At 24.0% G+C, this 72,089-nt stretch overlaps 1 protein-coding gene across 1 annotated transcript; it reads left to right on the top strand.

Annotated features, from left to right (window-relative positions):
- The first annotated feature begins 12,618 nt into the window (after positions 1-12,618).
- Positions 12,619-59,087, top strand: LOC145831317 (afadin-like). The gene is made up of 38 exons (XM_082938524.1): positions 12,619-12,677; positions 13,433-13,527; positions 14,795-14,987; positions 17,582-17,679; positions 20,720-20,866; positions 21,497-21,611; positions 25,964-26,121; positions 27,849-27,972; positions 28,419-28,471; positions 28,894-29,068; positions 31,958-32,103; positions 38,510-38,650; positions 39,198-39,318; positions 39,667-39,752; positions 40,068-40,299; positions 40,606-40,796; positions 42,462-42,610; positions 42,965-43,101; positions 44,066-44,280; positions 44,748-44,884; positions 45,202-45,289; positions 50,317-50,479; positions 50,672-50,745; positions 51,207-51,389; positions 52,123-52,200; positions 52,431-52,504; positions 52,756-52,908; positions 53,253-53,389; positions 53,605-53,672; positions 53,970-54,079; positions 54,556-55,098; positions 55,673-55,832; positions 56,108-56,361; positions 56,847-56,949; positions 57,361-57,478; positions 57,804-57,871; positions 58,071-58,120; positions 58,619-59,087. Exons 2-38 carry the CDS (start codon positions 13,438-13,440, stop codon positions 58,767-58,769), a joined length of 5,283 nt encoding a protein of 1,760 aa, XP_082794650.1. The 5' UTR covers positions 12,619-12,677; positions 13,433-13,437; the 3' UTR covers positions 58,770-59,087.
- Positions 59,088-72,089: the final 13,002 nt, after the last annotated feature.

Raw genomic sequence — 72,089 nt, 5'->3', positions numbered from 1 at the left:
TAAGAAAACAAATGTAACTTATTTTCTCAAGCCCTGTAAACTACTTTGAACAAAGCTCAAAAGTGCATGCATAAGAAGTACCAGACTAAATTACATTTCGAACACAACTTTTTCGGCTCAAAAGTTTCTACTCAAGAGAAAAACTACTTTGTAAAATCGTGGGGGGCGATTATTTTCCGAATTTCTGAAAAGGGGGCGATTTAGAAAATGAGTTTGGGAAACCCTGGTCTAGTTAAACAGTTGTTGATAAGTGGGTTTTGAAAAGTTTTCTACTTAATAAAAAATTGCAATGTATTAGTCGACATTTTTATTTAAAAAATGATGTAATTTTATAAGTTTTTTGTAGAAATTAAGTATAATTTATATAATAGTTTTATAATTATGGCAGGAGCACATTTAAATATAGAAACTTTTAATGCAAAACTAGCCAAGGTGTTATTAAAAACTTATTTTGAATTATCTTACAAGTCCAAAGGCTTCATTTTTAATTAGGAAACCATTGACCAATTATTTTTTTGTTTTTACAACATTAGAAAATCCGTAGTTTTATAATTTAGTTTTGTTTGTCAAGTTGAGAAATAATTGTTCATGTCAGCTATTAGTTTGTTATCAAAAAAATAATATACACTTTAGAAATTTAGCTGTATTATTTTAACTGCAAACTGTTTTACTAAGAAATTTTATACATACTATTGAATACGTTTTTCAGACTAATTAATTACTAATTTTGAATAGTACTTCGTTTTTAGTTTCTTATGTATAATAGTATATGTTAGACATTTTAGCTTCAAAATGTCAGGCAAAATTTTCGAATTTTCAATAATTTAAGGACATAGATTTATGTTTTAACTATTTTAATAAAAACTAAAGCACTTGATTATTTGTTAAGATTCTGAAATCTGTTTAACTGACGTTTTCAAATTGTTTAAAGTTTATAAAAATTATGTAATTTAGTTTGCTTTAGACAGTTATGTAGTAGATTGTTATGTCATTTTTTTAAAGTGTACCTTTAAATGCTACAAAAAAAAAAATTAATTATTGAACAAAAAAAATTGCTTTCGACACACCCTTAAACTTAAATAAACGCCCTTGAAACTTCAAACACTTATTGCTATAAGGTTGTTATTTTTTTTTTACTTCTATCTAATAACAGATTACGATTAGATTACATACTAATATAGAAGATAATTGGGAAGTATATCTTGAAACAAAGTTAGGAAAACCAAGACTACCAATTTTTAATAATCGGTTTGTTAACAACATTTTCTATCAAATTTTTTGTCAGAGTTTTAAGAATTTGCTTTACATTATTTCTTTTCTATAATGACTGAAATTATGCTGTTAAAAGTTTTGTCATCATGTTTTTTTCTCCAATACACAGGTTGGTATTAAAGGTTGAAGATGTTTTAAATTCAAATAGAATTGATAGAATTACTAACGTCTTGGACTGTTCGAATATTGAAGTTTGTTTTATTGCTACACTGTTAATTTAAATTGACAGTCTTAGAATGAAAAATTTTAATTTAATAAAATAGTTTGTCAACGTTCTAAAACCAAATATGCTTTGAAATAAAAAAATAACTTATACAAACTTAAAACTTTCATTAAAACTAACGATATCAAAAGTTAACTAGTAAATCTAAGTAGTCAACAGATTTGAAAAAGATACTTATATAAACAAGTACTATAGTTGTTTAAACAAAATTATTAAACAAACACTGAAAAATTTCAATCAAAAAACTTGGTGTTTAGGGTGCTTATACTTATAATTGTTTAAATTAAACTAAACAAATAGGTTAAAGAGTTGATTGTTTATTATGTAAAAAACTACGATGAAGAATATTTTACAATTTTGTTCGATGTCATGAACAAAATCAAAATTGAAAAGATTCTTATTGCTTTGCAACCGAAGCTTAGTAAAGAAGATGTAATAAATATCTGTAGAATGTTTGAAGAAAAAATTAGAATATTAAGAACAGAAAGTGTTATTTCTAAAAATGTTAGTTGTTTTCATTTGTCTTTTTTGCTAACCTACTAATATTTGTTCGTGAAACTTAACTTTTTAATCATAAGCTTGCTTTAATTTTTACCTTACACACATCTACAAATAGATTACAATTGAAGTAGAGGCTGATATAGAAGATGACTGGAATTTAGTAGTTGAAGCAAAAATAATAAAAGGCCAACCGACAACATTTACTAATCGGTTTAGTTTGCTATATTTAATTTTAGTTTTATGTTATATTTTTAACAACAAACATAACAAAATTAGTAATATCATAATTTTAAATAACAATGTTGTTATTGAAAAAGGTTGGTAGTGTGTCCTAATAATGATGTCAAATTAAATCCAGATGAATTAGAAAGGATAATACAGTTCGTAACTACTTCAAATATTGAGGTTTATTATGTAAAATAAACTTCACTTTTGGTTGCAAAATTATGACTTTAAAAATTGTTTAATGCCAAACAATGAAATATTTAATATAATTATTTTTTATACTTACAAAATCTGAAGTTATGTAAAACTAATGAATTATTTAAAAATTCAAAATAAGAATCTTTTTAGGTTTGTTTTATATTCAATTTAACTTTAAAGTAGTAAGATTTAACTTAAAACTAACATTAAGAAAAATGATCGTTGTATTTAGACTATAACTGAGGTTATAAGTTTATTTCAAAGTAAAAAAATATGTTTAATATAATTTATTTTAAACAAACAGGTTGAATTCTTATACATGTGGGCAATATACGAATATGATGAAAAGTATATTACAAATTTGTTCAATGCAACAAATAAAATCAAAATAAAAAAGATTCGCATTGAGCTTCATAGAGATTGTAGTAACGCAGAAGTTAAAGTATATTGTACAAAAATTGAAGATAAAATTACACAGAAGTTAATTCATAGTGATGTTAGTTGTTTTACCTAGTTTTTGTAACTAAAATGTTTGTATTTTTCTTAGAAATTTTTTTTTAGCAAAAGATCACTGTACTATATTTTTTCTAATCATTAATAATTATAGATTACAATTGAAGTAAAAGCTTGGATAGAAAAAAGTTGTAAAACAATGCTTGAAGCAAAAATAAAAAAGGACAACCAACAATATTTACTAATCAGTTTGTTTTTTATTACATTTATATATCGTTTATAATAAAATTCATGACTTTACACTATATAAAAGAATGTAAATAATATCAGAAGCAAGTTATAGTTTTTTTACAAAAATTATTTATTTTACTGAATTTTTGCACGATAACTTTTTACGAAAATATTTAAAGTTTGGATTTTTTTAGTTATGTAAAGATGAAAAACTATTAACACTACACAACAAATAAGTTCAAAACAGCAGTTTCACAGTATTTAAGTTTTGTGTAAAAAATTTAAAAAACAATAGTATTGTAACCTGTAATTTTTTGTAATATTGCATGAAATGTATTATTGTAGGATAGTTACATAACGAAAGTTAGGAAACTATAAATATGATTTTATTTAAAATAAAGAAAAGTCTTAATACTTGAATTTTTTATATTAATTTAAAAACTAGTTAAAAATCAACTTAAAACATTATTGACAACAAATTACACCATATATAAACATTCACTTGATAATAATGTGTTATTTCAGAAAATATAAGAATTTAGAAGAATAGTCAACCTTAAAGTTTTAATCAAACTGGTAAGAAAACAGAAAAAAAAAGAAGTTTAGACAATTGATTGAAAAACCTTAATTTTTAGTCATGTTTATAATTAGACATTAAAAACTTTATTACATTTGTTTTAATCGTAAATAGTTTATGATGATTACTACTGTTACAATACAAGATAAAATTTTCTTTTATTAATTGCTTTGTTTCCACTGATGAAAATAGGGTGAAACATATCTTGATTTTGTACTAAGTGTTTTTTATGCATATTGTTTAAAAATAAGTTTGACTTCAAACGTTTGCATTGTGATTAGTTTTATTAAAATGGTCGCTTATATAATTTTAAAAATTCTGAAAAACTATTTACTGTTTTATTTTTTCACATACAAACTTTGGGTAAGCTTAAAGTTTAACAAAGTTTTAAATTTTCGAAATTTTTAGATATTATTGACTACAAAAAAGGCTTTAGATTTAGTTTAAATAACTGTCAAAAATTCAAACAATTAAACTTTAATTGTTATTTAGATTATTTTAGTTTTATGTCAAATTTTTTTTTTAATTTTCAACTGACCGTTTAGTATTTCTATTTTACAATATTTATTTATTTATAACTTACTACCAGATTTTACAAGCATACAAAAGCTTTAACATCTGATAAAGTTTCAACAATAAAATGTTTCAAAAACAATCAGTAATCAAGAACTTTTTTTAAATACTCTTTTATTTATCACGTTTGTTTATTTAACTTTTGCAAATGAAAATTGTTTTTACAAAATTTGATATTGTTTTAAGAATTTGTTTAAATCTATAACTCAAATATAAAACTCTTAAAATATTTTCTTTATCTATTCTGAATATATCAGTTTAGAGTACTTTAGTAAAGACTAACTTCATTTCTTAGTTAAACAGTAACAAAATTGTTCTTAAATTATTTTTTTTCATTTACTTTTATAAGCATAACATGGGTAACTATTTGAATTTTGTTAACTTAAAACTGTGTCATTTTTATTTTTCTGTATACGATAAATTTAAAGTATGTAGTAATATTATACTTTATTTGATTCCGACAAGATTAATTAAAAAGTAGGTTTTTTATATACTTTTTTTAACTCTAGACTTTTATTTAGTCAAAAACGTTTTTACTTTGATCAATAAAACCAACTAAAATATAAAACTATAAAATTGTAAAAATAACAAACTAAGCAATATCAAAGTATGATATTTAACAGTTTTTTGTATAATGTAGGATTTATTTTAAAAACTTGAAAAAATTTTAATTTAAACTTCCATAATTTCTAATTGCAGAAATACAGATTATTGGTTAATTTTTTCGTCACAAAGCTTTATTGTGTCATATAAGCTTTTTTACGTCACATTGCTTTATTACATCACAAAGCTTTATTACTTCACAAAAATTTACTACGTCACAATGCTTTATCACTTCATGATACTTTATTACCTAACAAAGCTTTATAGCTTTAGTTTTATAGCATCTCATAAATTTTTAAAACCTTGAAACTTCACCACTTAGTTGTTAAACTTCAGCTGAAGTGAAGTTAAATATACTTTTAAGCTGTTCGGTTTTTTAAGAGTTGGCATTTAATTCCGAACTTTCGACAGTAGTGCGAACTCAAGCAGAAAGTTACTTGTAGCCTCATAATTTCCTTTTGTAATTTCACAACAAACTTGCAATGATTTTAGTTTCAAATCAGATTCGTTATCAAAAATTTTAAAAATTAAAATAAGATAATTTTTTTAAACTAAGTTTCAATCATTTTAGTATATCGTACTAGACTGAATATTTGCTGTTCTAATATGTAGTTTAGCCCAAAGTTTTTAAATTGATATAAAATTAAAATATTGAAATTGCAAATTAGATAGTATAAAAAAGTATTAATCATGTAATGTAGTTAAAAATGTAAATTTTTTACTTTTTCTAATATAAATTTTATCTCATTAAGTTAGTGTGTCTATCTGTTTTAGTTACTTGATTAAATTTGTCCAAGAATAACTCTTTTTGTCAAATGGTTTAAATTTTAATCAATCATTCAGATGCTGTTTTAATTTTAGTATTGTATTTAGTATTATACTAAATATATTTTTTTAGTCGTATCTTCAAAGTTAGTTAAATTTTACTCAGCTATTCAAAATTATTTTGGTTATGGTTTGTTATTGAAAATGGTTTTACTTTAAATCAGTTATTAAAAATTATTTTATTTTTGATTAGTCATTCTAAATTATTTTAATTTAAAATAGTTTTTCCATATGCTTTTAGTTTTGGTCAGTTGTTCAGAAGTACTTAAGATTTAATCAGTTGTTTAAAATGGCTTTAGATTTTATTATTTATTTGTAATGCTGTTAGCTTGAAAATATTTTTAGTCAGTCAAGTACAATAAATATACATTTATGTTTTAACCAAAAATAGTTGAAATTAAAGTTAATAAAGAGAACAATAATAATCTCTAAACAGGAAGTCTCATTCAATTATCAGTAGTTTCCTAACTATAAGATAAATGATCATATGATAGTCGTCTTACTATGACTTATAAAAGTCCCGCAAGTGTTGCTAAATCTTTAAGTAACAATACCTGCGGAACTTATTGTAAAAATTTATATTAATTATTGGTGGTGTTTGTCGGTTTCAACTGTGACGTCAGTAGAAGTTTAAATAGTAAACTTTAGATTTTACAACAATTCATAAATAAACTATTCGCTTATAAATTTTCTTTTTACTTATGATAATAGTAAATCGTAAGCTTTAATTTTCTGCAATTTTACACACCTTTCATCCTCAGCTATCACTTACATTAACCTGAGTTATGTTTTTAGCTTTTTAATTCAACGGTATAACTTTGATTAATATTAGAAGAGCCCTTAACACATATACTAGACATAGACTAACAAATAAACGAAGTTGATAGATTTGTCAAAATTATAGGTTGTTTTAAAAGGCTTACTTAAGTTTCGATTTTATTTAAAATCTTTGTTTTCACAGTTTATTATAAACAAAAAAAATTTTTATTCTTTTATTAAGATATAAGAAATCATCAGTTGTTAAAATAAATCTTGTTCAAATAGAATAATTTAACAGCGTATGATTAGATTAAATGACTTTCTTTTTGTTTAAACTGATTGTTTAACAAAATTCAAATTAATAATTGAAATCTCGACACTTACAAACAAAATTTGGAGAGTCGCTAACAAAGTTTAAAAAAATATCAAAAACAGTTGTCCTTCAATCTAATCGTTTAAACTTAAAAACCAAGTTAAACTAAAGTTTTATAATTTTTTAATTTTATTTTACTTCAAGTTTCTTAAATAGTTAATTGTTTTTTACTTAGAAAACTAGTTTAAGGTATGAGCCTTGGTTAGCTGTAGTATTTAGGATTTTAAAAATTAAAGACGTAAATTATGTTTTTGTGTTTGTATAAAGCAGTACAGATATAAACAGCGCAAGGATTTAAGAATTCACGGTGTTTTAAATATGACGTATGTGAAACCGTTTACTTTATTGTCAGCTATTTCAGTCGTATTCTATTTTTAAAAACATTATTAATATAATCCGTGTTAATATATATTTGGGTTGTTGAGTTATATAAACTAATTTTTTATGTAAGTGTTGGTTAAAATCTAAAAAAATCCAACTCGTGGTTAAAAAGGTTAAAAAGAAGTTGGTTTGTTGATTTTTTAATTCAAACTCTATTAGTGTAATAATTCGACTGAAAATAAAATTTAAACGTGAGTAATAAAAATGTATAACAATTTTGCTTGAGAATTTATTTAAGTAAGGTTATTAAGTTTTTTATCAAAAAATAAATTGTATTAAAGTATATTCAATTTAACTTTTTTTTAATTTAAAGCAAATCTATTTTAATTCTAATGAATAATGATATGTTTATTAAAATTGTATTAGACTTAATGTTTATAAAATTCAAAACTTTATATTAAAAACCAAGCTATAAGAAACGTTCAAAGCTGTCACGATTTTTAAATGAGTGTAACCCTTTTTTTAAATTCTTAATGTAGATGATGTCAATAAAAGCTTTAAAACACAAGTTAACATTCTAACTAGAAACACAAGTTGCTAGTTGTAATGTTAAATAAACTTAATAGTTTTAGTTTTATTAATTTTCATATACCTAGTTTTACTCAAACTTAAACTTTTTAACATTAATTTGACTTCAATTGTTTACTTTTTTCTATGAAACTGGATAGTACCAACTGGTATAGTTTTGTAAAGTTATTTACTACTTTATGATTAATTTAAAACTTAAGTTTATAAAATAACTTATCAATAAAAATTTGTTCAAAAATATCTTTTAAAGTTAGCTACTGTTTTAAAAAAATAAAACGTTGGTTGAAATATAGTACAAAAAGCAAAAATTGTTTTTAATTAGTAAAAAAAAATAGTTATGTTTCAATACGTTAAAGTCAATGCATAAAGTACAAACTAAACCATTAATGTCTTACTACAACTTTAATATATTTATACATACATTTTTTTTTACTTGTCAAGTAACAATCTAATGTTTTTAAAAATTGAACTACTGAAGTATTTTATAAATTAATGTAAATACTTATTTATGGTTAATGACTCGTAAAAGTTGATAAAAACTTATCGAAAAGCTATTTTGTTGTTTTTAATATTTTGAAAGTTGAATAATAGTATTTTAGTAAAACTGTTCTTATTTCACGTTTAAAAAACTTTATCTTTTGATTATTTTATACAAAATAAGATAAGTCTAATAGTTGATTTTCTTTTTCAAAATTAAAATTTTTCAATCAAATATCGTCACGCAGCTTGATCAATAAATTATTTTTTTTTAAATCATAAAATTATTAACATATGGTCAATTTTTTTTTTATAGTATATAAGTCTAAATCAGATGATATAAGAATTATTTTTACAAGTTAAAATTCGAATATTTAAAATTTTTACTGTTTTAATCAATCTAAGCATTTTTTCTAATAAAAAACTTAAAAAGGAAATTATAACTTATTGATAACAACATATTTGGTGGCTGGCAGACAAACTTAAAGGGTTATTAAAAATTGCGGACTAAATACATTTGATAAAGATCTAGGTTCTAAACAAAATAAAATAATATTAACAGTAAAGATAATAAATATAAAGACTTAAAAATTAATTAGCAAACGTATAGTTTTTTAAACTTATAATATCTGATCGATATCTAAGTATTAAGTCAATTACTACAAACTTTTAAACTCTTTTTAAAGGCATTTGACTTGTTAAAGGGCTTTTTAGTTATTTTATTTGAAAAATTTAATTGTAATAAAAGCTTGATCGAGTTTGATATCACTTTTTCACTATTCTATAATATTGGATTGGCAATATTTTATTAGATTTTTTGTATACTAGTAATGTATATAAGTTTTGTTGTAATAATCTAAAAAAACAATGTATATAAAAATAAATTATAGTTGTTTTACTTAAGTAAAACAGTAAGCTCAGCTCAAGCTACTGTGAAGTATAGATCTTACAAAAATAACAAAAAAACTGCGATTTAATTTTTTTAATTTTTATATTTTATTTTGTCATAATAAACAAAAAACTTAGCTTGCTCTTTATTACTATTAGGTAAAAATAAATAACAATTTTAACTTTACAAGATAAACTTACAACAAAAAAATAATAGTTACTGTACATTTTAGTTAGGCTTAAAAAATATTGTATATAAAATAGAACAATAAAAAACTACATTTTCTATTATCGTTGCTTATTTATTAAAAGCTACAATGATAAGACATAAATTTAGGCAAAAAAAGAGTTAATGCTCTTTATGTTAAATACAAACAATTTATTGCATTATAAATTTTATTACTATTTTTTCAAATAAGACCAGTTATAAATGGAAATCTAATGGATTTATGTTATTTAAAACTTTTAAATTTTTGTTTACACATATTCATTTCTAAAAGCCTATGGAAATTTTTTCTAAAGCTATATATTTTTGAATTGATAGATATTTACCATACTTAAGATTATTGCAAGTTGCAAATTTATATCTTTAAGCTTTTATAACAAAGGATAATGTGCGTTAGTTTTTTCAATTAAAATTTATTCTTGGTTGCAGTTTCTTAATAATTAATATGAACTTATAACAAAATAAACAAAAATTTGATCATTTTTCTTTTTTTTTACCAATTTTGTATTTGTTAAAAACATTAGAACTTATAGCTGTTTTAAGTAAATACTTAAATCAAAACTTTCTACCCTGATATAAATCTTATAAACGATTTTTAGCGCCACCTAACAAAATTTTTGGTGGAAAAGCTAAGAGCTTTCTATTTACAGAACAAATTACTACTGTAATTTAAATTAAGTTAAGTACAAAAATTAAAAATAATATATTTTTATCTTCATTATATTGAACATTAAGTTGTGTAATGTTTTAATTCAAGGTAGATTGAAATATTAATATGACTATTATATAAGATGACTAATATTAAACTTTTTTTAATCTAATACAAACAAATTTACTAAATCCTGATGGTTTTGTTTTGAAATAAACTTTAAACTTGTCTAAGGTTTTTATAAGAGTTTTATAAATTTTAAATTAACAATAAATAAATCTGATATTTTTTTTTCTAATCATTGTACTTTTTATCTTCCATTAAAGTATCTATTTATATTAAAAATATTAAGTTTTTTAATTTTTTTCACACAAAAATTTTAACTGTCTCAATCCTTATTGAGCTGGAAAATTTATTTTTATATTGTACTATTCATGTTTCATTTATTTTTGTTGTAAGTTTTTCTGTATAGTTTAAGTTTTTCATTGTTATTCTTTTATTTAGTTCCAAACAGTGAATGTCTTTGTAGGTGAACAAAAAAAGTGATCTTAATTTTTAGTTGCCTTTTTTGAGTTAGTTAAGATACATTATTTGTGTTAAATTTTTTTTTTTGTCAGAATATTCAACAAACTTGTTTTAATTGAAAAGTAGTGTTTTATTTACAACCTTAAATATAAATAATTTTTTATGCTCATCTGATGGCTTTTAATTCACTTATTGTGAGTTTCACAAAAAAATCAATGTAGTATAAAAACCATGAATAGCTAAATTTCTAAAAAACCGTTTTTCAATATTTTTAAATATTGTAGTATATAATACTTTATTATTATTATTTTTTATATACATTTACTCATTTTTACCCCTTATTAAACAATAAAAACATATATTTAATTAACTAATGTTAGTTTTATTAAAAATATGTGAAAGTAAAAGTTTGGAGTCAAATTTTTAGTTCATACTAATAATACTTGGTTGAATTTGATCTTAAAAAATGGTATAAGCTAAATTGAGTTATTTTTTGATTTAAAGGGATACAACTACATAGTTCTTTATGTAAGGGCCAAGTTAAAAAAGTGAAATTTTTGTTTCTAAATCTATCTTCTCCTACAGTTCTTAGTTTTTTGTTATCTAATTTTAACAAATTAATAAAGAATTGTTTTGTTCAATTTTTTAACATAAAGTATTTTCTATTAAAATAACTAATTAATATCAGTTATTATTTTTTAGGCATATAAAATTATTGTTTGAATTAAAAAAATAATTTACATTCAAAGCAAGGATCACTTCCTAAAAGTTTGAGTTTTTTTTTGTTTGAGTTTGAGAAGGAAAAGATGATTTTTAGTAAAACTTTAAAGATACAGAACAAATAAGCAATGGAATTTTTTCCAAAAATGTTTGTAGCAGAAAACTTTTACCAAGCTTTCTATATCAAAATAGTTGTGATCAAGCCCCTTATGTTCTTTGTAAAGTGTTTTATAGTATACAATTCGAATTGAAAAAACTGCCCATGTTAATTTTTGAGCCTACTCTTTGGTCCTGATAAATTATAGAACACAAATCTCATATTATTCTAAAACGTTTTTACAATATTAACTATTATTTTTATGAAGTGTTATTTAAGATATATATTATAACAACACAGTTTTATTTTTGTTTTAACAGAATATTTATAAACACTATGTCAGATAAAAAAAAAATTACCACAGATTTTAAAAATTTCAAATAAATTATCTATGAATGTTTTATAAGGTTACATGACAATTCAAAAATTTCAAATTCTTAAAGAAAAAATTAAAGGAGCATTAATCAAAAAGTAGTATATTTAAAAAAGAAATACGTATGTAGGTCTTATTAATAAACAAACAATAATTTCTTTTTTTAAGATTCAAATATTTTTTGAGATTTCTAACAATTACTAGAAATAACTAGTATTTAAAACTTGATATTAATAAGACCTACAAATGTATTTTTTTAATTTTTTATAACATATATTACTTATTTAGTTATGCCCCTTGAATTTTTTCTTTTAGAGTTTCAATTGTCCAAATTTTAACTGATGTGCGGTTTTATAAGTGTTGCTAAAAATTCTAGCAGAAAATAAAAACTAGTTTTTCACCTTCCATGAGGAACTTACTAATCTCCAAACCTTTGTTGCTTAAGTTCATTAGTTCTTTTAAAACTTAACAGAGACTGTAAATATTAGCTGGTAGCTTTTATATTTATTAATTTAAGCATAAAAACATACTAAAAGTGATATTCATACATCTTTAAGTATTAAAATAAAATTGATGTTACTTTTTAAATTTAAATATACTTGTAGCATTTTGCTAAAATGATTACTATACAGTAATTTTGCCAATAAAAATTGCAAATTTAAGTCGTGATTTTTCACACTCTGTGGTTTTAATTGTGAAATTTTAGTCTTGTTAGAAGTTGTCTCATCAAAAGTTATTTATTTATTTAATTTTTATTTTATTTAGGTAAATGAAAACTTAGATATTTATGAAGCAGATAAAATTAATCGTAATGATATATTGCTTTTTCCTAGAAAATATTTATCTCTACAAAATGTTAAAAGTTTAACCTTTTGTTAATTAGTTAAGTGTTTTTAACATAAAAAACATAATAAATTGTAATACATTCAATTTCAGCAGTTTGTAAAAAAAGTTTGTAAATATTCTAATCAACATTTTGCTACAACTGGAATAACAACACGTTAGTAATTCTAAATATATTTAAAAGTTGTAATTTGACAAAATATGTTTTGTTTAATCCAATAACTAAGATAGTGTATTATTCTGTGTGGTATTTTTTTTTCAAAAAAAAATATTTATAATGACAGTTTTTACATAATTTTACAAGTAGATGTTTTACAAGTTTTAATTAAGGACATAGGGGGAATAAAACACTTTTTCAAAATTTGATCGTATTTTATGTAGTTTTTACTAAGCTACAAGATGCTTTTTACAGACTTTAAAATTAAAACTAGTTTTTGATATATAGCTGGTTAAAGTCTGAGGCAACAATAGGTTCCTTATGGAAGGCACAAACTAAAACAGCGAAAATAGACTATTTCACTAAAAAGCTATTTTCTCCTACGTTTTTTGAGATAGCTACTTAAAAATTTCAGGAACTGTTCCTTGACATACTTGGAAAATTATGTCGGAATGAATTTAAAAGAAAATAAAAAAAACAGAAGTTTTAGATAAAAAAAAAAAGTTTTTTTTGTTTTTGTGTTATAAAATTTTTATTGTTAAATTTTTTAAAACTTTTAAAACATAGTTTTCTAAATATTGCAAGGAACATTTTCTTAAAATTTGAGGTAGTTATCTCAAAAAACGTAGGAGGAGATATATTTTTAGTGATTTCTAGTTATTTGCCATTTAGTTTGTATGAAGAATATGAAAATTGTATTGTTGTACTGATCTATTGCAATAATGATGCAGTAAATAATTAAATACTAATTTCAGATAAAATGGGAGACTCTCTCGAAGAGATCAAGAGGAAAATATCTCTTTGGAACGAATCAAGAGTTCCTCTGTTCAAAATAAGCGACCCAGATGAGGTTAATACATTATTCAGTTTATTTATTTTATTATATATATATTTATTTTGAATAAATCATTAAATTCCTGTTATAAAAGTATTTCTGTCAAGATAAGTATGTTTGAAATTTAATTAAAGTTTTAAATGCGTTTACTATTGATCAAACTTTTGAGAGTTCCTCTATTCAAAATAAGTGATTTAGATGAGATTATTATAATATACAGTTTATAGTTTATTTATTTTATCTTTTTTTTGGAATAAACCATTAAATTTTAATTAGAAAAGTTTTTCTGTTAAGAATTGTTTGAGTTTTAATTTTAAACTTACTAATGGTTTTGTATTGAGAGTTTATTAAATGTACAATGAAAATGTTTAGAAGATAGTGTTTTAAAAGTTCTTGTATACTAGAGCACTAACTTTTTAAAGTTTATATAATAAAAATCTTAAAATATTTTTTATTTAAAATGATTTTATATTTCTACTTATGTTTAAAGTTTTTCTTTAACTGATGATGCTTAGGTTATTTTAAATTTATGTACCGTTAAAAATTATTTGTAGTATTTATATTGGAAATAGAATTATTAAATAAAAAATGGACCCCTTATGGCCTAAATTTACTAATTCAATTGTACTCATGAATGTACAGTTTTGTTTGAAACCATAGACATAAATTGATTTCTTCATCAAAAGAAATAGTTTAATGGAAAATTTCTATTTTAACTTTTGTTTTTATTTTCATATTAATTGCTTGTAATTTATTGCATTTTGAATTTATTTTGGGCTTGTGCCATATATTAACAAGTTGTTTAAATTTGAATAATAATTTTTTGGACCACTTCCATTTATAACTTGTAATTTGATTTATAATGCAAATATACAGATAACTATTGAACTGTTGCCATGATTATTTCCACTTAAGTTGAACTTCTATAGTTTAAATGAGTTTTTATTGGTAACTAGTTTAAAGCTATCAACTAATTTTAAGTTTAAAACTTTTTATATTGAAAGATAAATTGGTATGCAAATTTTAATATGATATTAGTTAAATTTAATTAAATAAGTGTACATAAGGTTTTTTTGCTTTCATTATTTTTTAAACTATGGAAAATTTATGTATCTTTCAAGTTTTAAATCACAAAGCTTATTTTTAAGACAAAAAAATATCAATGCAAACATTTGTTTGTTATTTGTATTTTATTTCAAAACTAAAGGAAATAGCTCTAATATTTTTTATATTTAATTTGTTCATAAAAACATCAGTCAAAATTGAATTATTTTCTGTACAGAATATGGAGTATGACGGTGCAGTGAGGTTTTACTTCCAAGATTCAACGACCGCGTTTGTCACTAAATGTGTGAGAATTTCCTCAACCGCCACAACGAGCGATGTTGTTTCGAATCTCGTCAGTAAATTCAGAGGGGACATGAGAATGCTGTCAAAACCCGACTACAAGTTGTACGAGGCCCATCAGGGTGAAGGTTTGTAAAAATGTTTTTAATGTATATTGTATTTAGTATTATATTTCTGTGTAAAATGGTAGTTGTTTACTTGAGAATGTTAAACAAGCCCGACTACAAGTTGTATGAGGCTCATCAAGGGGAAGGTAGGAATCATTTTTTTTGAATGTTATATGTAATTTTATTTATAATTTTTTGTTTTTTTTTTTGGGAATGTTTTCAAAACCTGACTACAAATTGTATAAAGCTCATCAATGGAGGAGGTAGTATTAAATTGTTAGATATGGTTTTATTTTTATATACCTAGTTTAAAATGTTAGTCATTACTTGAGGATGTTGTCAAAATCTGATTACAAATTGTATGAGGTTTAACAAGGGAAAGGTAAATAATTTAATTGTTATTGCATGTTATTTTTATACTTTCATATGAAAATGTATGGTTGTAAACTAGCTGTATGAAGACCACTTTAGGTTAAATTTAATTATTTTAAAAACTTTAAGACATATTGTATGGTTACCATCAAAATTAAAGCAAATGTATTTATTTTAATACTTAACTTGTTGTTAACTTATATTCAGAAGTTGATAGAATTTGGGGACAAAAATATGGTATTAAATTAGGTTTAAGGGTCAAAAATAAACAGGTATCTGTTTTACATCATATAATATTAAATTTTGAATAAGGACCAACGTCAGTTTTTGTAAAAAAAGGTGACCCCCTATGGCGCAATTAATTTGTTTTGTGTTTGGTTATAAAATATGCTAGTCTTTCTATGTGCTCTATTTAAAGTTTATTCATTAAAAAAAAAATTACTTTATCTTTTTACACATTTATTTTGAATCTCTATAGTTGAATTTAAAATCAGTCTTAGTTTAATTAAGTTTATTGCTTGCTAAATTTACACAACTAAAAGACTAAATTGTATCTCTAAAATTTTAGTTTTACAACTTGAATGATTTATGCTTGACAAATAGATAACGTTGAATTTATTTTTAAACAAGTTTGTTTATTTAAGTGTATTTGTAGACGCTGTTTTATTTCAAACAAACAACACTTAAACTTATCAGTAAATCAAAACAGTTATAAAAAGTTATAAAAACTCTGTCTAGAAATTATTAAAAGCTTTACTTAAAAGTCAAAAGAATACTTTACTGTTTTTAAATTGAGTTTCATACATTATTAGATTAATTTAATTTTTTATATAAATAGATTTTTTTAAATATTTTTTTATTGTCAATAAAATTTTGTTACTCAAGACATTACTTTATAAGACAAATAACAGTAATTGAAATCATAATTAAACTAGTTTTTTTTATATGTTGGTACAGTTTTTGCATAAATTTTTCTAATCAACTGTTACACTTGGAACTATTATTTGTTATCTAACAAAGTTATTCTTACATGCATTTATATTATCTATCAAGCATCTCTAAGGTAAAATATTGGTCTATTTCTCTACACACTTGAAAATAATAAATAATCTTTGTGATATTAATATCTACCTAAAGAGTTGGTTAACAACAACAATAAGATTTATATCGAACCTTACAGATACAAAATAAAAACTAGCTTTTAAAATACCCAAATGAGTATATTTAGCACCATAAAAGATACTGAGATTAAAATATAAAAATGAAACTAAATATGTTTAATACTAACAATTTATAACAGTTCAAACACAATAACTTATAACATAATAATATAACAAATAAATTTTCTGGCATTTATGAAACTCAACCACAGAAAATTTCAGCATAATGTCAAAGAACCTAATCATATTTTTTCTAACAAATTTATACTCGTTTATACAATTTTTATTTTTGAAAGTGCATATGAATAAATGAAAATTGCGAAAACGTTGAATTTCACACAAATGTCAAGATTTATGAATATTTTATTTGCATGATCTATGAATATTTTATCATAAGAAGTCTCATGTCGAGATAAACTTTGTTGTCATGACAACTAACTTTTGTTTACAAACAAAATAATGCCGACTCTGCACATTTTGCTGAGTTATATTATATAATGTATTATAAGTATAATATTGAATTAGTTACAAATGACCTTTGTATGAATGTTTTATGCTGTAGCATGAAATTAAGTTTTTGTTCACAAGTACAATAATGCTGACTTAATAGATTTTGCTAATTTATTTAGTGTTTTGATTTTTTATTTTTCAGCCTATAAGGACATTAATTAATTTATTTATTTTTAATTCAAAAATGTTATTTTTGTTTACAAATGATAAATATGCAAAGTTCTACAGATTTTTTTGCAAGTATATACAAAAACTCATGTGTTTGGTTTAAAAAAATTTAATTAACTCCTATCAACCTTTTTGTAAATTTTTTATGTAATTTTGCCAGTCAACGAAGGTTTACAATATTTTAAAAGTTTTAAAGTAAAAAACAATAAATAAAATAGTTTAATATACTTTTTATTGGAAAAAGAGAAAGCTTTTCTTATATTTTTCCTAGTTTTATGTTTTTATTTATATTTTAACATAGAGCAATTTATTTATGTTAGTTTTACTTGCATTCCTCAGACTAATGTAGCTTTGATTGTTCAATTGAATCAATAAATTAATAATAAAAAATATATACTTTTACAGACTTAAGAGTCATGGGTAATGATGAAAATCCATTAATTGTTCAACTGAACTGGTTAGAAGATGAAGAAGGAAGGTTTTTGTTGAAAGATCAAAAAAATGTTAGTTATAATAAAAATAATAGCAATATTTATACTAATATATAAAAAAAATGTTAGTTCCAAAAAAGCTGAATTATACATTAGTTTTTTAAAAACAAAACAGGAGTGTTTTTCTGAAAAATTAAAAAAAAAGTAAGCTTAAGTATTATTGACAAAAAGATAACTGAATGACCAGAATTAAAATAAACTCACTAAATTAATATCAAAACAAAACTGTACTTGTATAATAGATAAAGATTTGCAAAATGTTTTATAAAATAAAAATGAAACTCAAGAACTGGCTAATGACTCTAACAAATAACATTAAAAGTTTTTTTTTTTGCAAATGCTAATTTTTTAATGTTTGTTAAAGTAATTTATTTAATTCAATTACTTGTTTATAATCAACTTAACAGAAACAAATTCAAGTCAAAAAACTAATCAAATTAAACATAACTCAATTATTTTTTAAAGTTTTATAAGTTTAACTTTTAGTCGACACACTTATTTTTTCTAATAAAAAACACTTTATGTTGTATAATTTAAGTATTAACAATTTAATTATAGTAGTTATATCAAGTTTATAATAAGCTAATTATGTAATTTTAAAAAAGATATTTTGATGTTCATATCAACAACTAACTTTTTGATTTAACAAAAAAGTTGACAAACACGAAGAATTTTTAGACAAAGCTGTTGAAAATTAAGTAATTAGTGGTGTTATTGTCTGTTGAAAGTCATGAAAGTTTTATCTAAACACTTGAAAAGTTTTTAAGTAGCCAGTAAGTTTTCACTAATCACAAGTGTGGTTATATATAGTAAGTTTGAAACAGGAGAAAACATTTGAATATTTCTTTACATGTTGTAGCGTTTTTCAAAATGTTTAATATTATTAGTTTATAAGTGATTTGAAATGTATAAAATGTGTAACATAACTTGGTTAAAACTTTGTTGAATTTCTACTAAAAATATGAAAGCTTTAATTTGATATTGCTAATTAAATTAAAATGTTAAGAATTTAAACATCAATGCTAGATATATAGTAATTTTGAACAGGAGAAAATATTTGAAATACATTTCTCAACTTATTTGTAAGTGTTTTAAATTTTATTAGGATAGTTGTTTTAATATAATTAAGTTTTAAAAATAACGTTGATTATAAATTCTTTGTATGTTTATTAAAACAAACACCTTTAATTTGATTATGTTAACTAAATTAAAAAAAAAATCTTTGGTATCAATGCTAGGTACATATTAACACAATGTCTTCAGTTTTCAACTAAACTTTAAATCTATAAAAGAAATTTAAAGTAACAAAAATCGATGTTAATAAAAGTTGATCAAAACGGAAATTTGCAAACTTTAAATATTTGTTTAAATATTTTAGCAGTAGCAATTTAGTTTCTTTTATTATAAGTTATAATGAAATAAATTTCAATAAACGTAACTAGTTCTAACAAAAAAGATCTTATCAGCTTATAATGTCAATAAAAGTAAATTTTTTGTTTGCTTTTTAATGTTTGTATAGCATTTTTATATAGCTTAAAAGCCACTGGTAAAACTTTTTAGTCTTTGATTTTTTGTTTAGATTTTTGTTGAAATCGTTTCATGTTTTTACTTTTTTTATCAACATTTAAAACTAAAACTTAAATAAAACATAAAGTATGTTTAATAAAGTTTAATCAAAACTGTATATTTTGAATTGAAGTTTTTGAGTTTTACTTTAGATTTTTGAACATTTGTTATTTATTTGTTTTGTTAAATCTTTCGATTTGTAAGGTTTATTTAAATAAGAAAATCTTATAGAAAGGCTTGTCAAAAATAAAAAAATTGAAAAATTGTTAATTTAAAATACACATGTTTATTTTTATTTAGTTTGAATTTCATCTTGCAAATAATAATAAGTAAACATAATATCTGGTCAAAAAACCAGTTGGTTTTCGGTTGATTTTAAGACTTAAGCAAAATCAAACTTTGGGCACATTTAGAATATAAATCAGATACTTTTATTGCCCGAAAAGCCATAAAAAAAAAACTGCAATAAAGTTTATGGAAGCAAATATACCTGACATAAAAATCTCCTTTATTATTTTCATTGCTTAAATATTTAAATCTCAAGAAGTATTTTGAGAAGGGTTTATTATTTTACTAGTTTTCATTGTATATTGAAGTATTACAAAGCCTTCAACCTATAAATATAGCTTTTAATGCTAACTTTTTTTTACTAGTTAATGCTTATTTCAACCGAGTTAACTGCTACAATATATTTTTATTAGTAGCTATACCAAACAATACCAAAATGTAAAGAAATATTTTGAAAAGGTTTTATAACTTTACTGTTTTTAATTTTTTATTGTATATTTAAGTGTTTAACCCTACAAAAATAGTTTTAAAGGTTATTTTTTTTACTAGTTACTGCTTATTTTAATCAACTTAACTATTACGTTTTATTTTTTTAGCAGCAATACCAAACAGCAAGTATTTTATTAGCATCATAAAAAACATTTAAACTTTAGTTTAAAAGCATGGGTAAATTTAACACCTTGTTGAAAAAAGTAAGCGATGTATTTTCTTTTTTAACAATTTTCAATTTTTTTACCTAAACAAATATTTTAATGTTAATTAAGGAAACTTATCCAGTTAATATTTTATTTAAATGTAAAATAAGTATTATCTTAATTTATGTTTATAAGTTGTTTTCTAAATCTGTATATAACATTACAATATTATAGAAGTTGATAGGTTTTGATTAGTTATCCTTCTAAAAACTAAAATAAATATTGACATACTTTACTAGTTTCAATAAAAGTTAATAATAAATATAACTTAATTATAAAAGATTTAAAATGTTATTTCAATACTAATACTTCCACCAGATGTACCCGAAATCGTACTGGGGACTGTAAAAAAATAATACTTTAATAGTTTACAAAATAGTTTACAAGTCAATGCTTTTTGAATTGTTTACTATTAAAGTTATTGGCAAAAAATATTTTGAACTATATTAGTTAATAATGAATATAAGTTACATAAAAATGATTAAAAATTTATTTTTTCTCAGATGTACCCAAAATCGTACAGGGGATTGTACGACAAAGAAGAAGAGAGAACGATAAGACCCGGGTACAGTAAAAAGAAAAACAAAAAGAAAAAATTAAAAAACACCTCCAATATAAATGTTGCTTCCGGCAGCTCTATTGCCACTGAAGTAAGTTGAGTTCATCTCTCTGTTTTACAGTTTTTTTTTTCGTTTGATGTGCTGCTCTGTACAGAAACGGTGTAATACAGCAAACATAAACAAATAAATAAAAAAAAATTGTGTATTTCCAAGTTGAGTACTTTCCTCAACTAAAGTATTATGTAGTTTCAGCTTTGAAAAAGCACTCAAAACTACTAAACAATTTAAAAAAAAAGTTTTCAGTTTTAAAAGGTACAAGTTTTATGTTCCACACAAAATAGTAATAAAATGGCTTTAAATGTTTAATAAGAAACAAATAGTAAGAGTTTTTGCTTTTTGTTTGTTATCGTATTAAAACAAACAAAAGTAGCAAATGAATTTTAGCTAAAAGTATATTACAGAAAATATTTAGAAACAATTAGCGCAGATATTTTTTAACTACTTATTTATTATTTTTACAGTATAAAAAGTACTTTAATAATTCTAGTGAGTTTTACACAAATGACACTATATAGGATAACTGAATATGAAATAGCTTAACAAAAAAAAAAAGATTTAATTTTTAGAAAGCTTTGAGTGAATTTTGCAACAGTAACCAGAATTATTATTTTTGTACTTTATTAAGTAGCGCACATAAACTTATTAATTTTTTTTCTCCAGAAAACTTCGAGCGAGCTTTACAAGCAGAAACCAGAATCTGGATTCACCAGAACCAAATCGAACACTGAAACCGTTATGAAAAAAAGAAGGGAACAAAAACTACAAAAAAGAGGGGGTTAGATATAATGATAATAAATTTAATTATTAAATAAACAAATAAAGTATATTGTCATGAAAAAAAGGAGAGAACAAAAACTACAAATAAGAGGGGGTAAGATATAATGATATTTAAAATAGTCACTAAATAAATATAATAAAGTATATTGTTATGAAAAAAAGGAGAAAAACTACAAAAAATAAGGGGTTAGATATATTGATGATTATAATAGTTATTAAATAAATATAATAAAGTATGTTGTTATGAAGAAAAGAAGGGAACAAAAACTACAAAAAAGAAGGGGTTAGATATAATGATAATTAAGATATTTATTAAATAAATATAATAAAATATGTTGTTATGAAAAAAAGGAGGGAGCAAAAGCTACAAAAAAGAGGTCGTAAGATATAATAAAATAATAATGATTGTTTAATAAATATAATAAAATATTTTTTTATGAAAAAAAGGAGGGGGTAAGATATAATGATAAATAAAATAGTTATTAAATAAATATAATAAAATATATTGTTATTAAGAAAAGGAGGGAACAAAAGCTACAAAAAAGAGGGGGTAAGATATAATGATGATTAAAATGATTATAAAATAAATGTAATAACATATATTGTCATGAAAAAAAGGAGGGAACAAAAATTACAAAAATGAGGAGGTTAGATATAATGATAATAAAAAGCTAAAAAATATTATTAAGAAATAATCAATTTTCAAAATTTACAGTTATTAGTAAAGCTATGCTAAAGTTAGAATTTAATTTTAGTCTTTAAGTTTGCTTGCTCAATAATTAGGTGTTTTTTATGTTTGGTCAAAAAAGATTAATTGTGATAAATATTTTTATATATGTAGTGTAAATATGTATTTTATGTTTAAAATATATATTATTCACATCTAATGTAAAATAATAAAGTGCAGTATAAGTATTTGTTTATTTTAAAATGTATAATTTTTTCAACAACTTAAGATAATATTTTTTGGGGTAAATTACTCTATATTATCTAATTACTTAATATTGATTTAATATTTTATATATACATATACTTAGTCTAATGGAAAACTTATATTACAATTAAAACTAAATACAATCAGTTTTGTAACAAAAAAAGTTAATTAAAGTTGTTTTTACTTGTAATGCGATAAAAAATCTTGAACTGTAAATTATGTTGTTAGAACTTTACAAAAAGTTAACAAAGTTCTTGTTTAAATAAACAAAAGATCTTATAAAAACATTTTCACATGCAGTTGACTACCAGAAATAGCAATAAAAACAGAACACAAAAACTAATAATTTGCTAGTAATAATTTGAAAAATTACCTTTTTTTCCAAGTCATATTTTAAGATATTTTCACATCACATACAATATTTTTAATGCATTGCGTACAATTTGTGTTTGTGAAAGTTATAAATATAAACACAGTGCTTTAAAAATAAACAAGGGATTATATAAAAACAATTTTACATGTTATTAAGTACTACAAGTAAAAATAAATTATTGTAATACAAATAAAAATTGTACAAAATATTTTAAGTGTACCTTAGTTTATATAATTTGTATCTTAGAATTTATGTTTTACGTAAATATGAGTTTTATCTTTTCATGAAAAGTTAGGAGTTGTAAAAAGTAAACAAATCTTGTGAAAATAAACAGAAGATCTTATGAAAACAATTTTACATGTAATTAGCTGCCACAAATAGCAACTACAAATGTAAATTTTCATGTAATGGTTTAAAAATTACACCTGTAATTACAAGTTACTGCCATAGGAAATTTTAGTTGGGTAGTTTTATTAACACATGTGTAACAAAATTCTAATTTAATTTATTTGTTTACACTTTGTAAATTACAAACAAATAAAACATCAAACTATCATGCAAAAATCCGCATTTTATTCTTAAATTATTAATTCTTAAATTATTACTATCAATAAATGTTTTATTTAAAAGCATATATATTTAGCAAAAAAGCTTAATTCAAATGAAAAAAAAAGATAAGTTATTTAGAAAGCTAGTTTGATTTCAAAAAAAAAAAAGACAAGTTATTTAGAAGGCTAGTTTGATATTAAAAAAAAAAACTGCATTTTTTCATAATATGAAAAATTTTAAATACTATTTATTATTAAATTACCATTTGATACAAACTTCAATCTAGTTGTATTAACATTGTAAAATAAATACACATATAACCTCTAGTTAACAAACAATGTATTTGAACCGGTAGTCGATGTAAGGCCAAAAACAACAACTTGCGTTTTGAATGTTACGAAATTGGATTACATAATTGAATAATTGAATTATATTTGTTATAATGTTGTGTTAGAATTTTTATTAATCTAGAGAAAAACAAAATTTTCAAGTATAAAAAAATACTTTAATCATTTAATTATCTTTTAGTTAAAATCAACGAAAGACAAGAGTTTATACAGATAAACCGTATAACTGAATAAACTGTTCCGTTACATACACAAAACGTTTTAACATGTAATTGCTACACAACTAATTTGAAGTGCGCTTATGGTAGTCGAAGGTAGGAAATTATGTATGGAACAATTGTATTCGTAACAATGAAACAATTGAATTTTTTGTTTGGCGAGTGCCCACTCAAAACGAATATTTCACATTTCACTTTCTAATGTTCATATTTGATTGTGGACAATACGAGTAGTAGCTTAAGCATTTTATTTTAGTTTTGATGTAGTTTTATATTTTGATAAAAAAGTGTTAAAAAACAGATTTAAAATATTTTGGAAACATTTTTAGAGTTTTTTAATTGGTTTCATTATAAAAAAAAATTATGAAAAAGTATAAGTTTTTTATCACATTTTTACTATTTTTATTTACTTTTACTTTAAACGTCATTGTTAAGTGATAGATTGTGATCATAAAAATTTTATGGTAATTAAAAAAGATTTTTCTTAAAAATCAATATAATTGTATTCTACATCGTGAAATAGCTTATTGGAAAAAGTGCAGTATAATTTTTTCGTTAGTATATTACAAAAACAAAATGTAATATAGAATTATTATTTTTAGACAGTTTAAATCATAATAGTTTAGATTTTGATAAGTCACAGAGTGTTTGTTAAATAAAAAAAATTAAGTAATGTTATATTAAAATATTTTATGTTATAAGTCAGTTATAGTAATTGAGAATTCCAAGGTAAACTGAAATAAATCAAATTTTATTTAAAGTTGATGTAAATTAAACATTAATCTAAAAGTTAAAAATAATTTGTTATTAAAAAAATATTTTTAAAAATATCAACAAAACATTTCAATAAACAAACGAAAAAGTTCAAAAAAAAATTCACAATAAACAAGTAGCTCGAACAAAACACCTTCGAAACGAGAATCTTTTTAATTATTAAAAGTATTCTATGTCATTTTAATTATTTATCCCCCTTGCATGTCACAAAGTGAATTAAAAGTGCATTTTGAAATCTGTCCTATGTAGATGTTCATTTTAATTGAATTAATTATTAATGTTCGACTTTTGAGCTCAAGTACAAATGCTCTTGTTGTTTTTGATTTATATTTGTGAATTTTTTTATTCGTTATCATATTTGATTTATTGTTTTAGTTAAAAATATCAGGCTACTTTAAAAAAAAAGTTATTATTTGATTCAAAATAATAAATCATCTTGTAAATTATTGACATGTATATTTTTTCTTATAATTTTTGATTTATGTACAAGCTTTTTTTGATATCAATAACTGATTTGTTATTTAAATAAAAAATTTAAGGCTACCTTTTTAAATAATAACTTATATATAAATTTTGATTTTGATAATTATGTTGTAAATTCTTGACAAGTACATTTGATTTATTGTTTTGTTTGTAATGTACGTTTTTAAATATTTTTTATAATTTTCTAAAAAATTTCATGGTTTATTATATAGTTTATTATTGTTGTCTTGTTTAAAAATAGTAAGTCAACAGGATTAATAAAGTTCAATAAACAATAAAAAAGGCTAATGAATAAAATTAAAAATAAAAAAGATAATTTTAAGTAGAAAGTAATTGTAAAATCAGATTTTAAGTAAAATGTTTATTTAGTAAGTTTAGTTGAATAAATCCATTTTAAACACATTTTTTCGTTATTAGAAAATTATTAAAAAGAAGCTCAAAAACTGATAAACTTAGTAATTACAGTTGTAATATTAACAGCCTAAAATATTATCATTTTTTTATTCAATTGACTATTCTTTATAGCCAAAATGTTAACAATATACGGGTCCATTTCATCCCCCTGAAAGTTATCAATAAAATAAATAGTATAATAAATTAAGAAAAACTAAAAAACTAAAAAAATTATAATCTTTATATTAAATACAATAAAAAAAGGTTAATTTTTAACAGCTGAAATGTTAACAATATACGGTTCAACCTTGTCCCCCCAAAACCCCTTCAAGAAACTTTTGCTTCTCCCAAGTGATGTAACTGATGACGTAATAATGCAAACTTTGGAGAAATACAGGATGGGGAAGGAGTCGTCATCCAATTACGTCATTTGCAAGGTTTGTTTGTTTTATTTATTTTGATACATTTATTTTGTAAAAGTAGCAAGGAATCATCCAGGTATAAGTTTTAGTTTTGAGTAACGATACGAATTAATAAATATTAGTATAATATAATTTTATGCATTAGTTATATTCGTTAAGTTCTATGAATATAGTTTGTGGACTTGTATGAAATCTAGAATGCAAATTATATATTACTTGCAGTCATATTGCAACTTTAATAATACTTTTGCTATGTGTTAACAATTTATTTCGCACAATTGATCGCTGAAGTAAAAAAAAAATATACAATTTATAAAACTACACATACAAAAGGCTTTTAATATTTAGTTTGGCATGAATTATTTTGGTTAAATATTTAAACTACATATACACTTGATCGGTGATGTAAATAAAATATAAGTATACACCTATAAATTTGGTGTTTGTATGTTTTTATTGTGAAATAACAAAAACATAAAATGAAATGATCTCTATTTTTACAGTTTTATATTTAAATGGTAAATGAGTTTATGTATATAAACTTTGGTTTTATACTTTACTTATTTTCTTAGTATAATTTATAGTCTCTGTGTTATTATTGAGTGATGTAGTTAAAACTTTTATTGATAGTTATTTTGTTTTTAATTCATGCTTTCAATTTTTTGTTTGTTTGTTTTGCTCTAATTTGTAATACAAAAATTTTATTAAAGATCATCATGTTTTATTTTTTTAAATAGTTCAATAATCGTAAAGAGTTTTGCTCTAAGTTAAGTTATAATAATATTAAAAAAGTTTATGTTCTAGTTACTTTATAAAGAATGATTAGTATAGAAAGTGTTTAAATCAAAACAGTTTTATAAATATGTAGCTACTTATAGTTTAAACTAAGATACAATATTTTTTTAACCTGATATCTGTCAATAGACATATTTATTCAAACTTTTTGAAGTGTAACTAATATATTACTTTGTTTAGTTGAAGTGCTTTTAACAACAACAGACTAAAGTGTAAGATAAAACTAGTCCTATCAAATTTCTGAAACTTGTTGCATTAATGACCATTAATGATCATTTAATCTTAGTTTTAAAGTATTAATTTGTATTTAATAATTTTGAAAATAACATTAACACTTGTCTTAAGTACTCAAGTGCACTTCGTCATATGCAAAGTATAGTAAATACTCTATTTTTATAACCCTTAATGAACATTTAGTCTAGTATTAAAGTATCAAACTGCAGAATAATACTGTTTTAAATCATTTGTAATAAGTAGTCAAGTGTACTTATTTAAGAAAAAGTTTTTGAGAACTCAGTAAGTTTTTATTATCACTTTAGCCTACTTAGTTGATGTGTTAAAGATGGCATTGAAAAAATTAAAGAAACTGTTTTCAAAAGTATGTAGTTTTCTTTAAGTTTTTTACTAGTTTATGTTAGAAGTTTGTTTAAAATTGATAAAGCACTTAATGAAAATTATATTTTAAATCATGGTTTATTTCTTTCAAAAAAAAAATTAACAAGTATGTAGAATAAAAATAAACAGAATATTAAATATTAAAGTCCTACCTCGTTTTATGATCCGTAGCAATATTTAAAAACCAAGTGAATCAGTTATAATTATAAATCATATTTTTAAATATATTTATTTCACAGCATATATTACCACCTACAACAAATATTGAACAAAATTTGGAATTGAATTATTCGATTATTGTTATTATTAAATTTAATTCAATATTTTTTTAGCACGTATTACCCCCTGGAACAAATCCTGAACAATACTTGGAATCTAAATGGCATCAAAATGTTGAAGTTTTGAAACCAACAGATCAACCTCTGGTTATTAAAAACAACTGGAAGGACTATCAGGGTTAGTTTTGAATAATAAATTGTTGAAACTAAACATTATTAAGTTTTTTGTTGGTTTTGTTATTAAAACTAATTTTTAAGCTTCTGACTTAGAATTGAATTAAAAAAAAAAAATATAGTTTGAAAAAATATTTTTATTCACAAAGCAGTAAGTATTGTTTAAAGATATATGTATGTACATTGTAAAATCCAATATTAGATATGATTATGATGATAAAATATTCTTTATAAAAGATTATCAAATATCTTTAAAGAGATTCTTGGTTTTGTAATAAGAAAACTTTCTATAAACAAGTGCTTATAAATTAACACTAATAGTACCTTCTTTTATTGTATATTATATCAAATGTAAAAAAAAACAACTATAGTTTCATTATAGTAAAGTAGCTTTACGCTGTTATGGAGATGGTTGTTAAATATAATAAAAATTGTGTATATATTTTTCAGGGACTCTTGTTTTTGAAATAAGAAAGAAAGACAACACTGAATCTGTCTCACAAGTTTGTAAAATTACTATATAGTATAACTATAACAGATAAAATTGTTATAACATGATGTTCTATTATCAATAACCAAGACTTAATGTTGACATGAAGTTAAAACAAACATTATGTGATAATAGTAGATTTAATTTATGTTTAGACAACACTTAAATCTGCTTCACAAGTTTATATTTATTTTAACATATATAATGAAAACCAAAAGCTTAAAAAACAAAATAAAAGTTTGATTCTACTAAACGTTTTATTATACATTTAAATGTTCATCCTTACAATTTTAAAATAGTTGAATTTAGTAAGCACACCGTTTTACAACCTAAACTTCTTATAGGAATAAACATATACTTTAACTAATACTTGATGTCAAAAGTTTGTTACGGAAGATTATGTTTACATAATCATAGATAATTTTTTGTTTACAGAGATTGTCGCAAACATCAAACAATTCCTCTCAAAACTCGCGCAAGATTCAAACGCCCACGTCACAGAACTCTAATGTGACGTCACAGAATTCCAACATGACGTCACAAAAGACCTCGCCGCGGTTCGATGAAGTTGAAACCTCGCAGTTACCAACATTGTACGAAATAAGATCCCGTTAGTATTATATGATTATTTTGCATAATAAGTATAAAAAATAACTAATATATATAAATTGTGCAAATTAAGTTTGAAGTTTCATATTTGTTCATACTTGTACGAAATTAAATCTTCTTAGTTAGTAGTTATTTTATTTATAAAGTTTTAATAATTTTTGGTATTTTATATGATTGTTTTCCATAAAGAATACAAACAATAACTAATTTATTTTTGTTGATAAGTTTTATGTAGCTGCTACCTGCTTTGAATGATGTAAACAAACGAAGTTTAGTATTATTTTAGTAATAATTTTAATTTTTTTTTAACTTGAGTTCATAATTACTTAAATTGTTAAATGCATTTAGGTTTTAAACTTGAAGTACAGTTATTAACCTAATTGAAAACAATATTTCAAAACATATTTTTTCGTGGTCATGTTTTATAAGGATATATAGTTTTAGATATTTAAAATCATTTTAAGTGTAATTAACATTAGTAAAATATTTTACTACTGTATTGACCTAAATATTTTTTATTAAAGAAAGCTGCTATAAAGGAGTTATACATGTTTGTATAAAACTGTTTTTATGCTAACATAGATATTTTTTTAATTGTTAAGTCTCTATGTTCAAGGAAATAAGTGATTTTCATATAAAATACTGAATCAACTTAAGATTTTTAATCTAATCACGCAAAACTTCGACCTATTTGTAAGCAATTAAGTAAAATATACACTTTTGTTTGTTTATTCAAACTGTTGAATTAAAACAAACACTTTAAAAGCGTGAAATTTTAAATTCTTTCCGAGCAATTAACTTCAAAGTTCACAGCAATTTTAAATTTGCACCAAACTACGTAGGAGCTCCAGGCTAGCAAATTTGCGCATATGTAACAACTTTTTAGGCGGTAAAACGTTTTAAATGCATTCTATGTGTAGCATATATTTGGCTGCATATTTTTGCACCAGTTTGATAGAGAATGTGTTATACAGTAAGGGTATATTTTATAATTCATATATAATTGTTTTTTGTATTTTGCAAGCTGAAACTTATAAAACGTATTACTATGGACGATTTTAACCAAAGTACATTTTGTACTTTTAAAAATCACATTAAACAACATTAGAGCTTGATGCTAGTAAATTGGCGCATATGTAACTACTTTTAGGCGGTAAAACGTTTAAAATGCATATATATTAAGCATATATTTGGCTGCATATTTTTGCACCAGTTTAATAGAGAATTGCATTATGCAGAATGGGTATGTTTTTTAATGCATGTATAATTGTTTTTTGAAATTTGAAAGCTGAAACTTATAAAATTTATCACTACAAACGCTTTCAGCAATAGTATATTTTGTACTTTTAAAAGCACATTTAACTGCATTTAACCTTGAGGTTTATAAATGAGTTGATACACTTTAAGCGGTAAAAACGTTTTCAATGAAGGTTAAATGCTCTAAAGTCTAAATGTAGCATTTATTTGGCTACAAAGTATTTTAATGTACAAATGAATTTATTGTTTTATAAATGTTTCATTAAATTCTATAGGCTAAAGTTTATGAAGTTAAGCTAAAATTAAAACCTTATTATTTTTTTCTTTTACTTCTGTTTTTTTAATTTAAGAATATAGTATAATCTTTATGAAAAAAACAAAATTTCAATGCGAAATTTTTTAATTTTCCCTTAAAAAAGTTTTTATGAAATTGAATATTATAATCTAAAATAGCATGTATTGCAATAGTTGAAGAATATATTTAACAGCATATTTAAAATTTAAACTTATTTTCATTGATTATGCGTTTCATATTGAAAAAAATGTATTATTTGTTTAGTATGTGTTAAATTCTAAGGGTAAGGGTAGGGTTAAGAGTTTAACTATGAATAAAGCTAGAAATCTCAATACTTCTGTTTTTTTTAATCAACAATTACTTTCTAGTCAAATTCTTCAATATTAATTAAACTTATGTATACCAGCGCACACTAACTAAAATTAACCTCGAAGCATATATATATATTCACATAGTTGTACATTTGAGCGGTAAAAAGTTTTAAAGTATTTAGTATTGTAAATCAGCACATATTAACTGCAATTAACCTCGAAGGCTAACAAATATATTCGCGCAAAATATTTGAGCGGTAAAAAGTTTAAAAGCACATGCTTTTAATGGTGCTTTAAATGTAGCATTTATTTGGCTTGAAAAAGTGTTTTAATGTATTTCTACGTCGAAAACAAAAATGTATGTAAATGTTTTAATGGTGATTTTTAGCTTGCTGTGTTTAAACAAAAAAATCAAATTTTTAATTAGAATTTAATATAAATTGTTTTCATTTTTATTTCTTAGCTATAATGTATTTTATAATATTTAATGCATTCTATGAAGTATTTATTTCTCTACAAAGCTAAAATTTGCGCCAATTAAATGACAAAGTAAATTAAAGTACCAATTTTTTGTGTTTAATGCAATTCGTTGGTGATTTTAATTTACAAGCTTTAGCTAGTGTTATTTTAAGTAAAATTCTAGCTTACATTTAAGTAATTTCACATTTTGTTACCTAAAATATAAAGCTTACAAAACATGTTAAATAAAAATTATACTTTGTAATATAGTTTTTATATAACAAGCAAAAATACTATTTTTTTTAATACAATTGTATATTGTTACAAGTACACCTTGTAAAAAGTTGTGTTTATTTTAATTTACAAGACTACATAATAAAACGTGACAGAAATAAAATTGTTATTAAATATTTGATTTATGCTACATTTTTACAGCAAACCTTATATAATTGTTTTTATAATATATATTTTTTTATCATTTGTTGTTTAATTTCTTCTTGATTTTTTTTCTGCAAAAAAAAAACTATAGTTATATTTAAGTTTTTATTTATTTTTATTGTTTCCACAGCAACCCACGTAATACCCCATCGGATTCAACCCCACATCTCACAAATTGGAAGTTCCAATAAAAATAATAAAAATTACATCAGAATAAACAACACTAACTTATCTCCTAGTCACTGTCACATCGCTAATATCGATGGAAATGTTACTGTTAGTTTAGTTTAATTTTGTTTATAATAATAAAAATAATAAAAGTTACAAAAATATCAACAAAAATAATGTGAGTTCACAATTGTTTGCTGTTCATCTTGAAAATTTAATTGAAAGTATTTTTTGCCAGTATGAATAATTTAGATATAGTTAAATGCTTATTTGTTATTTGAACTACAAAAAATATTTCAGCTGTACTTAAGTGAAACTCTAAACTATTATCTACATGTTATTTGTTTTTTTTACTAAAAATTCATTTAAAAATTAAGTATGCTTCGAATTGGAAGAATTACACAATTTGTATCACCAGTTATAAATTATTTTTAATAGGTACACAATTTTTTTCGACCACACAACATAGTATAAACTATATAAATTGTTTAATTTCCTGGTATTTAAACGTAAAATACCAAGCTTACACCAAAAAAAATACTTATCTGGGTAAATTTAAGTTTAGAAAACAAACTTTTAAATTTTGAAAGTTTAAAACTAGTTGTTAGTCATAAAAAAAATGTTTAATACTGTTTTATTTTTTTTTAAATAGCTTCTTAATTTAAACTTAATGTAATAAAAAGTACAAAATCAACCTATTTAAAGCTTAAAACTGACTCTAGTTCAGAAAAAAGTTTATTTTTTATCAAATATGTCACAATTAGTTTAAAATATTTGTTTTGATAAGGTTTACTTGTGTATAGAATAGCATTGTGATTTTATTTGTTTATATAGTCTTATTTGCTATAAAAAGTTATTTATGTTTTGAGTTTGCTTTATTTTCTCAATGTTGATTTTAAATATCTTTTACGATGAGTAATTTATTATTAAGTCGTATGAAAAATAAAGAATTTAATTTGAAATAGTAATAAAAAAAATTAAAAACGTTTAATTTATGTATTTAAACACAATAAACTTTGTTTGTATAGTTTTGTACGCTCAATTAGTCGAATAAGATGACTTTTCTGATAATTTCCACTTTAATTGCAATGTAATTGCTTTACATAGATTATTTTCTTGATAAGGCAAGTTCATTATTTTTACAAAACTCAAATCAAGAACAGTTTTTGTAAAGTTTTAATGCCTATTTAAATTAAAAAAGAATTATAATGTGATATACCGCAAAATTTTAGTGTTTTATGCAAAGTTTGAAAATTTTACCACAATTTGTAGTTATTGCTTTTTGTTTGAATGTTTTTGGTAAAAATATTATATTTATGTCGGTATTTAGCTTCTAAATCATTACTTACTTGATTTTGTTTAAATGATATGAACATGTTTATTATTTGACTAACTTAAATATCTTAGACTGAGTTGTAAATATGTTTCATAGTTTTAAACAATTAAATACAATGGAACTAAACATATATTTTAGTAAAACTAATACACAATTGTTAAAAAAAAAAAGGACTATTTCGGAGATACATTTAAAATTTAGTAAAAGCATTTTATTTTTCAAAAACTAAACTTTTAAAACGTGCATTGGTTTACAAAATAGTATGTTTACAAAAATCTCTAACATACAAAATAAATGTTTTTAAACCATTTTCTTGTAAAAACGTTTAACCTTAATTTAATTAAACAACATATAATCAATCTTCTAAAGAAACTAAGTAGTAATGCAATTGTTTGTCCTTAAACTTTGTGTTTTTTTATAAACATTGTATACAAAATTTAATGTTTTGTAAACAAATTAAATGTACAGAGAAACAAAAACGTAAAAAAAGTAATAAATTGTTACTTTATATACACAAACCATTTTCGTTATTCATAGTTAAGATTTAACAAGCTATTACAACTTTATACAAAAAAAAAAACTTTAATATAAAAAGTGACACAAAATGTTTACAAAGTCCTTTCTGTTTACAAAACAATTTGAAGAGAAACGTTTAAAATGTAGCAAATTGTTTCGTGCTTGAGGCATTCTTTATGACGTAATAACGTCTTTTGTACTTTTGTGAATTGACGTCGTATCAAGTTTTGTTGAAACATTCTGAGTTTGTTTGAATTTTTGTTTAATGTCTATCATTGATGTACTATTGTTTTTGTTAATATTTTTGTTATCTAGTATAAAACACAATAAATTAAGTTTTAAAATTTAAATTAATAAATTTTTTAGGCGTTTTATCAACTTTTGTTTTTGTTTAAATATCTGTTGAGTTTATTTAATTTTTTTTTATTGCTTATTTTTGTATAGTTATATTGTATTATCTAGTTTATAGACACAAAAATAAAAAAATAAAACTGACAGTTTAATAGTTTTTATTAATAAAAGGTTATCAAAAGTCTAAATTTGATTGAATAAACAGGTTAGTTTGGTTTTATAAAGTAACAGCTAAATTGTTAATATTAATAGTTGTTGTTTTAAAAGTTTATCTCAGCTTTTTAAGCTTTTAAACTGCGACACAGTCAATTAAATTCGTTTAAATTTTTTTTTTTTGACAAATAAGTTGTTAATGTGTTTGTGTTTAAAAATTTCCATTGTTATATTTGAAGCTTATATGTTTTAGTTTTCTTTTGTTAACAAGCATGGTCTGTTACACATGTTTAGTTTTGTAATTTTGTTAAAAAAACACGAAAAAAAATTTAAACAAAATTAACAAAAGTGTTTTATGCTATAATTATTGAGTTATGTTAAAAACCTTGATACATAGTTGTTTAATTCTTACATTAAAAGTTTAATATTTTTCAAAAAATAATATTATACGTGACTTGCTTATGTTTTTTTTTGTTAAAAACATCGAAACTGTTATTAATATAAAAATAAATAATAAAACGGTCTATTGAACTTGATTACGTAATATTTCGAAACATAATTTTTGATTTGCAATTTGTCATATTATTTATAACATTTCTGTACGAAGCAATTTTTCAAAGCTATGATATAAATTTTTGTTATTGTTGACATAACCTGTTTAATGGTCAGTTGTAAACAATAAACCTTAAACGTGTCATATTTTTTATAAAACATAAATTAAATTGTAATTGAAATATATTTAAAACTTTCCTTTCATAACAAAAAATCACTTTTTACATTAAGTGTTGGAACTTTTTATATTTTATTTTTTTTTATAACAAGGATATTAATTATATTTTTTATAATCATTGCTTCTTACATATCTCTAATCTATTATTATTGTGCAATATTTTTAAATTGTAATAAAATTATTGAATGTATATTCTGGAGCAACTTAAATGAATTATTGTGAAAAACTGCCGATGAAATTTTACTTTTTTATTTATTGTGATGATAAAATATTGTAGAAAATAGCTATTATTTTAACTTTGAAAATATTCTTATTAGATTTAAAAATGCTTAAAAACATTGTAATAGAAAATATTAAAAAACAACCAACCTATAAACCTCGAACGGTAGGTTATAAAGCTGTACTTAGAAATAGAAAAAAAATTTTTAGAATAAGCCATTATTTAAATCTTGAAGCAAAATTAAGTCTTATAACTTCAAACAAAGTAAATGTATTGTGTTTTACGTAATTGTAAAATGAAACTTTTTTTGTTTATTTAAACCCCTGTGTAATTGAAGCGTTTAAAAGCTAGATCTCGAATTACATCTAGTTTTAAGATCAAAGTTGAGAAAATTTTAAAGTTCTCCTCGAATTAAAGATTACAATTTACTTGTTGCTTTCGACCTACACTGATATGACGGACACATAAAGAGAAATTGGATAAAATAATAGTTTTTTAAACGCTGTTTCTTGCATACAATGTTTAAGAAAGTTAAACAAAAAAGTTGAATACACAAGTACAAAACGATTTATTTTTTTGAATTTTTTTTTATTTTATATCTTTGATAAATGTGGAATTAAATACCTGTATAATGCGCAATTGTAAATATTAATTGTAAATTATAATCATTTAAAAAAAGTTAAACTAACAAAAAAAATTATGAGTTTTAATAAAAAAAGTGTTCCATGTATTTTTTTTTATAAAATTTAAATATTTGTTTTAAAAAATAAATTAAAATCCACAGGTAGAAAGTGATTTTTAATACAACTTTTATTATAAATCTTGATAAAAATAAATGAAAAATTGAGTACTTGTGTGATGCGCAATTGTAATTCGAACCAGAATAATTGAAACGTTTCAAAGCTTCATATAGAATTACAAACGTCTTGTATGTGCTTTATAGCTAGCCAGTATGTACTTGTAAGAAGAAAATGTTTGTTGTTATTGGCGCACAAAAACCAGTTTCGTTTCACTTTTCGATTTTGTTTATTTAGCTGCCCCCTTTTTTGTTATTTGGTAAATTGGCTTTGAATGCTGGTCGAAATTTTTCTCTTGTATAGTTTTTTGTAATTGATTCTATTTTAATTTTTTATTCCTTGATTGCTTTTTTGATATCATTGTTTAGTTATTTATTTTAGTTTATGTTAATTTTTTAAAGTTGTTTATTTATTTTGTTAGTTGGTAGTTTGAATTTCGAATTTGTACAACTTTTAATATAATTCTGTAGTCATTTAAGTTTTAAGCTAAGTTTACTAACTACACATAGAAAAAAAAGACAAAAATTATTTCGATCAGTTGACGTTAAGAGTATAATTAAGTTACACCGTAAAATAAATTGGTATGAAAATTATTTGAAATAAATTTAAGTTTAAAGTTTTAAATTAAACAAGTTTTATTGCTTAAATTAAAATAATATATATAAATAAATCCTATGTTTTTAATAAAACATGTTTTTATTTACAGAAAAGTTTTATGAGTCTTTTATAAAAAATATTTTATAAAATAGTGTTAAAATTTTCAAGCTACTTGTAATAAAATGCAAACTATAAAAGAAGAAATAAATGTGTCATTTTTATAATAAAATCTTTAATTTCAAAAACCTTTGAAAATCACTTGAAGTAATTAAACTTGTCATATTAAGAGATTAATTCAAAGTAATTCAAATTGTTTATTTTTCTTGAAAATACAACTCAAAAGTAATTCAGATTGTTAATTTTTCCTAAGTGCTGTTTTTAAATATTTGTTTTCAGTTACTGTAAACTTTTGTATTCTCACATTTGTATTTTTGTTTTTTTAATAAAAATTCATGTGAAAATTAATTTTACAAGTTTTTCAGGTATGGTAATTTTATAGTTGTTTGTAAAAACTATATAGTTTATACTTTTGTTTTAGAATTTATGTTTACCTATTAAACAAAAACTAAAAAAAAAGGCTCTTATTTTATTCTAGTTTATAAATTTTGTATATAAAATAGTTTTATACGCTTCTGAAACTATATATCTAATAAATGACTGTTAGATACTTTCAATACTTAAAAGTTTTTGTCATTTTAAATTCGAATTGAACTTTTAAACTCTGCATCTTTTTACAATTATGTTAACTTCAAACAAAATTTTTGTTTTCATTACTCTTGTGAGTAATTACAACTTTTTATACGAGTTTTTTTTATTATGAACTTTTTATTAGTAACAAAAATATGTAAAGTATTTGAAAAATAAGCTATTTTATAATTTTATTTACTGTGCCTTGAAAAACCTGTAAGTATCTCTTTTTTTTAACTTCTTAAGTAAGATATCATGCAAATGTTTAAATTAAAAAAAAACCTTTAAACTATGCATTACTTATCAATAAAAGTAAAACAAATATGCAATAATTAAAAAGTAATGTTTAGTTGTTGTTTTTATTAGTTTTAAGCATGTTTGTATTCGACATTTATAATGAACAGACAATACTGCAAGACCAGTATAGAAAATGTGTTAATAGACAAAACATATATTTTTTTAACAGAAAACAAATACCTTAAATATAATAACAATACTTTAAACATTGTTGAGATATTTTATAAAGTTATTAGCGTATTTGTTTTTATAATTTACCTGTGTTGTATACTTACAATAGTTTTTTTTTACGGATATAAGTCTTTCATAAGCTATAGATATTATAAATTTACAGGTATTTTTATACAAAAAAGTACAAAATCACTATCACTTTAAACTCAAACTGAACTTATAAACTCTACATCTTTTTACAACTTTACAAATTCAAAAAAAATTTTTTGTTTTTATTACTTTATTGAGTATTAAAACTTCATGTTTCAAGAGTATCAATAACTATAAAAAATGTCATGATTTTTATATAAACTATCAGTATATGCGTAATAATTTTTTGACAGGTGAAATTTTTGTTTTCTTGTACATATTTTAGGTAGTTTAATAAAATTTGATTAAAATATATTAAATTTAACTATTTTAGACGACCATAGATGTACAACGATGGTAAATGATTTTATTCACAGAATTATTAACAATATTAATTACTGAATTTACGATGTATTAGTCACTTTAAATTAATATAACTTTAGTTTACAATCTTAAATTTTATTCACAGATATTCAAATATTAATCAATTTAAAAAACTTTAAATATTAGAAAAAAACTAATTACCATAGATAACACCTGACGACCCTAGATGTACGACGATGGTGAACAATTCAGAGATAACTCAAACCCACCAATTGAAACACGAGGACTCGATAATACTGGGTAAAAATACCGTGCTTGTGTATGGAGCCCCTAATAAAGACATTCCTGTTAGTTTTATTTAAAATATTTAGTTTGTTGAAATTTTATATAAAACAGTTTTAACATATTCTAAAGTCTCTTAAAAATTTTTCAAATTAATATAAAGACATTCGCCTAATAAAGACATATTTGTTAATTTTATATAAATTATTTATTTAGTTTGATTGCTCTTTTAGTTAAACGCTTTGAAAAATTAGATAGTAAAGTTAGGTGAAACTTATTTTTAATTTTTTTGTAACATTAATTTGTTCAAAAGGTTTTAAACTCAGTATAAGTTTTAGTAACTCATCAAGTAACATTAAAAAATTGAAAAATTTATTATAAACAAATTAGTAAAAAAAATAATGCTCATTAAATTTTTTCTTTGTTTTTCACAGGTATATAAGTTCAGCTGGCCATTGGCTATTTATTTAAACTATTTTTAGACTATAGTCCCAAATAAACTTCAATTAAATGAAACAAATATTTATTAATATGCAAAAAATTAATAACTTTTGACTCCTTCATTATTTTTTATACTTTAAACTTATAACAAAACAACTATATTTTTTGCAGAACAACGCAATAGAGAGGTGGGGAAACGTAGCGGTTCAATTAAAACAAAACGAAAATAATGTCAACAATAGAAATTCCAACACGAGCATGAATTCAAATAATCGTCCGCGAGATAGCGCTAGTGAGTTGTTAAAAGAAATAATTTATAAAATTTTAAATAATATAGTAACCGCATGGTTGCGCTAGTGAGTTGTTTATTTTCAAGCTTTGAGAAAAATTTTCAGTTATTAGGATTAAAGTTTGTTTTTAAACTAACTGCTATTAATTATATTTTTAGTTATTATGTTTGAACTGTTTAATTGTTGTAAGAAAGTTAATTTAATTTTGATATGTTATTTCCTTAAAAGCTTAAAACAAAAAATAAAAATTTTGATATCTATTTCAAAGTTTCAAAGAATTTATTTCTGTAAAAATATGTTTTATAAATTTTAAGTTTTTTTATTAATAATACCAATTAAAGTTTTTATAGGCCATCATCAGCAACAAAAGAAAAGGAACTATCATCAAGAAAATGGTAAAAACCAGCTAAATCAAAATAATCACAACCAAAACCAGGTAAAAATTGATAGTTTTCTATACGGTCTAAAATTTTTAGAATTCTGTTTGACCATAAGCAAACATTTTAAAAACTACCAAACTTTTTTTTTCCAGTAAAATTATTATTGAATACACATTTTTATTTTAAAAGTATATTAATTCACTTAAAACATAAAGTTTTGAATATTTGTTTAATAAATATCATTTTTAAAAGCTTGTATTTGATCAATTTTTATTTAAAAAGGTTTTACTCGTTCTTCATACATATGTACATATAATAGGACTTATCTTACTTAGAGTTATGAATTTATTTTACAAAACTATATTTAACAGCGCAAAATGGAGCGTGAAAGGAAGCAGCACCACTTGAGGCAGCAGAAAAATCCCAGCAACCAGCAGAACCACCCTAGCAACACGCATAGCAACCATCAGAACGTGGGTACCATGATGTCGACCACCTCACTCGACAGCTTGGACCACTCCCTTTTCGACGTGGGGGAATTTCTGGACAGAAACCCCATAAAACCGACATTGTTGCCCGTGACCATGAAGTTGTATGATAAGAGTAAGTTTTAATTTTTTTTTTTATTTAACTAATTAATTAATCCATATTATAAACAAAAACACACTCATTTTCCAATTAATGTATTATAAACTCAATTGTTTGTTTCTCATTAAAAAGCATTTACCTTATTGAAAATACGATTTTAAAGTATCAGTACCAACAACTGTTGTCAATCTACTAAAAAACTTAAGCATCAGTTCTATCTGTACATGTACTTACATACAATGATCCTAAATATGTGTATGATGAGTATAAAAAATTATAGTATGTTATAGTATATTCACAAGTATTAATATTTTTACACAGGAATGCTAATGATCCTGCATAGATGTATGATGTCGATGCCACAGATGATAACCTTCCAGTTAGCACCATGTTACGTTATGTACCTCAGTTTCAGGGACCTCATTAACCAGGGAAGCTCCATCGTGATTGCTAACTTTGCTCAACACGCTTTGAGATTGTTCGATTTGTCACTTGCTGATCTCAATAATGGAGTTAGTTTGATTCAATCAGTTGTTTTAATTTAAAAAATATTAGTTGTTTAATATTTGAAATTCAGTATACATGCTATTCTACCTATATAATTGTGATTACTAACTTTTTTTAACGGGTTTGAGTCTTGCTGATCTTAACAACGGGGTAAGTTTAAAATATTGTATAAATTTAAAAGTTATTTGTACGTATACTATTTTCATGTAATATATAAATTGATTTTCTTTACTATTATTGCTCAACATGCATTGAGATTGTTCGATTTGTCACTTGCTGATCTTAATAATGGGGTTAGTTTTAACATTCTGAATAAAATAAAAACTTGTTTGATATTACTTAGATGAATGTAGTTTTACTTTAGTGTAAAATTTAAGTTTGTTGAAAGTGGTTGAATAATCTCTAACAGGCTTGAACGTTAGTTTTAATTTGATATGTAGTTTTCATATAATCAATTATTTATTATATGATTAGTATATTTTATAAGTAGTGGAGTATAATCAAAGTGTTTAAATTCCGTTTATGTATACTTTTTATTATTGAGTACAGTAATCTAAATTGTGATTCAATTTTTTTAAAGTAGATTTTTCTACGCTTAAATATTAAAGTACGTAATAGTAAATATAAACCTGTTAAAGTATTTTATTACTAAACTTAATAAATGTAATGTTTTATATATTTATTTAGTACCTTACAAGTCCCGATTGTACGGTAAGTTAAATTGCATGGTTAAGAAAAAAATAATTAATCACACTTAATTTACACTTTATAATTTTATTTATTTATATTTTAAACACATTTTGTAATGGTATAAATACTTATTTACTTTTAGTACATGTTAAATCATTTAGAATTTAAATTATAAGTTTTCATCGTATTTAGTTTATTTATCTTTACAGTTGTGTTTTCTAGTCATTTATATTTTAAGCTAAAATTAAAGAAAAAATCTCTAAAGTATATTCAAATTATTAGAATTATATTCAGAAATTTAAAATTCCACAAAGTCTTTTTCTATAGCCACTTATTTCTGTTAAAATGAAGTTCAATTTTAATTTTCTTGATTTTTTATACAACACACTATTTTGCTTTTGGAATAAACAAACAACTGAAAGTTTGAATTTTATTTTGTTTTTGAATTTTAAGAATACATTATGTGTTTTGATTTTAATAGTCATATTAAAACTTATTATATAAAAATTTGACAGACTGTTTTAAATTAAGAAAGCACAGTTTTTTGAAATTATTTTTGTTGCACAAATTTTTGATTTAATAAGATGTTTATCTAACCTATATTAATAAACTGATAAGATCTAATCGTAGTTAGAAATTTATAACAATTTTTTATTGAACTAAACTAGTAAAATTGATTTACTAATTTTTTTATTAATGTTTTTATTAACCATTATTTCTAACATCTTATATATTTCATCAAATTGTTATTGTTAAAAAATACTTAACTTTTAAAAACAAATTATACCGTAATCTTCCTTTATTCTACCAATATATTTTTTTATTAAGAAGATTAAAGAAGAAACTGTATAATTTGTTTTTTTTATATACCAGTGAAGTTACTTCACTAGGATCTTTTGTTAGCAAACAATTAAAACTATATTTTGAACAGTTACTTAACATTACTTAACTAATTTTACTATAAAAGTATTACTTTATAGGAACAGCAAGCCCATGTATACGATTATTTGTACATTTTATCAAACTCGTGCGAATTACTGGATTTTATGAGAAAAGACAGAGACCTGAAGTTCATACTTCCAATGGAATACAGATACGCCGTACTGCACACTGTTGAAGAAACATTCAGGTTTATTATATTTCTTGTAAAATTTTTATTAATGAGTTTTTAAATTTTTTGTTACATTTTAATTCTCTTAAGATTAGATACTTGTTTTTCTTGTTTTAGCCTTTTTCTGATTAACTACTTTTACTGTTATGACTTATCTTAAACAAGTAACCCTTAAGTTGTTTCTATAACAAAGCTTAAATAGTAGAATCAAATAATTTATTCATAAAAGTGATTCCCGGGTTTTACAGATGCAAATTAAGTGTAAAAAAACTAGATATAAAACATAAAATATTCATAAAATAAAAGATAAAGTAAACAATAAATGAATCGCATGTGATACTAGCTTACTAAACTAAATTCTTATTTCTTCAGGAACGTCATCATTGAATCAAAGAATTCTTTCGAAAGAGTGATCCCTGGATTTTTCCGAGATACGGATTCTGATTGTATGACTTCGGATTTGAGGCAAGAAGAGGAAACTAGAACTGATAAAAATGTTCCAAGTGTCTGTAAGTATATAGAAAATATTTTTAAAATTTATAACAAGAAAAAAAAAGATGTGATAAAAATTATCCAAAAGTTATAAGTATTAAAACAATCATTAAAAAAGCTAATTGATTCTTTTAACGAAGGAAGTACTTATACTTTAATCATCAAAAGTGTTTTAAATCAACCATAGTTTTTTAATTTATTTTTGAACAGCTTTAGCCCTAAAAATTTGAAAAACTACGTGCGCGCGCTTTACACCTCTTTAATGGTACATTGTATTAAGTATTAATAATTATATATTGAAATATCATTTTTTTCAGTCCAAGTACTGAAAACACTGAACAACTACATGCGAGCCATCCACAAATCACGTCTCAACGCTGCGCTGATAATACAAATATTCACATATATATTATTACTAGTTTTTAAACATTTATTTTATCATTCAACAGTCCAAGTACTGAAAACACTGAACAACTACATGCGAGCCATCCACAAATCTCGATTGAACGCGGCACTGATAATCCAAATATTCACGCACATATATTTTTATTAGTTTTTGATTATTAATTTTAATTTTCAACAGTCCAAGTATTGAAAACACTGAACAATTACATGCGAGCCATCCACAAATCTCGGTTGAACGCGGCGCTGATAATCCAAATATTCACATATATATATTTTTATTAGTTTTTGATTATTAATTTTAATTTTCAACAGTCCAAGTATTGAAAACACTGAACAATTACATGCGAGCCATCCACAAATCTCGGTTGAACGCGGCGCTGATAATCCAAATATTCACATATATATATTATTACTAGTTTTTAATTATGAATTTTATTTCAACAGTCCAAGTATTGAAAACACTTAACAACTACATGCGAGCCATCCACAAATCTCGGTTGAACGCGGCGCTGATAATCCAAATATTCACATATATATTATTACAAGTTTTTAATTATGAATTTTAAATTTTAACAGTCCAAGTACTGAAAACACTGAACAACTACATGCGAGCCATCCACAAATCTCGTCTCAACGCAGCATTGATAATCCAAATATTCACTCACATCACCCACCACATGCAGCAGTTCATCCTGAACAACTTGCTGAACTACAAGGAGTACTGCTCTGTAATGTGGGCAAGAAGGCTGCTGACCCGGATCACTTACATAGACAACTGGGCGGAGAGACAAGTAAAAGTTTTATGTTTTTTGTATATTTGTATTTAAATTTTACCTATAATCATAAGTGTATATTTTGAATATAAACTTAGTGTTTTTAGCATTTATTAATTAAAAGACTGACTAGGATCAATTTTAGTGATATTTTAGCTGAAAGGCATATCACAATGATATAGTGATTACTAAAACATTTCTAAATCTTTTTAACCCTTCAGTTGGATGGGATTTTTATACTCTTCATATATGTAATTTTTATATTTATAATATGGCACCTCAAGCGAAAAACGCATAAGTCTTAAATTAACAGTTTAAGTGCTTATAAATAGTACAAATTATTTATTACAGGGAATATATGCAGAGACTAGTTTTAGATTAATAGTTGTTAAAGACGCATTATACTTGATATAAATAATTAATTTAGCAAATAAAAAATACGAAGTAATACTTAATTATTTATAATTTTGTTAACTATTTTACAGGGTATATCTGCAGTAACATCTTCAAGATTAATAGTTGTAAAACACGCCTTATACCTGATATCAGCTGAAACAAATGTTTCAAATGAGGAGTTGGTTGAATGGGGAAAATACAATTGTTGGTGTGTCAATTCTAAAAGGTTGGTTTATTGTTTATTTAATGTATTAATTTATTTAGTTGATAAGTAATTGGTTAATTAATTGTTTTGATTTTTTGACAACAAAGTTAAGTACAATAAGCAATTTTAATAGTAGTTGATAATCAATAATATTTTGTAGTCAAATGTCTAGAAAAAAGTTAACTATAATTTATAGAAAAAATTATCTCTTTTATAAAGTTTATATTTTGAAAAACTTAAAATAATACGCTTTTTTTTTAATATGCTTAAACTATATTTAAAAAAAGGTTCAATTATAAAATAGTTATTTTCATTAATTAAAATTATAACTATAAAAGGTTCAAGCATTTAATGACTAACTGTGGAAGATTTAGCAAAATTCAAATTGAAAGTTGCGTTAAAATGGCTCAAAACGAAATTGACCCAGTTAGTTTGTTATTTATTTTATTTTGTTTGATACTAATTTTTTTAATGTCGTTGAAAAATTAAGTTAAGTAAAATATCAAATTCGATAAACTCTTTTTTTATTGAGAATCTTAAATTGCATGAAATTAGCTTACTGACGTCATAACAAAAAACCCACAATTTTACGCTCGGAAAAATTGTATAAGTTTTAATCTATATTTAGAAATCTTTGCCTGTTTTGACGGATTGCTTTTATTTTTATAAATACTAAGTAGTATTTACTGCCAAATATGTGTATAAGATTCTAGCAATAACTGTGGGGTTAAGATATTTTTCAACAAAGCAAGTACAACATACACTAACAACACAGAACTATCATAAGATAACATAAAAGCTATTTAGTGCCAAGTTAACAAATTAGTGTGATAGAACCCAAGAATAACAAAAGACATTTTTTACAATAATAGTGTAACATTCTAACTTGTTCATAACTAAAAAACCGTAACTATTAATAAAGTCTTACAATTCTTCTCTCGGAAACGTTGTATAAATATTAACCATAATGTACATGTAACTTGTTCAATAATAGTTTTAAATCATGTGTGAGCTACTTATACAACACAGCTACTTCTAACTTCATTTAAACAATATAATAAAAAATTTGCGCTACTGAACTGATTTAAAAGTTCAGCTTGATTTATACAGCTTGTTTTTTTGTCATTTAATTTTATTTTTAGTTCAAAGCAACTTGATAAAATTCTTTTATTATTATTAAATGTTGTATATTATTTATTATTATTGCTGTAGAACGTAAAATTGTGTATCCCATTTTATTTTTGAACGTGGAGCTAAGTTATCGAAAATTTTTATTGAAATAAAAAAAAACTTTTTACTTAAAATGTTTAACAGTTTATTATACTTTTATATTTTTGTTGTGGAAATTTTAGTTGAAGAATAACTTTGATAAGGTACAAAATGAAAATACATTAAACTTTTAAACCTTAACAGTAATACGAGTTTGTTCAAATTTGTTGAATTTTTATTCAAATTTACAAGTAAGTAAGGGACATCAAAAAGTTACTTAACCCCAGGCAAAACTGCGTACCTTACTAGAAATGCGTACTTTACAGTTTTGCGACAAATATTTCATCTTTTTACAGCAACTGATAGATAATATCTACTCGAATTATGACTTTTAATGTGTTTTCCTGAAATATTTTATGCTAAATTTGCATTTTAGATAATTGTGTTAATCTTATAAAAATCATGTTTTAGTTTTCCTTTGTTTAGTAGAGCATCTCGGAATTTCTTACTTAAATTAATTTATACCAACTTTCAAGATTTAGTGCGTACCTTACGCTGGTGCGTAATTCTCAAGCTGTGTACCTTATTGATTACAAAGTTCAAATCTGCTTTGTGGTTACTGATTTGTAACAGAAACATACTTGAGTCAATATCGACATTTTCTTCCGTATTGATTTTATTAGTGATGTTTTTTAATTTAAATTTAAGCACAAAAATTTTAGTTTATCTGATTGGTGCTTTTATATTGCACGAAACTATTATACTGACGTCATAAATAAAATCCCACAAGTTGTTAAAAATAGTTGTATTATATAATCAATAATATTATAACCACTAACACCACTCGTTGCGTAAATGTATTAATTTGAAGCTGTCCTAATTCGGCTACCTTAATTTTTAAACGATTCTCACCTCATAATTAGTATTTGAAAACTTTCCCAAATGACCTTAATAAAAATTTTTGTTCAGCTTGGTTATATTCTACAAGTTTGAAATTTCGTGTTTTGTTCTAACTAGACATAGGTTTCTAAATAGATAGGCCAGTTGTATGTAAAATTTTATATTCCATCAACATACGTATATAAGCCAAAATTTATTATATGTTACTTTAATTTTAATTTTTTGTGGATATTTTGTGCATATATGTATGCTATGAAATGAAAACGAATTGTGCGAAAATAACTTGCTGACGTCATAAGTAATTTCTCAAAACTAAATGCTTCAATAAGTTGTATAAATTAAAACTATTATATATAAAAACGAAACAATTTAAATTTTATTTTAATTTAAAAGCTGTAATCAACACAGCTACTTTCATCTTATTTAATTCAAACTGTATCAAACAATCTGAGTAGTTTTACAGCCAAGCTAGGTTGAGAAATTCTTTGAAAATTTTACACTCAACTAATCAAAAAAAAACTGAAGTAGCTAAATACATAATTAAGATTTTATTTATTCTTTATTAATTAATTTTGTATATTTTTTGTATTTTTTTAATTATTTATTTATTTTACACTATCATGGTTAACCCTAACCCTTACCCTCAATTGCTAAGCGGTTCTCCAATTTAGATCAAAATTTGGATCCCGTTGTATGTCATCGCGCGTGTTTGACCTAAAAGTTTACATTTGTATTAGTCTACTAGTAAAAGTATTACTCATAAAAATACAAACATAACTAAATTAAATTTTCAGTTCTTTTAATAATAATATGTGAATACTGCGTTAATCATAACAATTAATTTTTTGTTGTTTCAACTTTAATCGTTTGTAAAACAATCGTTAATATTTTTTATTCCAATCGTTTCAGTTATTTAGTGCGTACCTTACGCGGGTGCGTACTTATTAAAGTGCGTACCTTAAAAATTTTGATACTGAGTTGTTATTGTAAATGATTTTATAACGGTGGAAATAAAATTAAACAAAAAATTTCAAATTTAATTTAGATAAATAAAAATTGCGCGAAAATAAGTTACTGACGTCATAGCTATATTATTGAAAATTTATAATTAAAAAGTTGTATAAAGTTAAACAGTTATATAAGAAATTGTAACATACTAAGAACTCCTCTATTCGCATATGAAAGCTGTTAACAACACAGCTAGCTTCATCTTAATTGAATACAATTTGTGCTATATAATATTGAGTAGTGTTTAAATCAACGCTAGTTTTAGAACTTCTTACAAAGTTTCACACTCAACCAGCTAAAAAAATAAAGTAGCTAAATATAAAACTGTTTATTCAAAAATTGCGTACTTTTATATTTAGTTGTTTAACACTAATTTTAGGTATTTTGCACAGTTTTGTTATTGATAACGACTGGGTAAAAGTCTAAACGGCGTCGACATAAAATAAATTTGTAATGTTTATCTCTTTGAAATGTATTTAAAAGCTCAAGTAATTCATCCTGTATTTAAAAATTGTGTGTGTTATGTCGACAAGCATTGTATAAGCAAAGGTTGTCGTATGTAAATTATCAAAAAAATTATTAAAATTTGAAAGGAAAACGACTTACCAAAGGAAATATAATATAACACGTTTATAAACTTTACTGTTCTAAAAATTGAAAATAATTAACAACAAAATTGTTATAAGTTTAAATTTCATCTCACATAGGAAAAATGATTAAACTTGTTAATTTTGATAGTGGTACAACAATTTGAATTTTATTCAAATTTATAAAATTTCCTGTGTGCATTATAAGCTTTTATTTTTTTAAGCTAATTTTATGTCAATATTTGCTTTTATCTATATAATATTACTAGTAATGATTCCATAACGATAAAAAAATAGTTTTAAGTAAAACTAATGTTAATACAAACATAAAAAAATAGACATTTAAGTTCTATCAATGGTAGTTGTGTGAATACTGCGTTAATCAGAACAAGTTATTTTTTGTTTTTTAAACTTTAATCGTTTGTTAAACATTCGTTATTTATTTTGATCCCAGTCATTTAGTGCGTACCTTACGCGGATGCGTACTTATTAAAGTGCGTACAGTTTTTTTTATTGCAATGCTATTACAAATTGTTTTATAACAATGGAAAGAAAACAGAAAATCTTTAATTTTTTTCCGATTGATACAAATTGCGCGAAAATTATTTGCTGACGTCACAACTATATTCTTAAAAATTTGTTATTTAAAAGTTGTATTAATTTAAACCATTATTCACATTAATTGTATTTGATTGATATGGCCATTATTTATTTTGAAAGCTGCTACCAACACAGCTAGTTTCGAATTTATATTGAATTCAAACTGTAATAGATAATCTCAAGCAATATTCTCAACCCATAAAGAACTCCTTAGATAATTTTACACTTAACCAATTTGAAGAAACTCAAGTAGCTAAATATAAATTTAAGAATAGGCTAATTAAATAAAGTTGTGTGTTTAATTACAACAAGAGTTGTATAAGCTAAAAGCCGTCATTTGTAGATTATCAAAAATTTCATGAAAATTTTTAAATTTACTTGCCATGTACTAATCCAAAGTTTAATATAATTTTACACGTATTACTTTTACTGTTGCCATGATTATAAATAATTAAAAATTAAATTTTATGATTTTAAATTACATGTCACACGATGAAGATGCTTAAAGTGTGTTTGAGATTAAAGATTTATTTAGACTATTAATTCTAAGATACGCTTTTTTGGGCTATGTTTAAAGTTCATACTCAAGAAAAAAGATTTTTGTTTTCTTTAATTTCTTTGGTGGTTTAATATATGTTAGTTTTACAAAATTAACAACATTAATAGCATATACTTTAAAGTAGATTAAAATTTAAGTTATGTCAACTTAAAAGCTGTTGAAGTATCTAAATTTAAAGTACAAGCTAAAAAAACTAACAAAATAATAACTCTAAAAAGAAATAGTTGTATAGAAAATTTATTACTGACGTAATATTTATAATCCCACAAACTGTTGCTAGAAATAGTTTGTAAATTGAAGTAGTTACAGCAAAATTAATTAGAACTTAACTTGCCACTTCAATGTTGTAATTTTAAAGTTGTTTCTACCACAACTGATCAATTTCTCAAACGTTGACTGATTTTAACAGTTTTGATTAGAGTAAAACATTATTATTCTAAAGGAAATATGCATTCTTTATGCAAAAACTATTATAGACTTCCAATATTCCTTTAGTGCGCACTTTTGTGATTTGTTCAAAATTTGTTCTTATACGACCTTCCAAAATTATATGTAACATTTTTCAAAAAACGAATAAATAATATTAACAGGTTTTAGCCGAAACGCCGGATTATTGCCATGACAACCAGCTTTTCATGGGAAAATCACCCCCGAACCCCAATCTTCAGTTCCCTGACGACGGTTTCAACAACCACCAACTGCAGGGGTTGCCAAGCAGTTTCAAGGATTATCTCCACAATGTACAAAGAGAATGTAAGTATGAATTGTATAAATCTTTATATATATTATATCTTAATAATTTTTATCTATAATTGATTGTTTTTTAACTCGATAATATTTTTGATAATAAAAAAATACGGTAAAATCTACTTATAACAATAGCTCTGTTAAATAATTTTATGGCAATAATTAATAAATATATAAATTAATACTAACATTATTTAGCAATGTGTTCAATAATGGAACAAAAAGAGAACAAATCTTGGACTGCGTATTTCGACAAAGAAAACCCACCCATGGTAAGTTTGATTAAGTATTTCTAAATTAAATTAAATCTTGGACTGCTTATTTTGACAAATAAAACCCACCCATGGTAAGTTTAATCAAATATTTTGAAAATAAATTAAATCTTGGACTGCTTATTTCGACAAAGAAAACCCACCCATGGTAAGTTTAATCAAATATTTTTAAATTAAACTAAATTTTGGACTGCGTATTTCGACAAAGAAAATCCACCCATGGTCAGATTTATCAAATATTTTGTTGTTTTTTGAAATTAAACTAAATCTTGGACTGCGTATTTTGACAAAGAAAATCCACCTATGGTAAATAATACATATAGAACGTAACTTCATTTTAGCAATCTAATTTACAGCCAATTTTACCCGAAGCAAAAACTAATCAACATCAGTTCGAGAATCTACTAGATATAAAATTAACAAAAAGAAAAAAATATATATATATATTAAAACTTTTTCAGCCGTTCCTTCCCGAAGACCAGGCAATAAAGCACCAATTCGGTCACCCGCTAGATCTGTCCAACTTGAAACTATTAACGTTGAACGAAGGGAGACACCTAGCGAGTTTGATGCCGGGAATCATCGATGTTCATCTTTACGCTAAACAGGGAATGGGCCTCGGAATTTCTATTGTTTCTTGTAAGGTTTGTACTTTTAATTTTTTACATATCAAACATGTTACATATAACCCTGGTTTTTTGTAGTCTACTATTTTAAGCCATTAAAAATAATCATTTTGTTCTGACTTGGCAAACAAAGTTTTGCTTTGTAAATTAACAGGGTTGCTATTTACCTGGAAACCTTGAAAAACCTGGAATTAGACAATTTAGGCAAAAATAACCTGCAAAAACATGAAATTTGAGAAATTTTGAAAAAAACCTTGAATCTTGATCAAAAAACCTGGGAAAACCTGGAATTTTTAATAATTTTAACATTTTCAGTACTAAAATTTCAAATTGACACAAAAAATCTATCATGTAAATAAGCTTTTTTTGTCATCATCAAAAATTTTTTATTAAAAAACACATTTAAAGTAACTTTATCGCATCTTTTAAATGCTTTTGTACTATTTAACACATTTTTTATAGAAATTAACTTAAAACTAAAAATAGACCCAAAAATGTTTACTTTTAAAAACCTGGAAGAAATTTGGAAAACCTAGAAAATTTTTTGAAAAAACGAGTAGCAACCCTGAAACTAAACATTTAAGTTTTATTCAAATGAGGTTCGTTAAAAATATTACTTTTGTTATATTATTATTTTTATAAAGTATATATTTTAATATTTTAAAATAGGTTCCAGAAAAAGATCATTCAGAAATGACTTGGCAAACTTTTGTAATAATTATTTATTATATATGTATTTAAATTATTTTAGGTTCCCGAAAAAGATCACTCAGTAATGACTTGGCAAACTTTTGTTCAGGAAGTTATTTGCACTGGAGCCGCTGCCTTGGTTTGTTTTATAATAGTTTTAAAAATAATCGTTTAAATTGATTTTATTTTTTATATATGACCTGACCAAATATGAAAGTATTTAAATTGATATGTAAACCCTTTTTTGGGTCAACCTTAAAATGTTTCTAATAAAGTTGTTTAGTGTTGTAATATGTACATTTACTAATGTAAGTATATATTAATATATAAATGATTAATATGTAATTAGTATATTAATGTGTTTTACAGAACGGTCAAGTTACACCAGGAGATAAGATAGTCAGTATTAATGGAATTACATTAGCTGGACTTAATAATGATGAGTTAGTAGTTATTTTTAATCAAATAGTTTATATAAAATGCTTATAAATATAAAACATTCAGTAAAATTAGAATTAAAATAACTGAATTAAAAAATGATTAATTGGTTTTTATATTGTAAAAATTACTAACACGTATCTAAGTATCATAAAAATCAAGAAATTAATAGATTATGTATGAATCAATCTTTTAATATTACATAACTGATAATAAAACTATTTTGTTTGTCAAATATAATATATTTAATTTTCAGATCTGCAGCAATAATGAAAAAGATAGGAGGCACATCGATTTTGAGACTTTCAAAATACGAAGCTTTCTACTATGATGAAGCGATTACTGAAGTTTCCATTACTGCTTTGAAATTACTGGATAAACCCAAACATATTTTCCAGAATACACAAAAGTTAGTTGAATAACACTGTTGAAAAATCAAAACATAAATACAAAAGGACACAAAAGTTACCAAGAATATTTTAAAACTAGTTGTGAAGTTTATTTAAATAAATAGTAAGTAATGAGCTCCTTTTTTAGGTCGGTAATTATGTTGTTTATTTAATTGATAGTTACAAATTATTGTTAGTAATTATTATTGATGTTGATTATTCAATAATTACAAGTTAATATTCAAAGGTGTCAATTTCAATATATCAAGTGATAAAACCTCATCATCTAAAAATTTTAGAAAACCTAAAAATACAGTTAGAGCCCATCAAACTAGTTAATTTATTATTTGTTAACTATTATTAGGTCATCTCCACCCCAATCTACGTCACAATTCGTCAACATCAGACCCCAAGAAATGAAACCCCAACAAAATAAAAGTGTAAGAAGATGGCCCAAAGATTATAAAGAAGATGTTACTAATCTCAATAAAAATATGAAAGGTTTTAGTTATTTGATGTTAAACATTTGTTCCAAAACTTTTATCAATTGTTGTAGCTATCTGAATAAAAATACTAAAGGTAGTTATTTGTCAATAACCTGTAGTAATGGCAAAATTAAACAGTTTAGGTAAAACAGTTTTCTATGAGAACAACAATCTTAATTTTTACCAAGTAATTTTTCAAATCAAATTTAAAATCTATCATAATTATTACAGCAGTGAATGATTGGACAAATAAAATTCATTCAAAAACTTCAAGGCAACAGCATAAAGAATCTGAAAAGGTTAATTTTATTACTTTTAATTTACTGTAGCTTTTAGTCTGTTATACTTATTTATAATACGATTTAATTTAAGCTTGTGTGTTTAATTTAGCTTTGAAAATATTTTTGCTTGGCATGAAAACGTTTGAATATATTTTAATTAGACAAGTTTTACAAATAAAACTCACCAGACTTCTTTAATTTTGTTGAAATTTTTAACATTTATCAAAGAAAAGTACAGAACTCGTTCATCATATTACTGACTAATCGAAGATTTAGTTAAATTTTTAAATACATTCCTAGCGTTTTCTTCTCCAGGTAAATACAACAAAATCGGCACCAATTTTGCAAAACAACCAACAAAATGGAATCCATCACCAGATGGTGCAAAACCCACTAACATATGAAAACAATATTATTCCATTGAGGTTAGAAAATTTATTAAATACTTTTGAAAATAATATCATTCCATTGAGGTTAGGAAATCAATTAAATACTTATTGAAATAATATCATTCCATTAAGGTTAGATAGTTAATTAAATACTTATGAAAATAATATCATTCCCTTGAGGTTAGATAATTAAAAAAATAATTATGAAAACAATATTATTCCTCTGAGGTAGTTGATATATTACACACTTATGAAAATAAATTATTCATTCGAGGTTAATAGATAATTAAATACTTATAAGTTAAAATTAAATTAAGTTAAAATTTTGGTTAAGTTTTGAATGTTTTTGGAAAGTCTAAATAAAAGAATTAGCAAAATAAACTTAAAAGAATAAAAAGATACAATCAATATTTCTTAATAAATGTACTATGTAGCAAGTTGTATGATGGAAGTCTTTAAAATTAATTATTTAAATGATGAATAAGTTTAAACTATTAACTAAAACTTTACAGGACTAACAACCCAACATCTGGCAAAGACGGCAGAAACCAGGAAAACAAAGAAACAAGCAACAACACAACCAGCAGTTACAGCAAACTTAATACGAGCAACATGAACTTGAGCAGGCAGAGACAAGATAGCGGTAGTCATGGCAACCAAAGTGGTAGGGACAAGAGGACTTATCTGGTCAACCCCAACTACGAACACACCGATTACCACCAACTCCCTAACAACCAACAAAATATCCCTGGCAACCATCAACCACATAGCAACCACCACGCGACACCGGTGGCGCTAGTGAGCCCAAGCAAGCGGAACGAAGGCGTTATGACGTCACAATCATCGCAGAGGCCCAGGTCCGAGTACCACCCCCAAATCACCATGGAAACCAGCAAGAAGACCCCAAGGTTCCACGTGAGCAAGCCGGAGGGGTTAAACAAAAATCCCCCGAATGAGGAATTTAGAAGGGAATCCCCTCAAACGAGAAGGGATTTTAATGAAATTCCAGCTTTGAGAAGGGATGAGCCGCCGATCAAACAAGAACATATTAACAGGTGAAATGTTTAAAGTTTTAAATTAAACTGATAAGAAAAATATGTTACTTAAGTTTTAAACAATGATAAAGTTAATATATCTATAAGCAAGTTAAAATATTGTTAGTTAAAAAGCAGTTACAAAATGAGTAAAGTTTAATTATTTTAACTAAATTCTGTTAATTACTAAATATTATGTACTTTTTACTTTGAAGATGACAATCAAAGTTCTTAACTTTCATATAAGGAGAATGATCAATTTTAAATTTTATTAACAATACAGTGTTTCACTCAACTAATTTTATTCAACTGATGATCTCGTTTGACTAGTTTTAGGCGAGTGAAACATCGTGTTATTAGTAAAACATAAAATTTATAATTAGTTACCAAATATTACTTAATGTAATCAAATATTTATTAAGTTGTTAGCAAAGTCTTTATTAATGGTATAAACCAGTGTATTATAAAATATTATAATAAGTAACTTTCTTTTATAATTTAACTTAAAAACTTTGTTTGAAAACCAAATTTTTCCTCTGAAGTTTTTTTAATATTTTTCAACTCAAAAAGTTTATATATATTTTTTTTAACTTAGAATGCACAGAAAAGTCCAGCAATCAGTTTCAGTCGACAGTTCGAAATTAAAACAACCACCGCCGAAATATCAGAAAAAAGTTGAAGAAAACAACAACATTGATGGAAACAATATCAAGTCTGAATCAGCCAGCAATAAATTGAGAAGAAGGGCTAAAAAGGTTTGTGTTTTATATGTATATTCATGAGAATACATATATGTTCTTTTAGATTTGCCGTGTACAATCAACATTATTTACAACATAGAGTATTTTGAAAAAAAAAAACTTTTGATTTGAATTCATGAAAACAGTTCATTTATTGACTTGTGAGGTTTTGAGTAATGTTGTGAGTAATATACCATTAAATTCCATGTACTATATCTTATTTTATATAAAACTTTTTATTTTAAGCTAATTTAAATTTACTTTTTATTTACTAAATATTTTTCCAACAGCAAACCCACCAACAAAAGCAATTAAACAAAATGACATCTTCAACTCTACCTCGTAACTTCAACACGAGCAATTCTAGTGTGACGTCGCTATCTAACATGACGTCACAACAACCTAGCATGACGTCACAAACCAACATTACGTCACAGTACGACGACATCGACGACATCCAGCAGCAGCTCAACCAGGAACGAGACGAAGAAATATTGGAATTAGAGAGGAGACTGGAAAGTCTCTCACTATTCGAAAAAGAAAGGTTATTTCTGTTTATTTAAATATTTTAATTTGTTTTTGTTGTTATTTATTATTGGAACTTGAGAGAAGACTGGAAAGTCTCTCATTATTCGAAAAAGAAAGGTTATTATTTAATTAATTAATTATTTTTACTATTATTTAACATTGGAAGAAAGATTGAAAAGTTTCGCTTTTTGAAAAAGGAAGATAACAAATTAATTTAAAATAAAGCCCTTATTGCCCACAACAGTTACTAAAAATAATTCATTGTGCACAAATTTATAAATTAAAAAAAAAATATTTTTGAATGACGTAATTGTTTCATCAGTACTTGATATACTTTAGTTCTTTCTAAATAAATAAAATGTTGTTCTGTACACAAAAAAAAAGTTATAATCACTTGTTTAGAATTTTTATTATTCATTTAAACTTTATTTATTCTTAAATGAGTTAGTTAACTACAAGTATTAACCAAAGTACATTGTACAGAAAATTATTTGAATTTAGGTTGGACACATTAAAGAAACAACAAGCTTTCGCTAGGAGAATTCAAGATGGTAAAAAGAAAAAGTTAAAGTTCAAAACTCAGTCTACCATGAATAATTATGATGTTAGTATTCATTTTCAAATTGATTTATTTTTCTGACACGAATTGTGTTTTTGAAGTTTTACTTTTGATACTGTTAACTCATTAAGTTGATTATTTCAATAAAGTAAAATATAAGCTACTCTACTTTAGTTATTACTAAATAAATGTTTACTATTTGAGAAGATAATTATGTTTTTAATTTTAAAAACTTGTCTTTAATAATATGACAGGTCTATAAAAGAATAGGTAATTTAGTTTTTTAATAAAATAAAAATTTACGATCAAGTTCTTCCAGTATAGAATTTAAAATTTACTCGAAAAAGATATGACAATTAAAACTATTATTTTGAAAATTATAAAACTTTCTGTAATATTTATATTACTAATTTACTAAACTTTTGAGCTATCTTTATAACTTTTATATTTTTTCAGGAATTAGAAGTACCAGACAGACCAGATAGAGAAAGATTTCTGACGAACAAAAGTCAATCTCAAAATACAAACACAAATAACAATCAGAATTACGAAGATTTATCTAACTGCACTTCTGGTTAGATTTAATAAAAAGTCGACTGTTAAAAAACAATAAAATATAAGAATAGTTTTTGAAAGTTTAAAATTGTCAATTTAATTTAATCAAGTAATTAATGATCAAAACTAAACTAAAAATTAAGTTTAATTTTATTTAAAATTTTGTTTATAAGTGCCCTTTACTGTATACAAAATTATTTTTTAACTATTAAAACACATTAAGAGTTTTAATGCAAAATGTTTTTTACTTTCCAGATATAATTTTGCCTATTAAAATTTACATTTTAAACATATAGAAATATGTAATGAAAATATACTTATTAATTGTGAACAAATTTCTACAGGCCTGTCTATAAATACAGAACAACCCAAGAAAACTGCTTCAAATATAAACATTAATAGAGCAGTTAAAGTTAGTTTTTATAATATTTTATTAAATATATTTCTACATTTTAATTGACAATTTAACGTTATCATTTCTTAAACTTTTAGTATTTAAAACATAAAAGCCAAACTATCATACTCAACCTTAATTGAATAATATTTGTTTTTGCAAAATGATTTAAGAATAGATTTTATTTATTTATAATATGAATTATTTATCTTTATAGCAGCAAACGGAACAACATTACAGATTGAATCCACATCGAGCTATTGATAAGTTTGTTTTTATTTTTATATTAATTTTAGAAACATTTATTTAAAACTTAACACATCGAGCTATTGATAAGTTTGTTTTTATATTTTTGGAAATTATTGTTTATTTACATTTTTTTACAACACTCTTATAAGTTTATTATTATTTATTTGAATTTTTAAAAATATTTGTGAAGATAGCTAATCAAATTTTACGTTATCCTGCTAGAATCTTAACACCAACATTTCTATACCTTGAAACATTATTTTAATATTTTCATTTACATAAACATACTTTTAAAAATAAGCAACATGAGTGTAAGCAGTTCAAAAATCTGATTTAGTTTACAATTTTATATTTTACACGTATTTCTTGTAAAACAAGAGTTCTCTTTACAGAAACATAGTTATTATATAGTATCCATATGAACATTTACTATACAATAAACATACTCCAGCTTAAAACCTAGTTCAGTTGTATTTAACTAATATTTTATTGTTAAACTCGATTTTTTTATTACAGAAACATAGTCCGCAGAGAAAGCAGCGGCAGATCCCAGCAGAGACCAGTCAGTGACGGGTTCTATCTTCAAAACGCGAGAATTACTTCGAATAAAGTCGATCCGGCGAGCATGAGTTTCAAAGACAGAATGAAAATGTTTCAGAATAAATAATAATATTTAATTATACAATTTTCATTAATAGTGCTAAAATTCAAAAAAAAAATTGTACGGTTTTACTCCTTCAAAACCTAAAGCTTCAAAAACGAATGAAAATGTTTCAGAATAAATAAATAATATTTATTATCAAGTTTGATGAATTATGCTGAAATTACAATACAAGTTTTGTTGGTTTTGTGTTTTTTATAAAAAATTATAAATTTTGACTTTTAAGAGTTTTTGATTGAAGCTCACCGTTTAATTACTTAGTATAAAGTAAATTAAATCCAGATTTAATTTTAAAAACTGCTCTAATACCATTTTGGATCCAAGTTAAAAACCTACTTTTACTTTTCAGAATCCAAATTTTAATTTTTAAGGTTTTTTTTGACGATAGTTTAGTAGGTTAAAAAATCTTTCTTAATTTGCTCTTAGGTTAGAATTTAAAATTAAAATAAAAGAACTATTCAAATTCGAGTTACTATTGGTTAATTTTTTGTACTGAGTTTTATTTAGTATTATTTGTTTTTTTATACTCTTTTGAAGTATTAGTAGTAAAATATTAATTTATTAATCGTGTATATTGAAAAGGTTTTTTATATTTCGGTCATTTTTATAAGTTTGAAGTTTTGATAATGTTTACAAATTTGGCCAAATGTAATTTTAAAATAATTATGAACTTTCTAACCATGCCATCTCAAAAAATTGTGAAAAAAAAGACCAATTTATTTATTATTTTTTTTTTTTGTGTCTGTTTTAATTCAAAACTATACACAAAATTAAAAAAAGAAATTTTGATAAAACATCCCGTAAGTTTTTTATTAAAAATTGAACTGTTTGATGCTTAAAATTTAAAAATGACAAATTTTCTGTGTGTTTCATTGAAATTTTTTTGTTTTTGATTCTTTATAAAAGTCGTAATTATAAATATTTTTCATTTAACAGCTTATAATTTTTTATGTTTTTTTTTTAAATTTAAAGCTCTAAATTTAGGTGCTTTTTTATTTTTTGGTACAAAATTTACATTTAACATTGTGAAGCTATTTTACGGTACAAGTTTGTAAATTAGAACTAATAAAAGTTTATATAAAATTCAAAACTATCTTTTTATAATTAGGTGCTTGTTTAATTTAAAGAAAATTCGTATATTTTTTGAATTGTTATCTAAATTGTTCTAGTTTACTTTTTATTTGAATAAAACGTTTAATATATTTTTACGTTTTATAATAAACTATTTAAACATTTTATGCTGGGTAGTAACATATTTTGCAGACTTACCATTTGTAAGCTGTATACAACACAGCTACTTCGTTAAAACTGAGTCTAAACAATATATTGTTGAATTTCCACAACTGAACTAATGAAAAAGTTCTTTTACAACCTGTTTTTTTGTCATTTAACTTTATTTTTTTTTAATTTTAAGGCCACTTGATACATCTATTTTAAAACATATACTTGGCTGTAATATGTAAAATTGTATATTTCATTTTATTAAACGTAGTTAAACTAAATTATCAAACATTTTTATTGAAATATGAAAAATAAATTTTTACTTAAAGTGTTTAACACTTTATTTTACTTTTACTTATTTGTTGTGGAAGTTTTAGTTAAAAAATAACATTAATAAGGTACAAAATGAAAATACATAAAACTTTTAAACCTTAAAAGTAATACAAGTTTGTTCAAATTTGTTAAATTTTTATTCAAATTTACAAGTAAAGTTAAGTAAGGACATCAAAATTTACTTAAACTCAGGCAAAACTGCGTACTTTACAGTTTTGCGACTAATATTTTCCACTTTACGGCAATTGATAGCTTATATCCACTATATATTACTTTAAGTATATTTATTTTCTTAAATATTTTTATTCGCACTTAAAATAAATGTGTTAATCTTATAAATTCATGCTTTAGTTTTTCTTCGTTCAGTAAAGCATTTTGAAGTTTCTTACTTAAATAAATGCTAAACTCACTTTCAAGATATAGTCATTTAGTGCGTACCTTACGCGGGTGCGTACTTTTGTAGTTGCGTACCTTATCGATTTCCCTGCTGTTGTTCTTAAAAGTTTTACTAAAGTGTACAAACAAAATACTTAAGTAAATTTTTATAGTTTATTTCATATTGATATTAGTAGAAACATTTTTATAACTATTGAAAGAAAATTAAGCAGAATTTTTTTTTCCGATTGATAAATACAAATTGCGCGAAAATGACTTGCTGACGTCACAACTAAACTCCCGTAAGTTTATAATTAAAAACTGTATAAATTTGAACAATTATGTTACATACCAAAGCACAAAATTATTACCGTCTACTTAATTTGTATGTTGTTTCTAAACGGCTGGCTTTATTCTTAATTTATTCAATTGGAACCCTTGAAAGTTATAATTAAAAAGTTATATAAATTTAAACCATTGTTTACAAATATTACACAACTTTTTTATGTCATCTGAATTAATTTGAAAGCTGTTACCGATGCGGCTAGCTATTTTCTTATTGTATTCAGCTTTCGAGTTTTATTTTTAATGCATCCAAACTGTATTTAATGATCTAGAAATTTTTCAAACCAAACTAAATTAAGAACATAATAATTAAATAAAGTTATGATTATAAGAGTTATGTGTTTTATGTCATCGAGCATATATAAGCCAAAAGTTGTTATCTGTAAATGTTCACAAATTGTCAAAGATTTTTAATGAAATTTGAAAAAAAAAACGTTTTACTAAGTTCTAATCAAAACTCCAATATAATTTAATACGTTTAATAACTTTTACTGTAGGAACAAAATTTTAATAAATATCAAGTTGTATGTAGAATTCAATATGCCATAAACATACGTATATAAATTAAAAGTTACTTTACTTGTAATTTATAGTAGAATTTTCAGGTAATATAAATATATGTTACAAAATGGAAACGCAGACGATTGTTGAATTTTAACAATGTTATTAATTTGTTCAAGTTTATTAGACTTTAAAACTGACTTTAAACAGTTCAGATTTTCTACATAAGTACTTTTTTTGTAACGAACAAAAACCATTGTACCAATACTGGTATTTGTATAATACTACGTTAATGACATATATACTGTAATCACCTTGAACCCAGACGAGACATATTTACAGTTTCATTTTCTCCTTCTCACAACAATAACTAATATCCTCTACGGCTTCTCATAATATTTTCAAAAAATAATACTGTGAATACTGTGTTAATCATAAAAAGTTTCTATTTTAAGTTCATTTGTTTTATAAACAACCGTTAATAATTTATTCATGATCCCAGTCATTTAGTCCGTACCTTACGCGGGTGCGCACCATACCAACTTTGTTACTGTATTATTATTATAAATAATATTAAGGCCCGCTATCAGCCGAGATCGGCTATGCGTGTTGTGCACAGAGAAAAAAATAAAAAAACATACACAGTGATGCAATAAACAAAACACAAACACACAAAAAACAATTAAATTCATTCTGCTTCTTATTTCTTCATTTTCTTCTTCGTTTTTCTAAAATATTCCTTTTCTCTTTCTTGCAGTCTTTTGTGTACAGTTGATCTCCATTTGGCACGGTCATTTGCAAGCAACTCCCAATCATCAATTCCAAAATTATTATAGAAGGTTTTAAAACCACGGAGAGAAAGTTAAACACAAAATTTTTCCGATTGATAAATGCAAAATTGCGCGAAATTTATTTGTTGACTTCACAACTATATTCCTGAAAGTTTATAACTAAAAAGTTGTATAAATTTAAACCATTATTCACAGATATCAAACTATCTTATCTAAATCGTCTGTTTAATTTTAAAGCTGTAAGAAACACAGCTGGCTTCTATTATATTGTATAAAAACTGCATTTAAATGAAATCACCAATTACAATTTTGTTACCAGGCTAACTTAAGAACTTCTTAAAAAGTTTTACACTAAACCAATATAAAAAAAACTCAAGTAGCACTATATAAAGTTGTAAATTTAGAAATTGGGTACTTAAATATTTAGTTGTTTAAAACTTTTATTTTGTTATTTTGCACTTTTTCGTTTTTGATGGGGAAAAGTCGAAACGGCGTCGACATGAAATAAACTATAAATTTGTATATTTTTTTTAAAATTGTTTTAAGAACTTAAGTATTCCTATTGCATTTTAAAAGTTGCATGTCTTATGTTAACTAGCATTGTATAAGCAAAAGTTGTCATTTGTAAATGTTCACAAATTATCAAGGTTTTTACTAAAATTTGTTAAAAAAAGCAACTTACTATGTATAAGTTGAAACTCCAATATAGTATGGTAAGTTTAATAACTTTTACTGTTGCAACAATTTAAGTTAATTAATAACTATATTGTTATAACTCTAAAGTTCATATCAAATCACAAAGATCCCTAAAACCAAAATAGTGATACAACAATTTGAATTTTATTCAAATTTATAATAACTCCTATGCTGCTTTATAAGTGTTTATTTATTTCGAGCAAATTTTATGTTAATTTTTGCATTATATCTCTATAATGTTTTACTAAAAGCGATTTTATAATGATAGAAATATTTTTTTGTATAACTCATGTTAGTACAAATATTAAAAAAATGAAACTTTTAGTTCTATCAATAACAATTGTGTGAATATTGCGTTAATCATAACAAGTCATGCTTTGTTCTTTTAAGTTCAATCGTTTGATAAACAATCGTAAATTATTTTAATTCCATTAATTTTATTTATTTAGTGCGTACCTTACGCGGGTGCGTACTTAAAAAAGTGCGTACAGTTTTGTTACTGCGTTGCTATTATAAGTTGCTTTATAACGATAGAAATAAAAATAAACACAAAAGTTTTTCCGATTGATACAAATTGCGCGAAAATTATTTGCTGACGTCATATCTAAATTCTTGAAAATTTATAATTCAAAAGTTATATAAATTTAAACAGTTATTGCAAGAAATAGTACATGACTAAAAATTCCTTTGTTTAAATTTGAAAGCTGTTAATAACACAGCTAGCTTCATCTTTATTGTATATAAACTTTACTATATAATCTTGAGTAGTTTTCAAATCCAAGCTAGTTTAATAACTTCTTGGAAAATTTCACACTCAACCAGTTAAAAAAAAGTCAAGTAGCTGTAAATAAAACTGTTAATTGAAAAGTTCTGTAATTAGATATTTAGTTGTTTAACACTAATTTTAGTTATTTTGCGCATTTTTGTTTTTGATTACGACTGAGTAAAAGTCGAAACGGCGTCAACATGAAATAAACTATAAATTCGCATTGTGTATCTTTTTGACATAGTCTTAAAAGATCTAGTATTCCCTCCTGTATTTTAAAAGTTGCATGTCTTATGTCAACGAGTATTGTATAAGCAAAAGTTATCATTTTTAAAGTTAAAAATTATCAAATATTTTTACTACAACTTGATAAAAAAACGACTTACTATGTATAAAATAAAACTCCAAATGACAAGTTTAATAACTTTTACTGTTGTAACATTTAAAGTTAATTAATAATTTTATTATTATAACTATAAATTTTATATCAAATAACAAAGATGCTTTACCCATTAATAATCTTTATAGTGGTATTACAATTTAATTTTTATTCAAATTTATAAAAACTCCTATGCTGCTTTACAAGTGTTTATTGTTTTAAGCAAATTTTATATCAATACTTGCGTTTAATCTGTATAATACTACTGACAACGATTTTATAATATTTTACTGACAACGATTTTATAACGATAGAAAAAAACTTTTTAGTAGAACTGTAGTTTTTACAAATATAAAAAAATAGACATTTAAGTTCAATTATAGTTCTGTGAATACTGCGTTAATAATAACAAGTCATGTTTTGTTTCGTTTTTTAACTTTAATCGTTTGTTAAACATTCGTTAATCTTTTTGATCCCCGTCGTTCCAGTCATTTAGTGCGTACCTTACGCGGGTGCGTCCTTTTTAAAGTGCGTACCTTAAAAATTTCATTATTGTTATTATAAATTGTTTTATAACGATGGAAATAAAATTAAACACAAAAGTTTTTCCGATTGATAAAAATTGCGCGAAAATTATTTGCTGACGTCATAACTAAATACCTGAAAGTTTATAATTCAAAAGTTATATAAATTTAAACAAATATTCACATTAATTGTATTTGATTCGTATGGTCATTATTATTTTGAAAGCTGTTACCAACACAGCTAGTTTCATCTATATATATATTATGTATACAAACTGTAATTAGATAATATCAATCAATTTTTACAACCCAGCAAATTTAAGAACTCCTTAGATAATTTTACACTCAACTATTAATAGAAACTCAAGTAGCTAAATATAAATTTAAGAATAGGCTAATTAAATAAAATTGTGTGTTTAATGTCATTGAGAACTGTATAAGCAAAAAGCCGTCATTTGTAGATTATCAAAAATTTCATAAAAATTTTAAAAGAAAACGACTTACCATGTACTAATCCAAAGTTCAATATAATTTTACACGTATTACTTTTACTGTTGCCATGATTATAAATAATTAAAAATAAAATACTATGGTTCTAAACTACATGTCACACTATCAAAATGCTTAAAGTGTGTTTGAGATTAAATATTAATTTAGACAATTAATTCTAAGATACGCTTTTTTGAGCTATGTTTAAAGTTCATACTCGAGAAAAAAGATTTTTGTTTTCTTATAGTTTTCTTTAATCTCTTCGATGGTTTATTATATGTTAGTATTACAAAATTATCAACATTAATAGCATATACTTTGAAGTAGATTAAAATTTAAGTTATGCAAACTTAAAAACTGTTGAAGCACTTAAATTTTAAGTACAAGCTTAAAAATTAACCTACAAACAATTATAAAAAGAAATAGTTGTATAGAAAAGTTGTTACTGACGTAATATTTATAATCCCACAAACTGTTGCTTGAAATAGTTTTATAAATCAAAGTAGTTATAGCAGAATTAATTAGAACTTTACTTGCCATACTTTGCAATGTTGCAATTTCAAAGTTGTTTCTACCACAACTGATCAATTTCTCAAACGTTTGACTGATATTAACAGTTTTGCTTTGAGTAAAACATTATTATTTTAATCGAAATTTGCATTCTCTATGCAAAAACTATTATAGACTTCCAATATTCTTTTAGTGCCCACTTTTGTGATTTGTTCAAAATTTGTTCTTGTACGATGTTCCAAAATTATAAACAACAGTTTTTCGAAAAAAAAACAATAATATCTACAGGTTTTAGCCGAAACGCCGGATTATTGCCATGACAACCAGCTTTTCATGGGAACCTCACCACCGAACCCCAACCTTCAGTTCCCTGACGACGGTTTCAACAACCATCAACTGCAGGGGTTGCCAAGCAGTTTCAAGGATTATCTCCACAATGTTCAGAGAGAATGTAAGTTTAAATTATAATCAGAAAGATTTTAATTTATAACTTGTTGTTTCCATTTTTAACTCCATTCAACTTTTAATAATTTTTTAGGAGTTATAGTTAAATGTACTTATACCATTATCTTTTTTAAACAAATTTTTGTGGCAAGAGTAATTAAACATAAATTAATACTAATATTTCCAGCAATGTGCTCAATAATGGAACAAAAAGAGAATAAATCTTGGACTGCTTATTTCGATAAAGAAAATCCACCCATGGTCAGTTTAATTAAATATTATTAAGTTAAATTAAATCTTGGACTGCTTATTTCGACAAAGAAAACCCACCCATGGTTTGTAAAAATTAATTGTATATATAGAACGTAACTTAATTTTAGCAATCTAATTTACAGCAAATTTTGCCTAAAAGCTATCCAACATTACATCAATTTTAAATTTCTATTGATTCATATTTAAGAATTTAATTTAGTAGTATTGAATAAATAAATTGAAATAAATCTTTACAGCCTTTCCTTCCAGAAGACCAGGCAATAAAGCACCAATTTGGTCACCCTCTAGATCTTTCCAACTTGAAACTATTAACACTGAACGAAGGTAGACACCTAGCGAGTTTGATGCCGGGAATCATCGATGTTCATTTGTACGCTAAACAGGGAATGGGCCTCGGAATTTCCATTGTTTCGTGCAAGGTTTGTATTTTGTTTATTTCAAAAATTGTTATTTTTGATATTTTGGGGCTTGGTGTTTATACTGTTCGTGTGCATATGTTTGCACGAATTTTAATTATTATTATTTATTGTTTTATGGAGCTCAGTAATTATATAGTTTTTCGCAAGGTTTGAATTAGATAAACTTCTATATGTTTTAAATAATTTTTTGATACTTATGTGAAGCATATTTAATGTTGTATGTTACATGTATTTTATTATTCGAAGGTATCTGAAAAAGATCACTTATAAATAACTATTAATACTATTTATGCATTAATATATTTTAGGTTCCAGAAAAAGATCATTCAGTCATGACGTGGCAAACTAAAAAGTTGTATAAATTTAAACCATTGTTTACAAATATTACACAACTTTTTAATGTCATCTGAATCAATTTAAAAGCTGTTACCGACACGGCTGTATCCAGCTTTCGAGTTTTATTTTTATTGTATCCGAACTGTATTTAATGATCTAGATATTTTTCCAACCAAACTGAATTAAGAATATAATAATAAAGTAAAGTTATGATTATAAAAATTGTGTGTTTTACGTCATCGAGTGTATATAAGTTAAAAGTTTTCATCTGTAAACGTTTACAAATTGTCAAATATTTTTATTGAAATTTCAAAAGAAAACGTTTTACTAATCAAAACTCCAATATAGTTAAAACGTTTAATAACTTTTACTGTTAGAACAAATAAAACAAATTATTAATAAATTATCCATTTGCATGTAGAATTTAATATACCATAAACATACGTATATAAACTAATGTTACTTTGCTTGTAACTCATAATAGAGTTTTCAGATAATATAAATGTATGGTACAAAATGAAAATGCAGACGATTGTTGAATTTTAACGATGTTATTAATTTGTTCAAGGTTATTAAACTTCATTTGCTTCATAAGTACTTCTTTGTAACGAACGAAAAACATTATACTAACACTCATTCTTTATAATATTACGTTAATGACATATGTAGCAGGGGCGTCGCGTGGGGTGTTGCACTGCCGCAACTGCACCACCTTGAAATTATATAAGAAAAAAATAAGTATCTATAACGTTTTCGTTATTTTTTTGAACGAAATCTCTTTTAAAACTTCAATTTTGTAAACGACCATTTTGCCCACTTCACTGCCGCAAACTCTTAGCTGACTGCCGCAAATGAACTCAAAAAAGCAAAATTTCTTCAAGAATTACCGCAAAATCAATATCTTGCGGTAAGTAAGCTAAGTTGAAAATTCCCTAAAACAGGACTTGCTTAAGTATCATCTACAAGCTATTGTAAACATAAAATAAAAACAAAGCAAGCTACTGCAAAGGATTAAACTTGAGTTTATGTACCCACATGATTTTTTAAATTTAACAGATCACTTCTATTAAAAGATTTGTAATAAATTGCATATTTTGAAAAAAAAGATAAAAACCCTAAATCACCAAAGTCTTAAAAATTTGATTTTTTATTTTAATCTGCATACATAAACTTAACTATAACTGATTATTGTTATCATAAAGTTAAAAAAATAAATTTTAAATTCAAGTTCTGAAAAAAAGAATTAAGAAGTTTATTATAAACTTCTAGTTCACTCTTACAGAAAAATATTTTAGATTTATATTAAATAAAAAATAGTATTATTGAAACAATCACATATTTAAATAAAGTAAATAGCCTTAATTTAGAAACTTTGATTACTTAGAGTAGTTTAACATTTTAGGAAAATTTAGTCTACCTCTACTTTATATGACTTTTGGTTTAATTTTTTCATAAACAAAGCAAAAATTTTAGATAAAATTGTTGAAACATGGTTGCCTTGCCTCATAATCAGGATACCTTAGAAATGTCAAAAACTCAAGATGACCCAAGATAAATTAAAACAGACCAAATTAGAAAAATATTCAGGCTGACTAAAGCAGTTTTAATTTTTACTCTGAAAATAACAAGGCTATTTAAAATTAAAAAATAAGTGTTTTACCCCTATGGCCACATGAAAACTAACTAACCAAACTTTTACTTCTATAATGGTTACATATTTATAAATTATCTTTAAAATTCTTGAAAAGTTCAACAGCTTCACAACTAAACTTAAAAAAGTTGAGCTCCTGAGAAAAATAGTGTCATCAAAATGAAAAACAAATAAATATTAAATAAAGAAAAGATACCTTAAAAAACTATTGAATTTTAAACCTCCAACAAAAAACATTAAAATCAGAAAAAAAGTTAATAAAAATGTTAATGTTTGTAAAAAAAAATGTGCAAATTAGTGAGGAGTAAGGGGGTAGGGTGTATAGGCACTTTTTTACATGTTGTTCTTGTTTTAACTTTTTCAGAAAGCTAATAGTTACTCTTTAATAAACTTGAAATTTCCAATTAAACTTTTAGTTACAACCAGTCAAAGCCAGAGAGTACAATGGTTTATTATACAAGGAGCAAACCAAAACAGCAAAAAATACAGTTTTACTGAAAACCTATATTCTCCATCATTTTTAATACAATTTTTAATTAAACTTTTTCATCCTAATTTTTTTGAAACTTTATACTTTTGTTGAAGAGAAGTTCAATTTATAAGTATCAATATATATTTTTATATATACAAAAAAAAACTTTTGTTATAACTTTTTTTTTTTTCTGGGTTTTTTAAATATCTAATTTAGAATTTTTTTTTTGTTTTATAAAAGAAACATCTAAAGATTTTGAGGCCAACTTATAAAAAAAAAGATATGATTTTAGTGAATTGACTTATTTGTTGTTTGAGTTTATATTATAAAAATAAGAATTCATTTGTACCTCTGACTGTGAATTACCATATCTCAAAAATTTTAAGAATTTTTTATATTGATAAAAGATGACTTGTAGTTAAATTAAAACTGTATAAAGTAATTTCAGTAAAATAATTCTAAAGTAGATGTTAAGGGCATAAGGGGGGGGGGGTAAAACATTTTTTTAAACACTGTTTTAGTTTGTGCCTCTCATTATGAACCTTTTGTTGCCTTTGACTTTGACCGGCTATATCTTAAAACATATACTGAATTTTTAAAATCTGTAAATAGCATCTTGTAGCTTAGTAAAAACTACATAAAATAAGATCAAATTGTTTCATCTCCCCTATGCCCTTAAAAGCAAAGCTTATCTTCAGGTGTAGCAAAAGTTCAGTTGTTTTCAAACTTGACAGTCAAAACATATTTTTATTAAAATAATTGATATTTTTTTAAATTCTGCACCACCTAAAAAAAATACCACGCGACGCCACTGATATGTAGTGTAACCACCTTGAACCCAGACGAGATATGTTTACAGTTTTATTTTTTCCCCTTCTCACAACAATAACTAATATATTCTATGGCTTCTCATAATATTTTCAAAAAATAATCGTGTGAATATTGTGTTAATCATAACAAGTTTATATTTTGAACTTTTAAGTTCATTTGTTTGATAAACAATAGTGACTTATTTTAAAATTTTTAGATCACATCAGGGACGTATCTAGCTTAAAAAATTTACGAATCTACAAAAATTTAAACATCTGAAATGACGCGTGATAATGTCCTAGTGGGAACACAGCAGCTTAAACTACCTCTAATGTTATTGAATTTAATCTGAAACTATGCAGTTATGTTAATACATCAAAAATGGAATTTTGAAGTACGAGCGATAACTGTATACAAGGCAATTTATTTTGCTCCACACTCAATATGCCTTTTTATATGGAAACCAAGAAAACGTTCATTAAAAATAAGTAAAAGAAAATCACAATTTAACTCAAAAACATTCATATTGTATTCAAAATAAAAGATTTAACGTAGTCAACAGTAACAACAAGTTATGCAAACTTTTCTAACATAAAATTGTATGATTTTGATTTTTGAAGCTACAGCTTCCATTAGATTCAATTTTGCAATGTAGCTTTTTGTCAAATTAAAGCTTTAACGCGCTAAATGTTACAATTTGGATGTATTTAGTTCGTTTAATTTTTACGACACTACAAATGCTAAAGAGTGCATATATGTCGAAATTATCTCTCAGGAGTGCATAAATAAGTTTAAATGAATACTTAAAGCAGAGTCTTTTTAAGCTGAAATAAAAGCAAGTTATTTTGCATATAAGTATACGTTTCTGTAGATTTGCACCAAGCCACGTACCTGGATCACATCAATTTCCATCATTTACTGCGTACCTTACGCTGGCGCATACTTATTAAAGTGCGTACCTTACCAATTTTGTTACTGTATTGTTATTATAGATGGTTTTATAACCACGGAAAGAAAATTAAACACAAAAGTTTTTTCGACTGATAAATGCAAATTGCGCGAAAATAAGTTGCTGACATTATAACTATATTCCCGAAAGTTTATAATTAAGAAGTTGTATAAATTTAAACCAATATGTTTAAAACTATGGCACTAACTTGTTAATATAATCCTCGCAATTAGTTAGCTGTTACTTACACGGCTAGCTTCATACTTATTAGATACAAACTTTATTAAATTAATTTTAAGTAATTATAATTAAAAGCTAAATCATGAACTTCATGGAAAAATTTACACTCAACAAATTTAAAAATAATACAAGTTACTAAATATTAAATTAAGAAGATAATAATTAAATAAATTATTCTTTAAAAGTTGTGTATTTTACGTCATCGAGTGTATTTAAGCCAAAAGTTGTTATCTGTAAACATTTACAAATTGTCGAAGATTTTTATTGAAATTTAAAAAGAAAACGTTTTACTAAGCACTAATGAAAACTTCAACATAATTTAGTACCTTGATTTAGTACCATAATTTTAAGATTTTCGGATTGATAAATACAAATTGCGCGAAAATAATTTGCTGACGTCACAACTAAATTTCTTAAAATATATAATTTAAAAGTTGTATATATTTAAACAGTTATTGGCATTAATGAAGTGCGTTTTTTATGACGTCTTGGCAATTTGAAAGCTGTTACTAACGCAGCTTGCTTCAAGTCTATCGCATCCAAACTGTAAATATTCTTAAATAACTTACAGTCAGGCTAATTTAAGAACTTCATAGAAAACTTTACACTCAAAAAATTTATAGAAACTCAAGTAGCTAATTTATATTTAAGAATATATACTCAAAAAAAATTGTGAATATAAAAATAGTGTGTTTTATATCTTCGATCATGTATACGCTTAAAGTTGTAAACGTTTACAAATTATCATATATTTTTATAGAAATTTGAAAAAAAACCATGTACCACTCGGAACTCTAAAATA

Source organism: Thalia democratica, chromosome 3, assembly GCF_965202585.1.
Source record: "Thalia democratica chromosome 3, ktThaDemo2.hap1.1, whole genome shotgun sequence".
Lineage (NCBI taxonomy): Eukaryota > Metazoa > Chordata > Thaliacea > Salpida > Salpidae > Thalia > Thalia democratica.
Note: the sequence above shows the minus strand (reverse complement) of the source record. Positions and strands in the feature narration are given on the sequence as shown.

What these genes read in the sequence shown, in the direction of transcription:
- LOC145831317 (XM_082938524.1), top strand. Translation starts at nt 13,438, where the DNA reads ATGGGAGACTCTCTCGAAGAGATCAAGAGGAAAATATCTCTTTGGAAC. An exon ending in ATAATCACAACCAAAACCAG is followed by an intron (nt 39,753 to 40,067) that starts GTAAAAATTGAT and finishes TATATTTAACAG; the next exon opens with CGCAAAATGGAGCGTGAAAG. An exon ending in ACATTAATAGAGCAGTTAAA is followed by an intron (nt 57,872 to 58,070) that starts GTTAGTTTTTAT and finishes TTATCTTTATAG; the next exon opens with CAGCAAACGGAACAACATTA.